Source organism: Dendropsophus ebraccatus, unplaced genomic scaffold (genome assembly GCF_027789765.1).
Source record: "Dendropsophus ebraccatus isolate aDenEbr1 unplaced genomic scaffold, aDenEbr1.pat pat_scaffold_969_ctg1, whole genome shotgun sequence".
NCBI lineage: Eukaryota > Metazoa > Chordata > Amphibia > Anura > Hylidae > Dendropsophus > Dendropsophus ebraccatus.
Window position 1 is genome coordinate 1 of NW_027210569.1, and position 63221 is coordinate 63221.

Here is a 63221-nt window from a genome sequence, read left to right on the forward strand (position 1 = left end):
CTCTATATCACTATGTTGTGACCCCTCTATATCACTATGTGTGACCCCTCTCTATATCACTGTGTGTGACCTCTCTATATCACTATGTGTGACCTCTCTATATCACTATGTGTGACCCCCCTCTATATCACTATGTGTGACCTCTCTCTATATCACTGTGTGTGACCTCTCTCTATATCACTATGTGTGACCCCCTCTATATCACTATGTGTGACCCCTCTCTTCACTAGGTGTGACCTCTCTATATACTATGTGTTGACCCCTCTCTATATCACTATGTGTGACCTCTCTATATCACTATGTGTGACCTCCTATATCACTATGTGTGACCTCTCTATATCACTATGTGTGACCTCTCTATATCACTATGTGTGACCTCTCTATATCACTATGTGTGACCTCTCTATATCACTATGTGTGACCCCTCTCTATATCACTATGTGTGAACTCTCTATATCACTATGTGTGACCTCTCTATATAACTATGTGTGACCCCTCTCTATATCACTATGTGTGACCACTCTATATATCACTGTGTGACCCATCTATATCAATGTGTGTGACCCCTCTCTATATCACTGTGTGTGGACCCCTCTCTATATCACTGTGGTGTGACCCCCTCTCTATATCACTGTGTGTGACCCCTCTCTATATCACTGTGTGTGACCCCTTCTCTATATCCACTGTGTGTGACCCCTCTCTATATCACTGTGTGTGACCCCTCTCTATATCTCTGTGTGTGACCTCTCTATATCACTTTGTGTGACCCCTCTATATCACTATGTGTGACCCCTCTATATCACTATGTGTGACCCCTCTCTATATCACTATGTGTGACCCCTCTCTATATCACTATGTGTGACCTCTCTCTATATCACTGTGTGTGACCCCTCTCTATATCACTGTGTGTGACCTCTCTATATCACTATGTGTGACCCCTCTATATCACTATGTGTGACCCCTCTATATCACTATGTGTGACCCCTCTCTATATCACTATGTGTGACCCCTCTATATATCACTATGTGTGACCTCTCTATATCACTATGTGGGACCTCTCTATATCACTATGTGTGACCCCTCTCTATATCACTATGTGTGACCTCTCTCTATATCACTATGTGTGACCCCTCTCTATATCACTATGTGTGACCCCTCTATATCACTATGTGTGACCTCTCTATATCACTATGTGTGACCTCTCTCCCTATATCACTATGTGTGACCCCTGTATATCACTATGTGTGACCTCTCTATATCACTATGTGTGACCTCTATATCACTATGTGTGACCCCTCTCTATATCACTATATGTGACCCCTCTCTATATTTCTATGTGTGACCTCTCTATATCACTATGTGTGACCTCTCTATATCCCTATGTGTGACCCCTCTCTATATCACTATGTGTGACCTCTCTCTATATCACTATGTGTGACCTCTCTATATCACTATGTGTGACCTCTCTATATCACTATGTGTGACCCCTCTCTATATCACTATGTGTGACCCCTCTCTATGTCACTATGTGTGACCTCTCTATATCACTGTGTGACCCCTCTCTATATCACTATGTGTGACCCCTCTCTATATCACTATGTGTGACCCCTCTCTATATCACTATGTGTGACCCCTCTCTATATCACTATGTGTGACCCCTGTATATCACTATGTGTGACCCCTCTCTATATCACTATGTGTGACTCTCTCTATATCACTATGTGTGACCCCTCTCTATATCACTATGTGTGACCTCTCTATATCACTATGTGTGACCCCCTGTATATCACTATGTGTGACCCCTCTATATCACTATGTGTGACCTCTCTATATCACTATGTGTGACCCCTCTCTATATCACTATGTGTGACCCCTCTCTATATCACTGTGTGACCTCTCTATATCACTATGTGTGACCCCTCTCTATATCACTATGTGTGACCCCTCTCTATATCACTATGTGTGACCCTTCTCTATATCACTATGTGTGACCCCTCTATATCACTATGTGTGACCCCTTTCTATATCACTATGTGTGACCCCCTCTCTATATCACTATGTGTGACCCCTCTCTATATCACTATGTGTGACCCCTATATCACTATGTGTGACCCCTCCCTATATCACTATGTGTGACCCCCCTCTCTATCACTATGTGTGACCTCTCTATATCACTATGTGTGACCTCTCTATATCACTATGTGTGACCCCCCTCTCTATCACTATGTGTGACCTCTCTATATCACTATGTGTGACCCCTCTATATCACTATGTGTGACCCCTCTCTATATCACTATGTGTGACCCCTCTCTATATCACTATGTGTGACCTCTCTATATCACTATGTGTGACCTCTCTATATCACTATGTGTGACCTCTCTCTATATCACTGTGTGTGACCTCTCTATATCACTATGTGTGACCCCTCTCTATATCACTATGTGTGACCTCTCTATATCACTGTGTGACCCCTCTCTATATCACTATGTGTGACCCCTCTATATCACTATGTGTGACCCCTCTATATCACTATGTGTGACCCCTCTATATCACTATGTGTGACCTCTCTATATCTCTGTGTGACCTCTCTATATCTCTATGTGTGACCTCTCTATATCACTATGTGTGACCCCTCTATATCACTATGTGTGACCCCTCTATATCACTATGTGTGACCCCTCTCTATATCACTATGTGTGACCCCCCTCTCTATATCACTATGTGTGACCTCTCTATATCACTATGTGTGACCCCTCTATATCACTATGTGTGACCCCTCTATATCACTATGTGTGACCCCTCTCTATATCACTATGTGTGACCCCCCTCTCTATATCACTATGTGTGACCCCTCTCTATATCACTATGTGTGACCCCTCTCTATATCACTATGTGTGACCCCTCTATATCACTATGTGTGACCTCTCTATATCACTATGTGTGACCTCTCTATATCACTATGTGTGACCCCTCTATATCACTGTGTGTGATCTCTCTCTATATCACTATGTGTGACCCCTCTCTATATCACTATGTGTGACCTCTCTATATCACTATGTGTGACCTCTCTATATCACTATGTGTGACCTCTCTATATCACTATGTGTGACCCCTCTCTATATCACTATGTGTGACCTCTCTATATCACTATGTGTGACCCCTCTCTATATCACTATGTGTGACCTCTCTATATCACTATGTGTGACCCCTCTCTATATCACTATGTGTGACCCCTCTCTATATCACTATGTGTGACCCCTCTATATCACTATGTGTGACCCCTCTATATCACTATGTGTGACCCCTCTCTATATCACTATGTGTGACCTCTCTATATCACTATGTGTGACCCCTCTATATCACTATATGTGACCCCTCTCTATATCACTATGTGTGACCCCTCTCTATATCACTATGTGTGACCCCTCTCTATATCACTATGTGTGACCTCTCTATATCACTATGTGTGACCCCTCTATATCACTATATGTGACCCCTCTCTATATCACTATGTGTGACCTCTCTATATCACTATGTGTGACCCCTCTATATCACTATGTGTGACCTCTCTCTATATCACTGTGTGTGACCCCTCTCTATATCACTATGTGTGACCTCTCTCTATATCACTATGTGTGACCTCTCTATATCACTATGTGTGACCTCTCTATATCACTATGTGTGACCCCTCTCTATATCACTATGTGTGACCCCTCTATATCACTATGTGTGACCCCTCTCTATATCACTATGTGTGACCCCTCTCTATTTCACTATGTGTGACCCCTCTCTATATCACTATATGTGACCCCTCTCTATATCACTATGTGTGACCCCTCTCTATCACTATGTGTGACCCCTGGTATATGACCGGCCATTTATAAAGGAGCAGGAGTCGGGAGTCGGAGTCGGAGTTGCGGGTTACCGACTCCACAGCCCTGGTTGTCTCCTGTATTTACCGTTGTCACCTGACGCTGCAATGCTTTGCAGATCACTTTACAGCAGCCTCCTCTTTTATTGAAGCTTTTCATTAAGAAAAATCCTTTCTAATACAAGCAAAACCCTGAAAAGGCAAACCCGCTCGCTCCCCACTCTTCCCTTAGGGTCCTGGGATATGTATCTGGCTCTTTGTACACAGGAGACCCCCAGCAGACTATGGCTCCCGCTCTACAGTCTGCACCCCTGATCTCAGAGTTTCACCTTCTGCCTCACGAGCGTAGCACAACTGTAAATATTTATAGAACTGGGTGTGAGGTAATGCTGCAGATTGGTCTTGTAGCTGATAAGAATGCCTTAGCTGTCCCATATAACTGGGCAACTAGGCCCGCATCTCTCCAGGTGGAGAGCCCCTCCAGAAGGTGTAGTTCCCCCAGCCATGGGGTGTCCCATATTGATGTGTTAAATGCTGTATACCTCTCTCTGACTCCAGTGCACCTTATGGAGCAGCAGCACGGAGGTATCTGAGGAGCAGCAGCAGGGCGGTATCTGAGGAGCAGCAGCAGGGAGTATCTGAGGAGCAGCAGCAGGGAGGTATCTGAGGAGCAGCAGCAGGGCGGTATCTGAGGAGCAGCAGCAGGGAGGTATCTGAGGAGCAGCAGCAGGGCGGTATCTGAGGAGCAGCAGCAGGGCGGTATCTGAGGAGCAGCAGCAGGGAGGTATCTGAGGAGCAGCAGCAGGGAGGTATCTGAGGAGCAGCAGCAGGGAGGTATCTGAGGAGCAGCAGCAGGGAGGTATCTGAGGAGCAGCAGCAGGGAGGTATCTGAGGAGGAGCATCAGCAGGGAGGTATCTGAGGAGCAGCAGGGAGGTGTCTGAGGAGCAGCAGGGAGGTATCTGAGGAGGAGCAGCAGCAGGGAGGTATCTGAGGAGCAGCAGGGCGGTATCTGAGGAGCAGCAGCAGGGCGGTATCTGAGGAGCAGCAGCAGGGCGGTATCTGAGGAGCAGCAGGGCGGTATCTGAGGAGCAGCAGCAGGGCGGTATCTGAGGAGCAGCAGCAGGGCGGTATCTGAGGAGCAGCAGCAGGGCGGTATCTGAGGAGCAGCAGCAGGGCGGTATCTGAGGAGCAGCAGCAGGGAGGTATCTGAGGAGCAGCAGCAGGGCGGTATCTGAGGAGCAGCAGCAGGGAGGTATCTGAGGAGCAGCAGCAGGGCGGTATCTGAGGAGCAGCAGCAGGGCGGTATCTGAGGAGCAGCAGCAGGGCGGTATCTGAGGAGCAGCAGGGCGGTATCTGAGGAGCAGCAGCAGGGCGGTATCTGAGGAGCAGCAGCAGGGCGGTATCTGAGGAGCAGCAGCAGGGCGGTATCTGAGGAGCAGCAGCAGGGAGGTATCTGAGGAGCAGCAGCAGGGCGGTATCTGAGGAGGAGCAGCAGGGAGGTATCTGAGGAGCAGCAGCAGGGCGGTATCTGAGGAGCAGCAGCAGGGCGGTATCTGAGGAGCAGCAGCAGGGCAGTATCTGAGGAGCAGCAGCAGGGCGGTATCTGAGGAGCAGCAGCAGGGCAGTATCTGAGGAGCAGCAGCAGGGCGGTATCTGAGGAGCAGCAGCAGGGCGGTATCTGAGGAGCAGCAGCAGGGCGGTATCTGAGGAGCAGCAGCAGGGCAGTATCTGAGGAGCAGCAGCAGGGCGGTATCTGAGGAGCAGCAGCAGGGCGGTATCTGAGGAGGAGCAGCAGGGCGGTATCTGAGAAGCAGCAGCAGGGAGGTATCTGAGGAGCAGCAGGGAGGTATCTGAGGAGGAGCAGCAGCAGGGCGGTATCTGAGGAGCAGCAGCAGGGCGGTATTTGAGGAGCAGCAGCAGGGCGGTATCTGAGGAGCAGCAGGGCGGTATCTGAGGAGCAGCAGGGCGGTATCTGAGGAGCAGCAGCAGGGCGGTATCTGAGGAGCAGCAGCAGGGCGGTATCTGAGGAGCAGCAGCAGGGCGGTATCTGAGGAGCAGCAGCAGGGCGGTATCTGAGGAGCAGCAGCAGGGCGGTATCTGAGGAGCAGCAGGGCGGTATCTGAGGAGCAGCAGGGCGGTATCTGAGGAGCAGCAGGGCGGTATCTGAGGAGCAGCAGCAGGGCGGTATCTGAGGAGCAGCAGCAGGGCGGTATCTGAGGAGCAGCAGCAGGGCGGTATCTGAGGAGCAGCAGCAGGGCGGTATCTGAGGAGCAGCAGCAGGGCGGTATCTGAGGAGCAGCAGCAGGGCGGTCTCTGAGGAGCAGCAGCCTATATTTGATTATATAGATGGTAACATCAGCTGTGATCAGTCCCATGTAAATTTCCGGCTCTGTTCACACCTAGAGCGGATTCTGCCCAGCAGAACATTGTGGGAATGCAGCTGGATACAGTTAGAGCTCTCCTTTAGGTCACATGACTGACAATAGGGCGGAGCTGCTGTCAGTTTCCATGGGTTACCAGCAGAATTCTGACAGCAGCTCCGGTGGGCGGCCTCCTGTCATTCGGTGCTTTATTCCCTGCAGGTCCCACGCTGGATCCTGTGGATTTTAGTGGAAATTGCCATTATTGGGTCTGACATGCAGGAAGTGATCGGTACGGCCATCGCCTTCAGTCTGTTGTCAGCCGGGCGGTAAGATCCCTACATATACATCTGTCTCCAGCCCTTTCGATATAGCTATGGGGCCCTGTGGTAGGCACAGTTATGGGGGCCCTGTGGTAGGTACAGTTATGGGGGCCCTGCGGTAGGTACAGTTATGGGGGCCCTGTGGTAGGTACAGTTATGGGGGCCCTGTGGTAAGTACAGTTATGGGGGCCCTGCGGTAGGTACAGTTATGGGGGCCCTGTGGTAGGTACAGTTATGGGGGCCCTGCGGTAGGTACAGTTATGGGGGCCCTGCGGTAGGTACAGTTATGGGGGCCCTGTGGTAGGTACAGTTATGGGGGCCCTGCGGTAGGTACAGTTATGGGGGCCCTGTGGTAGGTACAGTTATGGGGGCCCTGTGGTAGGTACAGTTATGGGGGCCCTGTGGTAGGTACAGTTATGGGGGCCCTGAGGTAGGTACAGTTATGGGGGCCCTGCGGTAGGTACAGTTATGGGGGCCCTGTGGTAGGTACAGTTATGGGGGCCCTGTGGTAGGTACAGTTATGGGGGCCCTGTGGTAGGTACAGTTATGGGGGCCCTGTGGTAGGTACAGTTATGGGGGCCCTGCGGTAGGTACAGTTATGGGGGCCCTGCGGTAGGTACAGTTATGGGGGCCCTGCGGTAGGTACAGTTATGGGGGCCCTGCGGTAGGTACAGTTATGGGGGCCCTGTGGTAGGTACAGTTATGGGGGCCCTGTGGTAGGTACAGTTATGGGGGCCCTGCGGTAGGTACAGTTATGGGGGCCCTGTGGTAGGTACAGTTATGGGGGCCCTGTGGCAGGTACAGTTATGGGGGCCCTGTGGCAGGTACAGTTATGGGGGCCCTGTAGCAGGTACAGTTATGGGGGCCCTGTGGCAGGTACAGTTATGGGGGCCCTGCGGTAGGTACAGTTATGGGGGCCCTGTGGTAGGTACAGTTATGGGGGCCCTGTGGTAGGTACAGTTATGGGGGCCCTGTGGTAGTCTGTTGTCATGGTGTTATATCAGTGTGTGTTGTGTCTGGCAGGATACCTCTATGGGGCGGCGTCCTCATCACCATCGTGGACACGCTCTTCTTCCTTTTCCTGGATAAATATGGTAAGATGGGTTCAATAGATAATATATCTATTAGGGGTGTCAGAGAACTTGTATGAAGATGCCGTCCTCCTCTCCCACATAACAGCGACTGCCAACAGGTGAGGTATAACAGGCGCAGCTACTCCTAACAGGTGAGATATAACAGGAGCAGCTACTGCCAACAGGTGAGGTATAACAGGCGCAGCTACTCCTAACAGGTGAGGTATAACAGGAGCAGCTACTGCCAACAGGTGAGGTATAACAGGCGCAACTACTGCCAACAGGTGAGGTATAACAGGCGCAGCTACTCCCAACAGGTGAGGTATAACAGGCGCAGCTACTCCCAACAGGTGAGGTATAACAGGCGCAGCTACTCCTAACAGGTGAGGTATAACAGGCGCAGCTACTCCCAACAGGTGAGGTATAACAGGAGCAGCTACTGCCAACAGGTGAGATATAACAGGAGCAGCTACTCCCAACAGGTGAGGTATAACAGGCTCAGCTACTCCCAACAGGTGAGGTATAACAGGAGCAGCTACTGCCAACAGGTGAGGGATAACAGGAGCAACTACTCCCAACAGGTGAGATATAACAGGAGCAGCTACTCCCAACAGGTGAGGTATAACAGGCGCAGCTACTGCCAACAGGTGAGATATAACAGGAGCAACAACTCCCAACAGGTGAGGTATAACAGGAGCAGCTACTGCCAACAGGTGAGGTATAACAGGCGCAACTACTGCCAACAGGTGAGGTATAACAGGCGCAGCTACTCCTAACAGGTGAGGTATAACAGGAGCAGCTACTGCCAACAGGTGAGGTATAACAGGCGCAACTACTGCCAACAGGTGAGGTATAACAGGCGCAGCTACTCCCAACAGGTGAGGTATAACAGGCGCAGCTACTCCCAACAGGTGAGGTATAACAGGCGCAGCTACTCCTAACAGGTGAGGTATAACAGGCGCAGCTACTCCCAACAGGTGAGGTATAACAGGAGCAGCTACTGCCAACAGGTGAGATATAACAGGAGCAGCTACTCCAACAGGTGAGGTATAACAGGCTCAGCTACTCCCAACAGGTGAGGTATAACAGGAGCAGCTACTGCCAACAGGTGAGGGATAACAGGAGCAACTACTCCCAACAGGTGAGATATAACAGGAGCAGCTACTCCCAACAGGTGAGGTATAACAGGCGCAGCTACTGCCAACAGGTGAGATATAACAGGAGCAACAACTCCCAACAGGTGAGGTATAACAGGAGCAGCTACTGCCAACAGGTGAGATATAACAGGAGCAGCTACTGCCAACAGGTGAGGTCTAACAGGAGCAACTACTCCCAACAGGTGAGATATAACAGGCGCAGCTACTCCCAACAGGTGAGGTATAACAGATGCAGCTACTGCCAACAGGTGAGATATAACAGGAGCAGGTACTCCCAACAGGTGAGGTATAACAGGAGCAGCTACTCCCAACAGGTGAGGGATAACAGGAGCAGCTACTCCCAACAGGTGAGGTATAACAGAAGCAGCTACTGCCAACAGGTGAGGGATAACAGGAGCAGCTACTCCCAACAGGTGAGGGATAACAGGTGCAGCTACTCCCAACAGGTGAGGTATAACAGGTGCAGCTACTCCCAACAGGTGAGATATAACAGGAGCAGCTACTCCCAACAGGTGAGGTATAACAGGTGCAGCTACTGCCAACAGGTGAGGTATAACAGGTACAGCGACTGGCAACAGGTGAGGTATAACAGGCGCAGCTACTCCCAACAGGTGAGATATAACAGGAGCAGCTACTCCCAACAGGTGAGGGATAACAGGCGCAGCTACTGCCAACAGGTGAGGTATAACAGGAGCAGCTACTCCCAACAGGTGAGGGATAACAGGCGCAGCTACTCCCAACAGGTGAGGTATAACAGGAGCAGCTACTCCCAACAGGTGAGGGATAACAGGAGCAGCTACTGCCAACAGGTGAGGTATAACAGGCGCAGCTACTCCCAACAGGTGAGGTATAACAGGTGCAGCTACTGCCAACAGGTGAGGGATAACAGGAGCAGCTACTGCCAACAGGTGAGGTATAACATAAGCAGCTACTGCCAACAGGTGAGGTATAACAGGCGCAGCTACTGCCAACAGGTGAGGTATAACAGGAGCAGCTACTCCCAACAGGTGAGGTATAACAGGAGCAGCTACTCCCAACAGGTGAGGGATAACAGGAGCAGCTACTCCCAACAGGTGAGGGATAACAGGCGCAGCTACTCCCAACAGGTGAGGGATAACAGGCGCAGCTACTCCCAACAGTTGAGGTATAACAGGCGCAGCTACTCCCAACAGGTGAGGTATAACAGGCGCAGCTACTCCTAACAGGTGAGGGATAACAGGCGCAGCTACTCCCAACAGGTGAGGTATAACAGGAGCAGCTACTCCCAACAGGTGAGGTATAACAGGTGCAGCTACTCCCAACAGGTCAGGTATAACAGGAGCAGCTACTGCCAACAGGTGAGGGATAACAGGAGCAGCTACTGCCAACAGGTGAGGTATAACAGGTGCAGCTACTCCCAACAGGTGAGGTATAACAGGAGCAGCTACTCCCAACAGGTGAGATATAACAGGCGCAGCTACTCCCAACAGGTGAGGTATAACAGGCGCAGCTACTGCCAACAGGTGAGATATAACAGGAGCAGCTACTCCCAACAGGTGAGGTATAACAGGCGCAGCTACTCCCAACAGGTGAGGGATAACAGGAGCAGCTACTCCCAACAGGTGAGGGATAACAGGCGCAGCTACTCCCAACAGGTGAGGTATAACAGGAGCAGCTACTCCCAACAGGTGAGGTATAACAGGAGCAGTTACTGCCAACAGGTGAGGTATAACAGGAGCAGCTACTCCCAACAGGTGAGGTATAACAGGAGCAGCTACTGCCAACAGGTGAGATATAACAGGAGCAGCTACTCCCAACAGGTGAGGTATAACAGGCGCAGCTACTCCCAACAGGTGAGGTATAACAGGAGCAGCTACTCCCAACAGGTGAGATATAACAGGAGCAGCTACTCCCAACAGGTGAGGGATAACAGGCGCAGCTACTGCCAACAGGTGAGGTATAACAGGCACAGCTACTCCTAACAGGTGAGGGATAACAGGCGCAGCTACTCCCAACAGGTGAGGGATAACAGGCGCAGCTACTGCCAACAGGTGAGATATAACAGGCGCAGCTACTCCCAACAGGTGAGGTATAACAGGAGCAGCTACTCCCAACAGGTGAGATATAACAGGAGCAGCTACTGCCAACAGGTGAGATATAACAGGAGCAGCTACTCCCAACAGGTGAGGGATAACAGGAGCAGCTACTGCAAACAGGTGAGGTATAACAGGCGCAGCTACTCCCAACAGGTGAGGTATAACAGGAGCAGCTACTCCCAACAGGTGAGGTATAACAGGCGCAGCTACTCCCAACAGGTGAGGTATAACAGGAGCAGCTACTCCCAACAGGTGAGGTATAACAGGCGCAGCTACTCCCAACAGGTGAGGTATAACAGGCGCAGCTACTCCCAACATGTGAGGGATAACAGGCGCAGCTACTCCCAACAGGTGAGGTATAACAGGCGCAGCTACTCCCAACAGGTGAGGTATAACAGGCGCAGCTACTCCCAACATGTGAGGGATAACAGGTGCAGCTACTCCCAACAGGTGAGGGATAACAGGCGCAGCTACTCCCAACAGGTGAGGGATAACAGGTGCAGCTACTCCCAACAGGTGAGGGATAACAGGTGCAGCTACTGCCAACAGGTGAGGTATAACAGGCGCAGCTACTCCCAACAGGTGAGGTATAACAGGCGCAGCTACTCCCAACAGGTGAGGTATAACAGGCACAGCTACTCCCAACAGGTGAGGTATAACAGGCGCAGCTACTCCCAACATGTGAGGGATAACAGGTGCAGCTACTCCCAACAGGTGAGGGATAACAGGTGCAGCTACTGCCAACAGGTGAGGTATAACAGGCGCAGCTACTCCCAACAGGTGAGGTATAACAGGCGCAGCTACTCCCAACAGGTGAGGTATAACAGGTGCAGCTACTCACAGCAGATGAAGTGTAAAAAACTACTTTATTAAAAAAGATAAAAACATGTATAAAAGGGTCAGCATGACGGGTTTCTAGACTGGAGCGGTCTCGTCATCACATGCTGGAGTAGCGGGAGTAGTTGTGTGGTGCGCTGCTATGAGGCTAGACCGGTCTTTTGCTGGATGGTAACGTGTGACGCCACTTCTGTGGTGGTTGGTCGGTATACAGCTCAGCCAGGTGTTAGGTTGTTGTGACGCCAGTGCCGGTTGGGCGCACAGGTATGGAGGCACCTGCTTTTATTTTAGATAGGCTGGCTATACCCTTTCCCTGTGGTCGGTAACCTGCTGAGCTGTTTGGGGGTCCCTTGGGCGCGGTGGTCCGGAGTAGTGACCCACCTGGACTATTGGCACCGCCACCCACATAAAGGGGAGATGACCCAAGGAGGAAGAAATGGCTGTGTAGGTGCTTAGAGAAAAACCACCGAGTCCAGTAAAAGTAAATAAACTGTTCTTTACTGCAGGAAGGCTTAGTACAGGGGTATACAGGAGGATAGTGACTTGATAATATACTTTAATCTTTAGTAACACGATCTGTGCTGAGCTCAAGGAGAGGTACAGCTGTGCTGACTGAGTTGTGTGCTCAGAGGTAGAGAGGAGGATGTCGAAAGAGTCCCAACCCAGGGTAGAAGTGTGCTCTGCCGGAACTTTAGAAGGAGAATAAGTAGAATACTTGAGAGTAGAGAGAATACTTGTGCCCATGTTTTGACTCTTTAATCTTTGCACCACCAATAGCCCACCAGTGTTGGGCGACCTGTCCTAGAGGGTGACACAAGCCCCAGACCTTGTTGCCTGGGATGAGCAGAGTGGTCAGAGTTCTCTGACGACACCTGTGCTGTGCAATACAGCACGTAGGCTTCTAGTAACTTTGCTCTATCCGGATCAGTTCCTCTTTCTTCAGGATACTGTCCTACACTTTTAAACTGGTTTTCTGTGTGGATTGGGATAATCCCTGACTTGTCCTCTCTAAGTATGTGTTCAGCGCTGCATAGTGTGTGGATGTGCTGCTGTCAAGAAAAGCGTGCCAAGATGTCTTATGAACTCACTAAAGGTGTGGCTACATTTCCTCTCCCCATGTGACTTCCTCTTACAGCGTCTGTAACGTGTGCTGTGAGTGGGTGAGAAGAGATTGCAAGAGAAAAAGAACGATAGAGAAAGGTTGAAAAGAGAAAGAGCTCCCATTGGGGTGCACCGATCCTAGAAACAATAACACTTTAGTTACCTACTGCTGTGCAATACAGGTACACAATATACATACTAGCCACTAGTCTAGTGGCAGAACTTAGCTACTATGTCACTACCACTTTTACTTTGAAGTACAGACTTTTGTGAGGGGTGTAAAGACAAAAAACACCCGTGGTGGGACACTACATACTCCCCAACTTTGAAAAAGCCGTCCACGGCGTAACACCTGGAGAAAAAGGTTGGACAAAAGTAAAAGGCACAGCAAAGGTTATATCCTGAATGGTAATATTAATATTTAACACTACCAAGAACAATAACAATGAGAACAGTGCAGGAAGAATTCAATTGTCCATAGTGCAAACTACTTCATAACTGGTCATCACGAGTCCTTAAGAGCAACACAATCAGGTGCTGCAGGTCCATTTAGTCCATGGCTTTGGCACAACATCCTTAACTAACCAGAATCATTTTTTAACTACATTAATGCACACAACAGGGGAATAATAAAAATCAAGGGGCAAACTAAACAAATCCCAGGTCATGGTAGCATGCAGGAGGTTGACCTTTGTTGATCCTGGTAGATCTTGGTAGGAGAGCTATATCTTCTTGGAGGACAAGAGAGTCCGCTGGTTAATAGGAAGAGGGGTGATCTGGCCTTCTTGGCTGAGCATAGGGAACCTCTGTTGGAACTGGACTGGTAGTCAAAGTGCAGGGTAGGTGGAGAGGTTCTGCATTGAGGAGGATGGAAGGCCGGCGGGCTGCAGTAGGATGTACTTTGGTGGTTTCAGCAGTTAGTGGCCTAGCACATAGACTTATCACTGCAGAGCTTCAGACGGCAATTTTCCAGCTTTTTGAATCTAGTACACGCCAGCAGCTTCATGTGGGATGGAGATTTCTGTGTAGGGATCTTCTTCCCACTGGGGATCAAGTTTCCCAGAACGATGGCCATCTTTTAGCCAGACCGTCTTCCTCTTGCCGGTGGTGAGCTTCCTCCATCCTGCCATCTCTTGTGCTTCCTTAATTCTTCTCTGGCGTTTGTGAACCCAGTCTGTTTGTGGTAGTAGGATAGGAGAATCTATGACTTGAATAAGGCCCTGTCGCCCCAACATCAAGTAGAAGGGAGTGTAGCCAGTAGAACAATGGACATTGTTATTATAGACTTCCACCAATTCTCCCAGAAGTCCCGGACATTCGCCTGGCTTGGATACGGCAGCTGTTCTCAGCATGTTCATGACCACTTGGTTCTTGCGTTCACAAATTCTATTTCCATGTGGGTGATCCGCGTAGTTCTAAGTGTCCTGCACCCCTGGTACTGGCATAATGCTTGGAAGAGCTGAGAGGATGGCTTCAGGGCAGCCATAGTGTTTGATGTGCGGCTGATACAGCATGAAGTCTGTGCTCCTGGCTGTCAAGTCTCTTACTGGAATCACTACTGCCCCCTTGCTGTAGTGGTCAATCATGGTCGGGGCGTAGCTGTAGCCGGATCTTGTGGGGGCCATTCATATGGTCTATGGCCACAATCTCTCCTGGTCTGGAGGTGCTGATGGGATGTAGGCGCTCTGGTATCTGTCCTCTCTCTTTTGGCAAGATTGCAATCGGGGTAATCTAGTCACCAACCTTCAATATCAGTCATCATAGCGACCCCAGCCCAGACTATACTGGTGTATATACCCCCAGCCCAGACTATACCCGGTGTATATACCCCCAGCCCAGACTATACCCGGTGTAACAGAGTATATACCCCCAGCCCAGACTATATACCCGGTGTATATACCCCCAGCCCAGACTATACCCGGTGTATATACCCCCAGCCCAGACTGTACCCGGTGTAACAGAGTATATACCCCCAGCCCAGACTATACCCGGTGTATATACCCCCAGCCCAGACTGTACCCGGTGTAACAGAGTATATACCCCCAGCCCAGACTGTACCCGGTGTATATACCCCCAGCCCAGACTATACCCGGTGTATATACCCCCAGCCCAGACTATACCCGGTGTATATACCCCCAGCCCAGACTATACCCGGTGTATATACCCCCAGCCCAGACTATACCCGGTGTATATACCCCCAGCCCAGACTATACCCGGTGTATATACCCCCAGCCCAGACTATACCCGGTGTATATACCCCCAGCCCAGACTATACCCGGTGTATATACCCCCAGCCCAGACTGTACCCGGTGTAACAGAGTATATACCCCCAGCCCAGACTGTACCCGGTGTAACAGAGTATATACCCCCAGCCCAGACTATACCCAGTGTAACAGAGTATATACCCCCAGCCCAGACTATACCCAGTGTAACAGAGTATATACCTCCAGCCCAGACTATACCCGGTGTATATACCCCCAGCCCAGACTATACCCGGTGTAACAGAGTATATACCCCCAGCCCAGACTATACCCGGTGTAACAGAGTATATACCCCCAGCCCAGACTATACCCAGTGTAACAGAGTATATACCCCCAGCCCAGACTATACCCGGTGTATATACCCCCAGCCCAGACTATACCCGGTGTAACAGAGTATATACCCCCAGCCCAGACTATACCCAATGTAATAGAGTATATACCCCCAGCCCAGACTATACCCGGTGTATATACCCCCAGCCCAGACTATACCCAGTGTAACAGAGTATATACCCCCAGCCCAGACTATACCCGGTGTATATACCCCCAGCCCAGACTGTACCCGGTGTAACAGAGTATATACCCCCAGCCCAGACTATACCCGATGTATCAGAGTATATACCCCCAGCCCAGACTATACCCGGTGTAACAGAGTATATACCCCCAGGCCAGACTATACCCAGTGTAATAGAGTATATACCCCCAGCCCAGACTATACCCAGTGTAATAGAGTATATACCCCCAGCCCAGACTATACCCGGTGTAACAGAGTATATACCCCAGCCCAGACTATACCCAGTGTAATAGAGTATATACCCCCAGCCCAGACTATACCCGGTGTAACAGAGTATATACCCCCAGCCCAGACTATACCCGGTGTAACAGAGTATATACCCCCAGCCCAGACTATACCCGGTGTAACAGAGTATATACCCCCAGCCCGGACTCTACCCGGTGTAACAGAGTATATACCCCCAGCCCAGACTATACCCGGTGTATATACCCCCAGCCCAGACTATACCCAGTGTAACAGAGTATATACCCCCAGCCCAGACTATACCCGGTGTAACAGAGTATATACCCCCAGCCCAGACTATATACCCGGTGTATATACCCCCAGCCCAGACTATACCCAGTGTAACAGAGTATATACCCCCAGCCCGGACTATACCCGGTGTATATACCCCCAGCCCAGACTATACCCGGTGTAACAGAGTATATACCCCCAGCCCAGACTATACCCGGTGTAACAGAGTATATACCCCCAGCCCAGACTATACCCGGTGTAACAGAGTATATACCCCCAGCCCAGACTATACCCGGTGTAACAGAGTATATACCCCCAGCCCAGACTATACCCAGTGTAATAGAGTATATACCCCCAGCCCAGACTATACCCGGTGTAACAGGCCAGAGTATATACCCCCAGCCCAGACTATACCCGGTGTAACAGAGTATATACCCCCAGCCCAGACTATACCCGGTGTAACAGAGTATATACCCCCAGCCTAGACTATACCGGTGTATATACCCCCAGCCCTGACTATACCCGGTGTAACAGAGTATATACCCCCAGCCCAGACTATACCCGGTGTAACAGAGTATATACCCCAGCCCAGACTATACCCGGTGTAACAGAGTATATACCCCCAGCCCAGACTATACCCGGTGTAACAGAGTATATACCCCCAGCCCAGACTATACCCAGTGTATATAGCCCCAGCCCAGACTATACCCGGGTATATTTCGGCCTAGGCCAATTCCTCCCCCTCAGGCCATTTTATACCCCATGATATCAGCAGCAGTCAGTGACAGACACAAGAAATACTTCATTTCTCTTCATGTTATTGGGGATTCGGCTTTGTCTGTGATATTAGTGAGAAGCCGCTGATGGAAATCTTATAAGTCTAAATACATTGGGGCAGATTAATCATTGTTTGCACTACAGATGAGCGAACCTCGAGCATTCGGCCTAGCGGGGGCTACTGAAGTTGGATAAAGCTCTTAAAGGGGCAGTGCGGCGGTAAAAAATTATTCACAGAATAACACACATTACAAAGTTATACAACTTTGTAATGTATGTTATGTCTGTGAATGGCCCCCTTCCCCGTGTCCCACCACCCCCACCCGTGTACCTGGAAGTGTAGTACATTACGTCATCAGCCGCTGAGCCGCGATTGGCCGAGCACAGTAATGAGGCTGAGCAGCTGAGGACGCGGCCGGCACTCGGGAAGATCGGAGGTGTTTGGGCCGGCCGGCCAAAGATGACGTTTGGCACAAGATAAATCATTAGATTTATCATGGGTAAATTTTCAGTTTTTGCACAAAATCCTCCCCTAGCGAAGCTTTTTAGCAAAGCTGTGTTAGGCCGGGTTCACACTGCATTTTTGCAGTCTGTTTTTTTCCATCCACTTTTTGCAAAAATCGGATGAAAAATGGATTTGTGTGCCTCCGTTTTGATCCGTTTTTTCCATTGACTTCCATAATAAAAAAAAAGGATAAAAAAGGGATCAAAATGCATCAGTTTTTTAGTTGTTCACAAAAATATGGTCCGCCACATTATTATGTACACTAAGGGTACAAACACACACACCGTATACGCAGCAGATACGCAACAAATACGCAGCAGATTTGATGCTGTGTTCAGTTATTTAGATCTAATCTGCTGCGTATTTGCTGCGTATTTGCTGCGTATTTGCTGCGTATTTGCTGCGTATTTGCTGCGTATCGCAGCAGTAAATACGCTGTGTATACGGTGTGTGGGTTTATACCCTTAAAAAAGATACGTTTTGATTCATTTTAAATCCGTTTTTCTTTTTTACAAAAATCAAAGAAAAAAAACGGACAGCAAAAAATGCTGTGTGAATCCGGCCTTAGACATAAAAGATCTATCAAGGCCCTTGCGTCTAATAATGATTTTTGCGCAACAACCGTAAAATTTTGCGCAGCCCATACAGAGCACCGCCTGCTCAAAAAAATGTGTGGATGATAAATGCCGCCATAGACTTTTATTAGTACAACCAGAAGAACTCGGCCGTTCATAATATAAGGAAATCAGAACATCCTGAAACTATAACTTTACATTGGCCAATTATCGGGTGAATATGAGTCAGTCACCTGATCAGCACATGACGTGTAATACAGCGATCAGCACATGTTATACAGCGATCAGCACATGTAATACACCGATCAGCACATGTAATACACCGATCAGCACATGACGTGTAATACACCGATCAGCACATGTAATACACCGATCAGCACATGTAATACACCGATCAGCATATGACGTGTAATACACCGATCAGCACATGTAATACACCGATCAGCACATGTAATACACCGATCAGCACATGGCGTGTAATACACCGATCAGCACATGTAATACACCGATCAGCACATGGCGTGTAATACACCGATCAGCACATGTAATACACCGATCAGCACATGTAATACACCGATCAGCACATGTTATACAGCGATCAGCACATGGCGTGTAATACACCGATCAGCACATGGCGTGTAATACACCGATCAGCACATGTAATACACCGATCAGCACATGTAATACACCAATCAGTACATGTAATACACCGATCAGCACATGTAATACACCGATCAGCACATGTAATACACCGATCAGCACATGGCGTTTAATACACCGATCAGCACATGTAATACACCGATCAGCACATGGCGTGTAATACACCGATCAGCACATGTAATACACCGATCAGCACATGACGTGTAATACACTGATCAGCACATGGCGTGTAATACACCGATCAGCACATGTAATACACCGATCAGCACATGTAATACACCGATCAGCACATGTAATACACCGATCAGCACATGTAATACACCGATCAGCACATGTAATACACCGATCAGTACATGGCGTGTAATACACCGATCAGCACATGTAATACAGCGATCAGCACATGTAATACACCGATCAGCACATGGCATGTAATACACCGATCAGCACATGTAATACACCGATCAGCACATGGCGTGTAATACACCGATCAGCATATGGCGTGTAATACACCGATCAGCACATGTAATACACCGATCAGCACATGTAATACACCGATCAGCACATGTAATACACCGATCAGCACATGACGTGTAATACACCGATCAGCACATGTAATACACCGATCAGCACATGACGTGTAATACACCGATCAGCACATGTAATACACCGATCAGCACATGGCGTGTAATACACCGATCAGCACATGTAATACACCGATCAGCACATGTAATACACCGATCAGCACATGGTGTGTAATACACCGATCAGCACATGTAATACACCGATCAGCACATGTAATACACCGATCAGCACATGTTATACAGCGATCAGCACATGTAATACACCGATCAGCACATGTAATACACTGATCAGCACATGTTATACAGCGATCAGCACATGGCGTGTAATACACCGATCAGCACATGGCGTGTAATACACCGATCAGCACATGTAATACACCGATCAGTACATGGCGTGTAATACACCGATCAGCACATGACGTGTAATACACCGATCAGCACATGTAATACACCGATCAGCACATGTAATACACCAATCAGCACATGTAATACACCGATCAGCACATGTAATACACCGATCAGCACATGTAATACACCGATCAGCACATGTAATACACCGATCAGCACATGTAATACACCGATCAGCACATGTAATACACCGATCAGCACATGGCGTGTAATACACCGATCAGCACATGTAATACACCGATCAGCACATGTAATACACCGATCAGCACATGTAATACACCGATCAGCACATGTAATACACCGATCAGCACATGTAATACACCGATCAGCACATGTAATACACCGATCAGCACATGGCGTGTAATACACCGATCAGCACATGTAATACACCGATCAGCACATGTAATACACCGATCAGCACATGTAATACACCGATCAGCACATGTAATACACCGATCAGCACATGACATGTAATACACCGATCAGCACATGTAATACACCGATCAGCACATGACGTGTAATACACCGATCAGCACATGTAATACACCGATCAGCACATGTAATACACCGATCAGCACATGTAATACACCGATCAGCACATGTAATACACCGATCAGCACATGACGTGTAATACACCGATCAGTACATGGAATACACCGATCAGCACATGTAATACACCGATCAGCACATGTAATACACCGATCAGCACATGACATGTAATACATCGATCAGCACATGGCATGTAATACACCGATCAGCACATGTAATACACCGATCAGCACATGACATGTAATACACCGATCAGCACATGACATGTAATACACCGATCAGCACATGTAATACACCGATCAGCACATGACATGTAATACACCGATCAGCACATGGCGTGTAATACACCGATAAGCACATGGCGTGTAATACACAGATCAGCACATGACATGTAATACACCGATCAGCACATGTAATACACCGATCAGCACATGTAATACACCGATCAGCACATGGCGTGTAATACACCGATCAGCACATGTAATACACCGATCAGCACATGGAGTGTAATACACCGATCAGCACATGTAATACACCGATCAGCACATGTAATACACCGATCAGCACATGGCGTGTAATACACCGATCAGCACATGGCGTGTAATACACCGATCAGCACATGTAATACACCGATCAGCACATGGCATGTAATACAGCGATCAGCACATGTAATACACCGATCAGCACATGTAATACACTGATCAGCACATGTAATACACCGATCAGCACATGTAATACACCGATCAGCACATGTAATACACCGATCAGCACATGTAATACACCGATCAGTACATGTAATACACCAATCAGTACATGACATGTAATACACCGATCAGCACATGTAATACACCGATCAGCACATGTAATACACCGATCAGCACATGGCGTGTAATACACCGATCAGCACATGTAATACACCGATCAGCACATGTAATACACCGATCAGCACATGTCGTGTAATACACCGATCAGCACATGTAATACACCGATCAGCACATGTAATACACCGATCAGCACATGTAATACACCGATCAGCACATGACATGTAATACACCGATCAGCACATGTAATACACCGATCAGCACATGACATGTAATACACCGATCAGCACATGTAATACACCGATCAGCACATGTAATACACCGATCAGCACATGTAATACACCGATCAGCACATGTAATACACCGATCAGCACATGGCGTTTAATACACCGATCAGCACATGTAATACACCGATCAGCACATGGCGTGTAATACACCGATCAGCACATGTAATACACCGATCAGCACATGACGTGTAATACACTGATCAGCACATGGCGTGTAATACACCGATCAGCACATGTAATACACCGATCAGCACATGTAATACACCGATCAGCACATGACGTGTAATACACTGATCAGCACATGACATGTAATACACCGATCAGCACATGTAATACACCGATCAGCACATGTAATACACCGATCAGCACATGTAATACACCGATCAGCACATGTAATACACCGATCAGCACATGTAATACACCGATCAGCACATGTAATACACCGATCAGCACATGGCGTGTAATACACCGATCAGCACATGTAATACACCGATCAGCACATGGCATGTAATACACCGATCAGCACATGTAATACACCGATCAGCACATGTAATACACCGATCAGCACATGTAATACACCGATCAGCACATGGCGTGTAATACACCGATCAGCACATGACGTGTAATACACCGATCAGCACATGGCGTGTAATACACCGATCAGCACATGACATGTAATACACCGATCAGCACATGGCGTGTAATACACAGATCAGCACATGTAATACACCGATCAGCACATGTAATACACCGATCAGCACATGTAATACACCGATCAGCACATGTAATACACCGATCAGCACATGGCGTGTAATACACCGATCAGCACATGTAATACACCGATCAGCACATGTAATACACCGATCAGCACATGTAATACACCGATCAGCACATGTAATACACCGATCAGCACATGTAATACACCGATCAGCACATGGCGTGTAATACACCGATCAGCACATGGCGTGTAATACACCGATCAGCACATGTAATACACCGATCAGCACATGTAATACACCGATCAGCACATGACATGTAATACACCGATCAGCACATGTAATACACCGATCAGCACATGTAATACACCGATCAGCACATGACATGTAATACACCGATCAGCACATGGCGTGTAATACACCGATCAGCACATGTAATACACCGATCAGCACATGTAATACACCGATCAGCACATGTAATACACCGATCAGCACATATAATACACCGATCAGCACATGACATGTAATACACCGATCAGCACATGGCGTGTAATACACCGATCAGCACATGTAATACACCGATCAGCACATGTAATACACCGATCAGCACATGTAATACACCGATCAGCAGATGTAATACACCGATCAGCACATGTAATACACCGATCAGCACATGACGTGTAATACACCGATCAGCACATGGCGTGTAATACACCGATCAGCACATGGCGTGTAATACACCGATCAGCACATGGCGTGTAATACACCGATCAGCACATGGCGTGTAATACACCGATCAGCACATGGCGTGTAATACACCGATCAGCACATGTAATACACCGATCAGCACATGACGTGTAATACACCGATCAGCACATGTAATACACCGATCAGTACATGTAATACACCAATCAGTACATGACATGTAATACACCGATCAGCACATGTAATACACCGATCAGCACATGTAATACACCGATCAGCACATGGCGTGTAATACACCGATCAGCACATGTAATACACCGATCAGCACATGTAATACACTGATCAGCACATGACATGTAATACACCGATCAGCACATGTAATACACCGATCAGCACATGACATGTAATACACCGATCAGCACATGTAATACACCGATCAGCACATGTAATACACCGATCAGCACATGTAATACACCGATCAGCACATGTAATACACCGATCAGCACATGGCGTTTAATACACCGATCAGCACATGTAATACACCGATCAGCACATGGCGTGTAATACACCGATCAGCACATGTAATACACCGATCAGCACATGACGTGTAATACACTGATCAGCACATGGCGTGTAATACACCGATCAGCACATGTAATACACCGATCAGCACATGTAATACACCGATCAGCACATGTAATACACCGATCAGCACATGTAATACACCGATCAGCACATGTAATACAGCGATCAGCACATGTAATACACCGATCAGCACATGTAATACACCGATCAGCACATGGCGTGTAATACACCGATCAGCACATGTAATACACCGATCAGCACATGGCGTGTAATACACCGATCAGCATATGGCGTGTAATACACCGATCAGCACATGTAATACACCGATCAGCACATGTAATACACCGATCAGCACATGACGTGTAATACACCGATCAGCACATGTAATACACCGATCAGCACATGACGTGTAATACACCGATCAGCACATGTAATACACCGATCAGCACATGGCGTGTAATACACCGATCAGCACATGGCGTGTAATACACCGATCAGCACATGTAATACACCGATCAGCACATGTAATACACCGATCAGCACATGGTGTGTAATACACCGATCAGCACATGTAATACACCGATCAGCACATGGCGTGTAATACACCGATCAGCACATGTAATACACCGATCAGCACATGTAATACACCGATCAGCACATGGTGTGTAATACACCGATCAGCACATGTTATACAGCGATCAGCACATGGCGTGTAATACACCGATCAGCACATGGCGTGTAATACACCGATCAGCACATGTAATACACCGATCAGTACATGGCGTGTAATACACCGATCAGCACATGACGTGTAATACACCGATCAGCACATGTAATACACCGATCAGCACATGTAATACACCAATCAGCACATGACATGTAATACACCGATCAGCACATGTAATACACCGATCAGCACATGTAATACACCGATCAGCACATGTAATACACCGATCAGCACATGTAATACACCGATCAGCACATGTAATACACCGATCAGCACATGTAATACACCGATCAGCACATGTAATACACCGATCAGCACATGGCGTGTAATACACCGATCAGCACATGTAATACACCGATCAGCACATGGCGTGTAATACACCGATCAGCACATGTAATACACCGATCAGCACATGACATGTAATACACCGATCAGCACATGTAATACACCGATCAGCACATGTAATACACCGATCAGCACATGTAATACACCGATCAGCACATGTAATACACCGATCAGCACATGGCGTGTAATACACCGATCAGCACATGTAATACACCGATCAGCACATGTAATACACCGATCAGCACATGTAATACACCGATCAGCACATGGCGTGTAATACACCGATCAGCACATGACATGTAATACACCGATCAGCACATGGCGTGTAATACACCGATCAGCACATGACGTGTAATACACCGATCAGTACATGGCGTGTAATACACCGATCAGCACATGACGTGTAATACACCGATCAGTACATGTAATACACCGATCAGCACATGTTATACAGCGATCAGCACATGTAATACACCGATCAGCACATGGCGTGTAATACACCGATCAGCACATGGCGTGTAATGCACCGATCAGCACATGTAATACACCGATCAGTACATGGCGTGTAATACACCGATCAGCACATGTAATACACCGATCAGCACATGTAATACACCGATCAGCACATGTAATACACCGATCAGCACATGTAATACACCGATCAGCACATGACATGTAATACACCGATCAACACATGTAATACACCGATCAGCACATGACGTGTAATACACCGATCAGCACATGTAATACACCGATCAGCACATGTAATACACCGATCAGCACATGTAATACACCGATCAGCACATGTAATACACCGATCAGCACATGACGTGTAATACACCGATCAGTACATGGAATACACCGATCAGCACATGTAATACACCGATCAGCACATGTAATACACCGATCAGCACATGACATGTAATACATCGATCAGCACATGGCATGTAATACACCGATCAGCACATGTAATACACCGATCAGCACATGACATGTAATACACCGATCAGCACATGACATGTAATACACCGATCAGCACATGTAATACACCGATCAGCACATGGCGTGTAATACACCGATCAGCACATGTAATACACCGATCAGCACATGACGTGTAATACACCGATCAGCACATGGCGTGTAATACACCGATCAGCACATGTAATACACCGATCAGCACATGGCGTGTAATACACCGATAAGCACATGGCGTGTAATACACAGATCAGCACATGACATGTAATACACCGATCAGCACATGTAATACACCGATCAGCACATGTAATACACCGATCAGCACATGGCGTGTAATACACCGATCAGCACATGTAATACACCGATCAGCACATGGCGTGTAATACACCGATCAGCACATGACGTGTAATACACCGATCAGCACATGTAATACACCGATCAGCACATGTAATACACCGATCAGCACATGTAATACACCGATCAGCACATGGCGTGTAATACACCGATCAGCACATGGCGTGTAATACACCGATCAGCACATGTAATACACCGATCAGCACATGTAATACACCGATCAGCACATGACATGTAATACACCGATCAGCACATGTAATACACCGATCAGCACATGTAATACACCGATCAGCACATGACATGTAATACACCGATCAGCACATGGCGTGTAATACACCGATCAGCACATGTAATACACAGATCAGCACATGTAATACACCGATCAGCACATGTAATACACCGATCAGCACATATAATACACCGATCAGCACATGACATGTAATACACCGATCAGCACATGGCGTGTAATACACCGATCAGCACATGTAATACACCGATCAGCACATGTAATACACCGATCAGCACATGTAATACACCGATCAGCAGATGTAATACACCGATCAGCACATGTAATACACCGATCAGCACATGACGTGTAATACACCGATCAGCACATGGCGTGTAATACACCGATCAGCACATGGCGTGTAATACACCGATCAGCACATGGCGTGTAATACACCGATCAGCACATGGCGTGTAATACACCGATCAGCACATGGCGTGTAATACACCGATCAGCACATGTAATACACCGATCAGTACATGTAATACACCAATCAGTACATGACATGTAATACACCGATCAGCACATGTAATACACCGATCAGCACATGTAATACACCGATCAGCACATGGCGTGTAATACACCGATCAGCACATGTAATACACCGATCAGCACATGTAATACACCGATCAGCATATGTAATACACCGATCAGCACATGACATGTAATACACCGATCAGCACATGTAATACACCGATCAGCACATGACATGTAATACACCGATCAGCACATGTAATACACCGATCAGCACATGACATGTAATACACCGATCAGCACATGTAATACACCGATCAGCACATGTAATACACCGATCAGCACATGTAATACACCGATCAGCACATGTAATACACCGATCAGCACATGACATGTAATACACCGATCAGCACATGTAATACACCGATCAGCACATGTAATACACCGATCAGCACATGTAATACACCGATCAGCACATGTAATACACCGATCAGCACATGGCGTGTAATACACCGATCAGCACATGTAATACACCGATCAGCACATGTAATACACCGATCAGCACATGTAATACACCGATCAGCACATGTAATACACCGATCAGCACATGTAATACACCGATCAGCACATGACATGTAATACACCGATCAGCACATGTAATACACCGATCAGCACATGTAATACACCGATCAGCACATGTAATACACCGATCAGCACATGTAATACACCGATCAGCACATGGCGTGTAATACACCGATCAGCACATGTAATACACCGATCAGCACATGTAATACACCGATCAGCACATGGCGTGTAATACACCGATAAGCACATGGCGTGTAATACACAGATCAGCACATGACATGTAATACACCGATCAGCACATGTAATACACCGATCAGCACATGTAATACACCGATCAGCACATGGCGTGTAATACACCGATCAGCACATGTAATACACCGATCAGCACATGGCGTGTAATACACCGATCAGCACATGTAATACACCGATCAGCACATGTAATACACCGATCAGCACATGGCGTGTAATACACCGATCAGCACATGGCGTGTAATACACCGATCAGCACATGTAATACACCGATCAGCACATGTAATACACCGATCAGCACATGACATGTAATACACCGATCAGCACATGTAATACACCGATCAGCACATGTAATACACCGATCAGCACATGACATGTAATACACCGATCAGCACATGGCGTGTAATACACCGATCAGCACATGTAATACACCGATCAGCACATGTAATACACCGATCAGCACATGTAATACACCGATCAGCACATGTAATACACCGATCAGCACATGTAATACACCGATCAGCACATGTAATACACCGATCAGCACATGTAATACACCGATCAGCACATATAATACACCGATCAGCACATGACATGTAATACACCGATCAGCACATGGCGTGTAATACACCGATCAGCACATGTAATACACCGATCAGCACATGTAATACACCGATCAGCACATGTAATACACCGATCAGCAGATGTAATACACCGATCAGCACATGTAATACACCGATCAGCACATGACGTGTAATACACCGATCAGCACATGGCGTGTAATACACCGATCAGCACATGGCGTGTAATACACCGATCAGCACATGGCGTGTAATACACCGATCAGCACATGGCGTGTAATACACCGATCAGCACATGGCGTGTAATACACCGATCAGCACATGTAATACACCGATCAGCACATGTAATACACCGATCAGCACATGTAATACACCGATCAGCACATGTAATACACCGATCAGCACATGACGTGTAATACACCGATCAGCACATGTAATACACCGATCAGCACATGTAATACACCGATCAGCACATGTAATACACCGATCAGCACATGTAATACACCGATCAGCACATGTAATACACCGATCAGCACATGGCGTGTAATACACCGATCAGCACATGTAATACACCGATCAGCACATGTAATACACCGATCAGCACATGACATGTAATACACCGATCAGCACATGTAATACACCGATCAGCACATGACATGTAATACACCGATCAGCACATGTAATACACCGATCAGCACATGTAATACACCGATCAGCACATGTAATACACCGATCAGCACATGTAATACACCGATCAGCACATGACATGTAATACACCGATCAGCACATGTAATACACCGATCAGCACATGACGTGTAATACACCGATCAGCACATGGCGTGTAATACACCGATCAGCACATGACATGTAATACACCGATCAGCACATGTAATACACCGATCAGCACATGTAATACACCGATCAGCACATGTAATACACCGATCAGCACATGGCGTGTAATACACCGATCAGCACATGACGTGTAATACACCGATCAGCACATGGCGTGTAATACACCGATCAGCACATGACATGTAATACACCGATCAGCACATGGCGTGTAATACACAGATCAGCACATGTAATACACCGATCAGCACATGTAATACACCGATCAGCACATGTAATACACCGATCAGCACATGGCGTGTAATACACCGATCAGCACATGTAATACACCGATCAGCACATGACGTGTAATACACCGATCAGCACATGTAATACACCAATCAGCACATGTAATACACCGATCAGCACATGTAATACACCGATCAGCACATGTAATACACCGATCAGCACATGGCGTGTAATACACCGATCAGCACATGGGGTGTAATACACCGATCAGCACATGGCGTGTAATACACCGATCAGCACATGTAATACACCGATCAGCACATGGCGTGTAATACACCGATCAGCACATGTAATACACCGATCAGCACATGTAATACACCTATCAGCACATGACGTGTAATACACTGATCAGCACATGTAATACACCGATCAGCACATGACGTGTAATACACCGATCAGCACATGACGTGTAATACACCGATCAGCACATGTAATACACCGATCAGCACATGGCGTGTAATACACCGATCAGCACATGTAATACACCGATCAGCACATGTAATACACCTATCAGCACATGTAATACACCGATCAGCACATGTAATACACCGATCAGCACATGTAATACACCGATCAGCACATGGCGTGTAATACACCGATCAGCACATGTAATACACCGATCAGCACATGTAATACACCGATCAGCACATGTAATACACCGATCAGCACATGACGTGTAATACACCGATCAGCACATGGCGTGTAATACACCGATCAGCACATGTAATACACCGATCAGCACATGACATGTAATACACCGATCAGCACATGACATGTAATACACCGATCAGCACATGACATGTAATACACCGATCAGCACATGGCGTGTAATACACCGATCAGCACATGGCGTGTAATACACCGATCAGCACATGACATGTAATACACCGATCAGCACATGACATGTAATACACCGATCAGCACATGTAATACACCGATCAGCACATGTAATACACCGATCAGCACATGTAATACACCGATCAGCACATGGCGTGTAATACACCGATCAGCACATGTAATACACCGATCAGCACATGACATGTAATACACCGATCAGCACATGACATGTAATACACCGATCAGCACATGACATGTAATACACCGATCAGCACATGGCGTGTAATACACCGATCAGCACATGTAATACACCGATCAGCACATGACGTGTAATACACCGATCAGCACATGTAATACACCGATCAGCACATGACGTGTAATACACCGATCAGCACATGTAATACACCGATCAGCACATGACGTGTAATACACCGATCAGCACATGTAATACACCGATCAGCACATGTAATACACCGATCAGCACATGGCGTGTAATACACCGATCAGCACATGTAATACACCGATCAGCACATGACGTGTAATACACCGATCAGCACATGTAATACACCGATCAGCACATGACATGTAATACACCGATCAGCACATGTAATACACCGATCAGCACATGACATGTAATACACCGATCAGCACATGTAATACACCGATCAGCACATGTAATACACCGATCAGCACATGTAATACAGCGATCAGCACATGTAATACACCGATCAGCACATGTAATACACCGATCAGCACATGTAATACACCGATCAGCACATGTAATACACCGATCAGCACATGTAATACACCGATCAGCACATGGCGTTTAATACACCGATCAGCACATGGCGTGTAATACACCGATCAGCACATGGCGTGTAATACACCGATCAGCACATGTAATACACCGATCAGCACATGACGTGTAATACACCGATCAGCACATGGCGTGTAATACAGCGATCAGCACATGACATGTAATACACCGATCAGCACATGTAATACACCGATCAACACATGTAATACACCGATCAGCACATGTAATACAGCGATCAGCACATGGGGTGTAATACACCGATCAGCACATGTAATACACCGATCAGCACATGTAATACACCGATCAGCACATGTAATACACCGATCAGCACATGACGTGTAATACACCGATCAGCACATGGCGTGTAATACACCGATCAGCACATGTAATACACCGATCAGCACATGGCGTGTAATACACCGATCAGCACATGTAATACACCGATCAGTACATGTAATACACCAATCAGTACATGACATGTAATACACCGATCAGCACATGTAATACACCGATCAGCACATGTAATACACCGATCAGCACATGGCGTGTAATACACCGATCAGCACATGTAATACACCGATCAGCACATGTAATACACCGATCAGCACATGACGTGTAATACACCGATCAGCACATGGCGTGTAATACACCGATCAGCACATGGCGTGTAATACACCGATCAGCACATGTAATACACCGATCAGCACATGGCGTGTAATACACCGATCAGCACATGACGTGTAATACACCGATCAGCACATGGCGTGTAATACACCGATCAGCACATGACATGTAATACACCGATCAGCACATGGCGTGTAATACACAGATCAGCACATGTAATACACCGATCAGCACATGTAATACACCGATCAGCACATGTAATACACCGATCAGCACATGGCGTGTAATACACTGATCAGCACATGTAATACACCGATCAGCACATGTAATACACCGATCAGCACATGTAATACACCGATCAGCACATGTAATACATCGATCAGCACATGTAATACACCAATCAGCACATGGCGTGTAATACACCGATCAGCACATGTAATACACCGATCAGCACATGTAATACACCGATCAGCACATGGCGTGTAATACACCGATCAGCACATGACATGTAATACACCGATCAGCACATGTAATACACCGATCAGCACATGTAATAGACCGATCAGCACATGACGTGTAATACACCGATCAGCACATGGCGTGTAATACACCGATCAGCACATGTAATAGACCGATCAGCACATGACGTGTAATACACCGATCAGCACATGTAATACACCGATCAGCACATGGCGTGTAATACACCGATCAGCACATGTAATACACCGATCAGCACATGTAATACACCGATCAGCACATGTAATACACCGATCAGCACATGGCGTGTAATACACCGATCAGCACATGTAATACACCGATCAGCACATGTAATACACCGATCAGCACATGTAATACACCGATCAGCACATGTAATACACCGATCAGCACATGTAATACACCGATCAGCACATGTAATACACCGATCAGCACATGACGTGTAATACACCGATCAGCACATGGTGTGTAATACACCGATCAGCACATGGCGTGTAATACACCGATCAGCACATGGCGTGTAATACACCGATCAGCACATGTAATACACCGATCAGCACATGTAATACACCGATCAGCACATGGCGTGTAATACACCGATCAGCACATGACATGTAATACACCGATCAGCACATGGCGTGTAATACACCGATCAGCACATGTAATACACCGATCAGCACATGGCGTGTAATACACCGATCAGCACATGTAATAGACCGATCAGCACATGACGTGTAATACACCGATCAGCACATGTAATACACCGATCAGCACATGTAATACACCGATCAGCACATGTAATACACCGATCAGCACATGTAATACACCGATCAGTACATGACGTGTAATACACCGATCAGCACATGACATGTAATACACCGATCAGCACATGTAATACACCGATCAGCACATGACGTGTAATACACCGATCAGCACATGTAATACACCGATCAGTACATGACGTGTAATACACCGATCAGCACATGACATGTAATACACCGATCAGCACATGTAATACACCGATCAGCACATGGCGTGTAATACACCGATCAGCACATGTAATACACCGATCAGCACATGACGTGTAATACACCGATCAGCACATGTAATACACCGATCAGCACATGACGTGTAATACACCGATCAGCACATGTAATACACCGATCAGCACATGTAATACACCGATCAGCACATGGCGTGTAATACACCGATCAGCACATGGCGTGTAATACACCGATCAGTACATGGCGTGTAATACACCGATCAGCACATGTAATACACCGATCAGCACATGTAATACACCGATCAGCACATGACATGTAATACACCGATCAGCACATGTAATACACCGATCAGCACATGTAATACACCGATCAGCACATGTAATACACCGATCAGCACATGACATGTAATACACCGATCAGCACATGTAATACACCGATCAGCACATGGCGTGTAATACACCGATCAGCACATGGCGTGTAATACACCGATCAGCACATGTAATACACCGATCAGCACATGTAATACACCGATCAGCACATGTAATACACCGATCAGCACATGTAATACACCGATCAGCACATGGCGTGTAATACACCGATCAGCACATGTAATACACCGATCAGCACATGTAATACACCGATCAGCACATGTAATACACCAATCAGCACATGACGTGTAATACACCGATCAGCACATGTAATACACCGATCAGCACATGTAATACACCGATCAGCACATGACGTGTAATACACCGATCAGCACATGGCGTGTAATACACCGATCAGCACATGACATGTAATACACCGATCAGCACATGACGTGTAATACACCGATCAGCACATGTAATACACCGATCAGCACATGGCGTGTAATACACCGATCAGCACATGTAATACACCGATCAGCACATGTAATACACCGATCAGCACATGGGGTGTAATACACCGATCAGCACATGGCGTGTAATACACCGATCAGCACATGTAATACACCGATCAGCACATGTAATACACCGATCAGCACATGTAATACACCGATCAGCACATGACGTGTAATACACCGATCAGCACATGGCGTGTAATACACAGATCAGCACATGGCGTGTAATACACCGATCAGCACATGGCGTGTAATACACCGATCAGCACATGTAATACACCGATCAGCACATGACGTGTAATACACCGATCAGCACATGGCGTGTAATACACCGATCAGCACATGGCGTGTAATACACCGATCAGCACATGGCGTGTAATACACCGATCAGCACATGTAATACACCGATCAGCACATGTAATATACCGATCAGCACATGTAATACACCGATCAGCACATGTAATACACCGATCAGCACATGTAATACACCGATCAGCACATGTAATACACCGATCAGCACATGTAATACAGCGATCAGCACATGACATGTAATACACCGATCAGCACATGTAATACACCGATCAACACATGGCGTGTAATACACCGATCAGCACATGGCGTGTAATACACCGATCAGCACATGTAATACACCGATCAGCACATGTAATACACCGATCAGCACATGACATGTAATACACCGATCAGCACATGACGTGTAATACACCGATCAGCACATGGCGTGTAATACACCGATCAGCACATGGCGTGTAATACACCGATCAGCACATGTAATACACCGATCAGCACATGTAATACACCGATCAGCACATGGCGTGTAATACACCGATCAGCACATGTAATACACCGATCAGCACATGTAATACACCGATCAGCACATGTAATACACCGATCAGCACATGTAATACACCGATCAGCACATGTAATACACCGATCAGCACATGACGTGTAATACACCGATCAGCACATGTAATACACCGATCAGCACATGTAATACACCGATCAGCACATGGGGTGTAATACACCGATCAGCACATGGCGTGTAATACACCGATCAGCACATGGCGTGTAATACACCGATCAGCACATGGCGTGTAATACACCGATCAGCACATGTAATACACCGATCAGCACATGTAATACACCGATCAGCACATGACGTGTAATACACCGATCAGCACATGTAATACACCGATCAGCACATGGCGTGTAATACACCGATCAGCACATGTAATACACCGATCAGCACATGTAATACACCGATCAGCACATGTAATACACCGATCAGCACATGGCGTGTAATACACCGATCAGCACATGTAATACACCGATCAGCACATGTAATACACCGATCAGCACATGTAATACACCGATCAGCACATGACGTGTAATACACCGATCAGCACATGTAATACACCGATCAGCACATGTAATACACCGATCAGCACATGTAATACACCGATCAGCACATGGGGTGTAATACACCGATCAGCACATGTAATACACCGATCAGCACATGGGGTGTAATACACCGATCAGCACATGGCGTGTAATACACCGATCAGCACATGGCGTGTAATACACCGATCAGCACATGGCGTGTAATACACCGATCAGCACATGTAATACACCGATCAGCACATGGCGTGTAATACACCGATCAGCACATGGCGTGTAATACACCGATCAGCACATGTAATACACCGATCAGCACATGATGTGTAATACACCGATCAGCACATGTAATACACCGATCAGCACATGTAATACACCGATCAGCACATGTAATACACCGATCAGCACATGTAATACACCGATCAACACATGGCGTGTAATACACCGATCAGCACATGTAATACACCGATCAACACATGGCGTGTAATACACCGATCAGCACATGGCGTGTAATACACCGATCAGCACATGGCGTGTAATACACCGATCAGCACATGTAATACACCGATCAGCACATGACGTGTAATACACCGATCAGCACATGGCGTGTAATACACCGATCAGCACATGGCGTGTAATACACCGATCAGCACATGTAATACACCGATCAGCACATGTAATACACCGATCAGCACATGTAATACACCGATCAGCACATGACGTGTAATACACCGATCAGCACATGTAATACACCGATCAGCACATGTAATACACCGATCAGCACATGTAATACACCGATCAGCACATGACGTGTAATACACCGATCAGCACATGGGGTGTAATACACCGATCAGCACATGGCGTGTAATACACCGATCAGCACATGGCGTGTAATACACCGATCAGCACATGGCGTGTAATACACCGATCAGCACATGTAATACACCGATCAGCACATGTAATACACCGATCAGCACATGACGTGTAATACACCGATCAGCACATGTAATACACCGATCAGCACATGACGTGTAATACACCGATCAGCACATGTAATACACCGATCAGCACATGGCGTGTAATACACCGATCAGCACATGTAATACACCGATCAGCACATGTAATACACCGATCAGCACATGTGATACAACGATCAGCACATGGCGTGTAATACACCGATCAGCACATGTAATACACCGATCAGCACATGTAATACACCGATCAGCACATGTAATACACCAATCAGTACATGTAATACACCGATCAGCACATGTAATACACCGATCAGCACATGTAATACACCGATCAGCACATGGCGTGTAATACACCGATCAGCACATGTAATACACCGATCAGCACATGGCGTTTAATACACCGATCAGCACATGACATGTAATACACCGATCAGCACATGTAATACACCGATCAGCACATGTAATACACCGATCAGCACATGTAATACACCGATCAGCACATGGCGTGTAATACACCGATCAGCACATGTAATACACCGATCAGCACATGTAATACACCGATCAGCACATGGCGTGTAATACACCGATCAGCACATGGCGTGTAATACACCGATCAGCACATGTAATACACCGATCAGCACATGATGTGTAATACACCGATCAGCACATGTAATACACCGATCAGCACATGTAATACACCGATCAGCACATGTAATACACCGATCAGCACATGACATGTAATACACCGATCAGCACATGGCGTGTAATACACCGATCAGCACATGGCGTGTAATACACCGATCAGTACATGTAATACACCGATCAGCACATGACGTGTAATACACCGATCAGCACATGTAATACACCGATCAGCACATGTAATACACCGATCAGCACATGGCGTGTAATACACCGATCAGCACATGTAATACACCGATCAGCACATGACGCGTAATACACCGATCAGCACATGGCGTGTAATACACCGATCAGCACATGTAATACACCGATCAGCACATGGCGTGTAATACACCGATCAGCACATGTAATACACCGATCAGCACATGTAATACACCGATCAGCACATGTAATACACCGATCAGCACATGTAATACACCGATCAGCACATGTAATACACCGATCAGCACATGACGTGTAATACACCGATCAGCACATGTAATACACCGATCAGCACATGGCGTGTAATACACCGATCAGCACATGGCGTGTAATACACCGATCAGCACATGTAATACACCGATCAGCACATGTAATACACCGATCAGCACATGTAATACACCGATCAGCACATGTCGTGTAATACACCGATCAGCACATGTAATACACCGATCAGCACATGTAATACACCGATCAGCACATGACGTGTAATACACCGATCAGCACATGGCGTGTAATACACCGATCAGCACATGTAATACACCGATCAGCACATGGCGTGTAATACACCGATCAGCACATGTAATACACCGATCAGCACATGTAATACACCGATCAGCACATGTAATACACCGATCAGCACATGTAATACACCGATCAGCACATGTAATACACCGATCAGCACATGACGTGTAATACACCGATCAGCACATGTAATACACCGATCAGCACATGTAATACACCGATCAGCACATGTAATACACCAATCAGCACATGTAATACACCAATCAGTACATGTAATACACCGATCAGCACATGTAATACACCGATCAGCACATGTAATACACCGATCAGCACATGTAATACACCGATCAGCACAGGACGTGTAATACACCGATCAGCACATGGGGTGTAATACACCGATCAGCACATGGCGTGTAATACACCGATCAGCACATGGCGTGTAATACACCGATCAGCACATGTAATACACCGATCAGCACATGTAATACACCGATCAGCACATGACGTGTAATACACCGATCAGCACATGTAATACACCGATCAGCACATGACGTGTAATACACCGATCAGCACATGTAATACACCGATCAGCACATGTAATACACCGATCAGCACATGATGTGTAATACACCGATCAGCACATGTAATACACCGATCAGCACATGACATGTAATACACCGATCAGCACATGGCGTGTAATACACCGATCAGCACATGTAATACACCGATCAGCACATGTAATACACCGATCAGTACATGTAATACACCGATCAGCACATGACGTGTAATACACCGATCAGCACATGTAATACACCGATCAGCACATGTAATACACCGATCAGCACATGTAATACACCGATCAGCACATGTAATACACCGATCAGCACATGTAATACACCGATCAGTACATGTAATACACCGATCAGCACATGTAATACACCGATCAGCACATGTAATACACCGATCAGCACATGTAATACACCGATCAGCACATGTAATACACCGATCAGCACATGTAATACACCGATCAACACATGGCGTGTAATACACCGATCAGCACATGTAATACACCGATCAACACATGGCGTGTAATACACCGATCAGCACATGGCGTGTAATACACCGATCAGCACATGGCGTGTAATACACCGATCAGCACATGTAATACACCGATCAGCACATGACGTGTAATACACCGATCAGCACATGGCGTGTAATACACCGATCAGCACATGTAATACACCGATCAGCACATGTAATACACCGATCAGCACATGTAATACACCGATCAGCACATGTAATACACCGATCAGCACATGACGTGTAATACACCGATCAGCACATGTAATACACCGATCAGCACATGTAATACACCGATCAGCACATGACGTGTAATACACCGATCAGCACATGGGGTGTAATACACCGATCAGCACATGGCGTGTAATACACCGATCAGCACATGGCGTGTAATACACCGATCAGCACATGGCGTGTAATACACCGATCAGCACATGTAATACACCGATCAGCACATGTAATACACCGATCAGCACATGGCGTGTAATACACCGATCAGCACATGGCGTGTAATACACCGATCAGCACATGTAATACACCGATCAGCACATGATGTGTAATACACCGATCAGCACATGTAATACACCGATCAGCACATGTAATACACCGATCAGCACATGTAATACACCGATCAGCACATGACATGTAATACACCGATCAGCACATGGCGTGTAATACACCGATCAGCACATGACGTGTAATACACCGATCAGCACATGGCGTGTAATACACCGATCAGCACATGTAATACACCGATCAGCACATGGCGTGTAATACACCGATCAGCACATGTAATACACCGATCAGCACATGTAATACACCGATCAGCACATGTAATACACCGATCAGCACATGTAATACACCGATCAGCACATGTAATACACCGATCAGCACATGTAATACACCGATCAGCACATGACGTGTAATACACCGATCAGCACATGTAATACACCGATCAGCACATGTAATACACCGATCAGCACATGTAATACACCGATCAGCACATGGCGTGTAATACACCGATCAGTACATGTAATACACCGATCAGCACATGTAATACACCGATCAGCACATGTCGTGTAATACACCGATCAGCACATGTAATACACAGATCAGCACATGTAATACACAGATCAGCACATGGCGTGTAATACACCGATCAGCACATGGGGTGTAATACACCGATCAGCACATGTAATACACCGATCAGCACATGGCGTGTAATACACCGATCAGCACATGTAATACACCGATCAGCACATGTAATACACCGATCAGCACATGTAATACACCGATCAGCACATGACGTGTAATACACCGATCAGCACATGTAATACACCGATCAGCACATGGCGTGTAATACACCGATCAGCACATGACGTGTAATACAGCGATCAGCACATGTAATACACCGATCAGCACATGGCGTGTAATACACCGATCAGCACATGTAATACACCGATCAGCACATGACGTGTAATACACCGATCAGCACATGGCGTGTAATACACCGATCAGCACATGTAATACACCGATCAGCACATGTAATACACCGATCAGCACATGTAATACACAGATCAGCACATGGCGTGTAATACACCGATCAGCACATGTAATACACCGATCAGCACATGGCGTGTAATACACCGATCAGCACATGTAATACACCGATCAGCACATGTAATACACCGATCAGCACATGTAATACACCGATCAGCACATGTAATACACCGATCAGCACATGGCGTGTAATACACCGATCAGCACATGTAATACACCGATCAGCACATGTAATACACCGATCAGCACATGTAATACACCGATCAGCACATGTAATACACCGATCAGCACATGTAATACACCGATCAGCACATGTAATACACCGATCAGCACATGTAATACACCGATCAGCACATGTAATACACCGATCAGCACGTGATGTGACCTGCCAGTCCTGCAGAGATAGGAGACAGCGCAATTTTTAAACAAAGTAGAGACAGTGTGAGAAAACCAGTGAAGTGATAACATTGTGACCTGGAGAGATATAGTCTATTTTAAGCTACTCTGGCCTAGGCTATTTTATACCCCGGGTATATTCTGGCCTGGAGGGGTATAGTTTGGCCTAGGCTATTTTATACCCGGGTATATTCTGGCCTGGAGGGGTATAGTTTGGCCTAGGCTATTTTATACCCGGGTATATTCTGGCCTGGAGGGGTATAGTTTGGCCTAGGCCATTTTATACCCCGGGTATATTCTGGCCTGGAGGGGTATAGTTTGGCCTAGGCTATTTTATACCCCGGGTATATTCTGGCCTGGAGGGGTATAGTTTGGCCTAGGCTATTTTATACCCGGGTATATTCTGGCCTGGAGGGGTATAGTTTGGCCTAGGCTATTTTATACCCGGGTATATTCTGGCCTGGAGGGGTATAGTTTGGCCTAGGCCATTTTATACCCCGGGTATATTCTGGCCTGGAGGGGTATAGTTTGGCCTAGGCTATTTTATACCCCGGGTATATTCTGGCCTGGAGGGGTATAGTTTGGCCTAGGCCATTTTATACCCCGGGTATATTCTGGCCTGGAGGGGTATAGTTTGGCCTAGGCTATTTTATACCCCGGGTATATTCTGGCCTGGAGGGGTATAGTTTGGCCTAGGCTATTTTATACCCGGGTATATTCTGGCCTGGAGGGGTATAGTTTGGCCTAGGCTATTTTATACCCGGGTATATTCTGGCCTGGAGGGGTATAGTTTGGCCTAGGCCATTTTATACCCCGGGTATATTCTGGCCTGGAGGGGTATAGTTTGGCCTAGGCTATTTTATACCCCGGGTATATTCTGGCCTGGAGGGGTATAGTTTGGCCTAGGCTATTTTATACCCGGGTATATTCTGGCCTGGAGGGGTATAGTTTGGCCTAGGCTATTTTATACCCGGGTATATTCTGGCCTGGAGGGGTATAGTTTGGCCTAGGCCATTTTATACCCCGGGTATATTCTGGCCTGGAGGGGTATAGTTTGGCCTAGGCTATTTTATACCCCGGGTATATTCTGGCCTGGAGGGGTATAGTTTGGCCTAGGCTATTTTATACCCCGGGTATATTCTGGCCTGGAGGGGTATAGTTTGGCCTAGGCCATTTTATACCCCGGGTATAATCTGGACGGGGGTTAATCTGGCATGCTACACCGGTAACAGGATCTAGGGAGTTTCTGAGGAGTAGGCCTCTCTGCAGGAAGAGGCATTTTCTTTGGCGCCAGAGTCTCTGGAGTCTCGCCTGAAGTAATTTCCATTTAGATAGTCCCAAGACTGACCCGCGCCATGATCTATCTTCATCCTACTTGACCAAGGCTACCACCTCCTGATGGGCAAAACTGTCATAGAAGTGTGGTATCGCAACATCTTCCCACTGATCTTCAGAAGATTGCTCTGCGCCAGTCTGTAAGTGAGACAATCCATCAGTGTTCACATTGGCCTTGCCACTGCGATACTTGATAGTAAAGTTGAAGTTTGCCAGTCGTGAGGCCCATCTCTGCTCTAAGGCACCAAGCTTGGCGGTGTTGAGGTGCCAGAGAATTGTTATCTATATACACGGTGAAGCTGGAGGCCACCAGATAGTCTTGAAATTTTTCAGTGACAGCCCAGGCTAAGGCTAGGAGTTCCAACTTGAAAGAACTATAATTCTGATAATTCTTCTCACTTTCTCTGAGGCTTCTCTTGGCATAGGCCATTATTCACTCCTTGTTATCTTGGACTTGTGAGAGAACAGCTCGTAGGCCTTGGACTTGTGAGAGAACAGCTCGTAGGCCTTGATAGCTGGTGTCAGTATATAACGGAATGGCTGGGTGTAGTCTGGGGAGGCCAGGATTGGAGCCCGAGTGAGAAGAGCTTTCAACGCCTGGAAAGCTTCTTTTTGTTCCTGTTGCCACAGTCGTTTACCAGGAACATCTTTTGGACATCAGCCCTGTCAGAGGAGCAGCGATATGGGTAAATTGTGGGATGAAACGGCTGTAATATCCGGCGAATCCCAGGAAGCTTCTGACATCTTTAGCGGTCTTAGGTGTAGAACACCTGTGGAACTTACAACATGTCCCAGGTAATTGAGACTTGGATGGCTTCATCTTCAAGCCGACAGATAAAGACTTGGAAGAGCTCTGTCAGGTGCGGTAGATACACAATGATGTCATCCAAATACAACAGGACACTCTGGGGGTAACATGGCCAAGACATCTCTCCATTAAACGCTGGAAGGTCACAGGAGCATTGCATAGGCTGAAGATCCAGATCTCCTGGAAATTCACCAGATAGTTTTGAACAATCAAAGTGTTTTTCAAACACCTGGTGATCAATAGTAGTGACTTGAGAGCCAGTGTCTATTAAGGCATCTAAGGGGGCTTCATTGAAACGGTGTCAGGGCCCCTGGGAACACAGAGACACAGGACAAGTGGGCCCTATGGCTAAGACCCCCCCCAAACTGTCCCTACCTACTTGCAGAGCAGGCCCTAAACGACCGTCCGCAACTGGGCGGCGTTCCCTACACTGCAGTAAGTGCAAATACAGACAAGACACAGTACAGACGAACAAGGTACAATGACAGCAGACAAGGCAAAGCCACGAAACATACAGAAGGACAGGACCAAGAAAGCAGCAAGGAACGGAGGACCAAACGAACGGAGGACGAAAGCCAGGGATGGAAGAAGGTAACGATAGAGCCAAAGCCAGAAATACAACAAGGTAACGGTGGACAAGCAAGGCACACTGAGGATTAAAGGAGAACACTGAACCAAAAGACAAAGAAGGTAATAAACAAGCAAAGGGATCAGGAACTGGGAATACAGACAATCTGAGGAAAGGCCGGATCTAGCTGACAGACAAGCTGAACAACGCTATCAAGAGCGCAGAGTGAAGGGAGGGACCGAGCTATAAGGGAGCAGAAGTCCCGGACTCCAAGCTGATAGGCTGAGCAGGAGAAACACACAAGAGAAAGAAGCCAGAGGAGAGGAGACCTGTCAATCACAACACAGCAGAGACAATCAGCAAGGAAGGTGCAGGGAGAACTGAGAAAACATGGACCGGATCACAGAAGACATGAGCAAAGAACGTAAGAAAACCAGGCACGGACCTAATGCCAAAAGCGCGGTCTTTGGCGCACAGGTCGAATCTTTGCAACAGATTGTGACACTGATGCCTTTTCAGGCGCGATCATGACACCCGGACACCCGTTACATGTGGGCAGGAAGATAGGAACCTTGATTTTCACTTGGACGCCTTCTTGGACCTTGGGGATCTTCCACCCGAGGGTCGGTCCTTTGCCTCGGGGGCAGCTCATTTAACTGATAGCATTCACGTCGGTAGTGGCCAGATCTCCTACAGAATGTGCAATATGGTCTCTCATACGGGGGCCCTCTCCAAAGTGGAGGACGTTCAGGGCTAGCAAGCGGGATATGGGGCTCAGGTGAGCGTTTTCTACTGTGGGAGGACTCTCTGGAGTTAGGGGCCTATTCCACGGCAGCAATAAGATTATCGCTTGGTGGAATAGAGAGAATGATCAGCCGATGATCGTGTCATCGGCTGATCGTTCATTTAGGTTCAAACCTAGAATCGTTGTTCACCACCCGCACATCACTACGATCTAGCAGATCGGCGCTCGTTTACATCGTTGCCCGGCCCGTGGAACAGGGCCCTTAGGGGCAGGTTGCATCTGTAAGTCCTTTAAGGCCTGACATTTGCTATCGCTTGTTCCTGCAAAGGGTTAACAGGAGTGGTTGCTGCTTAGAGAGCCTGACCTTGTGGGGCGGTAATGCACTGGAGGGATAGGTGTCCTCGCCAGGACTGGGAGAGAGGGAGCGGTGTAAAGTGTCTCTGCGGGGGGATCACTAGGGACATGAGCACCAGACTTTAATACTCAGTAAACAGCATGCCAGGGTTTGGCTAAGTCCCGGAGTCTATCCTGTGTGGACCTGGAATCTACCCCCTCTATGAACCTGTCCATGAGGATGTGCAAGGTGTCTTGGTGGCGTACAGCTCTGAAGGCAGCGTGTAGTGCGAGTGCATAGTCTCTGAGGGTCTCACCTGGCTTCTGAGGGGGACGATGGCATCAACACAGGTCTTGTGAGCGGGTGCCCAGGTACGGACTTCCTCGGCTGCGGCAACTTCTATCTGGTCTAGAAGAATCTCCACCTGTTGCTCAGGAGATAAGGAGAGAAATGTTAGGGATCACTGAAGTGCGCCAGTTTTCTTGGGGTACCCCGGTTATATGGCAGGTTAGCCGGGTGTAAGAAGATAGAGGCAGGATGATCTGCCATAGCAGGAGCCGATGAGGATGCAGCACCGGAGGGTGCCGGAGATGCTGGTGGTGGTGGTGCGGAGGCGCCAGCGACTTGCTGGTCCATGCTGTGACCGTGGCAGCTGTGATACCGCAGGGAGCTGCTGAAGAGGGTCTCTGGTGATGACTCTAGAGGAGTCCGGGCTGCATGGGACTTGTAGTGTGCCACTGAGTGGACTTGAAGTCGCAGAGAGGAGTAGAAAGATGGCGACGTTGGAACTTCTGGTGGGGACTCTTGTCGTTTCCGGTTCTGCCGAGAGGTGGCGCTGAAACGTTGGCCGGTTCTTGCTAGGGACCTCCCGCGCTTTGGAGCAGCTTTCCCGCGTTTAGGTGGGTTCATACTGAGGAATTCTTGCAGATAATGTCCACGGAAATCCGCTGTCTTTCCAAGCGCACGGCCGTGCACCTTTCCGCCGGCTCCATAGACACCATTCTATGGGCCGGCGTATTCCGCTATCCATCGAAAGAAGTGACATGTCGGTTCTTTCAGTGGATAGCAGAATACAGAAAAACAGAGGATAAGTGTGAGATCAACTGCAAATTAGATGCCTAACGAGGTTAACCTGGAAGAAACTCCTATACCCTAGGAGAAATGTATCCAGACAAAGAAAAAAGGGTCAGCTCCTCAAGAAAGACAATATAGTGGAACAATGGATCAAGTCTTTTGGAGACAGAGAGTGTATAAGGGAAATAGAGTTAGTATTTATTGTGGTATATCAAATGGCCACAAAGACAGACACATTCTGCAGAACGGCTTGACAAACAGCATCAAGACCGCACGTCCTGGGAAGCAGAGCGGAGACTGAAAACATCAAGAGGGGTGAGCGCTGCTACAAGCACCAGTGAGAACAACTGTTACACTCTCACAACCCACTGATTGGTTTCTAAACATATCAATTACCACAATCAAACATTGTAACTATTGCTCCCCGAGCGGACATTACATGACAACAGCCCGCTGACATCGCCATCTAGGATTTACTGCTGTCTAGTCACTATCTATCAGGGACCCGTAGATTCCCAGCTCCTAAACGCGCTGCGGTCGGTCGGACATCTACATCTAAGATTTATTACGTCTGATAACCGGCTGCCGGCTATCTCTAGCTCTAAAACGTGCTGCGGTCGGTCATCTACATCTAAGATTTATTACTGTCTGATAACCGGCTGCCGGCTATCTCTAGCTCTAAAACGCGCTGCGGTCGGACATCTACATCTAAGATTTATTACGTCTGATAACCGGCTGCCGGCTATCTCTAGCTCTAAAACACGCTGCGGTCGGTCGGACATCTACATCTAAGATTTATTACGTCTGATAACCGGCTGTCTGCTATCTCTAGCTCCTAAACGCGCTGCGGTCGGACATCTACATCTAAGATTTATTACTGTCTGATAACCGGCTGCCGGCTATCTCTAGCTCTAAAACACGCTGCGGTCGGTCGGACATCTACATCTAAGATTTATTACGTCTGATAACCGGCTGTCTGCTATCTCTAGCTCCTAAACGCGCTGCGGTCGGACATCTACATCTATGATTTATTACGTCTGATAACCGGCTGCCGGCTATCTCTAGCTCCTAAACACGCTGCGGTCGGTCGGACATCTACATCTAAGATTTATTACGTCTGATAACCGGCTGCCGGCTATCTCTAGCTCTAAAACGCGCTGCGGTCCGACAATAAGCTGCCTGCTATCAGTTATTTACACAAGAGATCGGCATCTCTGTCTGTATGGATACACAAACTATCAATTACAGCCCATTGATTGTGACATTTATACAATTTCATTATATTTCTATTGATCATCATTAATATATTATATTTTTGATTTTGCATCCTCTAATTTTTCATTTTTTTTTTTTCTCATTTGATCATTTTTATATTTTTTATTTTTTATTCCCGTTTTTCTTCTTTTTGATTTTATTTTTGGTATACCATATCCCCTTATATATTATGATTGAACCCATTATTATACTATTAATCCCCTTGTGTTTTAAATCTCCCGTATGCATGATTTGATTTTATCTATTTGATATACCACAATAAATACTAACTCTATTTCCCTTATACACTCTCTGTCTCCAAAAGACTTGATCCATTGTTCCACTATATTGTCTTTCTTGAGGACCTGACCCTTTTTTCTTTGTCTGGATAGCAGAAATACGCCAGCCCATAGAATGGTGTCTATGGAGCCGGCGGAAAGGCGCGCGGCCGTGGGCACAGACACACAGCAGAATTCCGTGGACATTATCCGCGAGAATTCCTCAGGATGAACCCACCCTTTGCATTGGCGTAGTTAGAAATTGAGGGATACAGGACGACTGCTTTTTATTTGAGATGGGACACCAGTTGGGCCTGGTAATTCTGCTGTATGTGGGAGAGGAGGACGCCATCTTGTTACGGCCCTGGCGTGGGGTGTACAGGAGGGCTGCACACTGGTTCCCTTCCTGAGTATACGCAAGGAGAGTTGGGCCTCCATCTTGCCGGTGGCCAGGAGAATTAGTAACCATCTTCTACCTGGTTTATAGTTTGTTGTATTAGTGTTGTATTAGCTTCTTATTACTCTACCTGGTTTATAGTTTGTTGTATTAGTGTTGTATTAGCTTCTTATTACTCTACCTGGTTTATAGTTTGTTGTATTAGTGTTGTATTAGCTTCTTATTACTCTACCTGGTTTATAGTTTGTTGTATTAGTGTTGTATTAGCTTCTTATTACTCTACCTGGTTTATAGTTTGTTGTATTAGTGTGGTGAATTTGTTGCTTAGCTCGGTGTATTAGCATTGCAGATTGTGATACTGATCAGTGACTTTTATCATCCTCTGGAATCCAGAGCTGGAACCTTCTTCCCTCTCCGCAGGGGGTGACTAGCTACCCATATGCCCCTGCCCTTCTGACACCACAGGAAATGGGGGCAGGGTAGGATAGAGTGTGTGGGGGTCTTTGTCTCAGGGGCAGAGGTAGATGTGGCTGGACATGAGGAGAGTAAGCTGCGGAGCTCTTCTCGCCGTGATGCTGTGTATCTGATATGTGAAGCCTCCATTACATTGGAATAAGAGAGCCAAAATCGGAGGTAAAGACCAACTGCTCAGTGCCCGTCTGTATTGGTCACAAGTCCCTCTTGTGACATATAGCAGTCATTTATAAGGTGGCCAGACCACTGGCTGCCCCCCCCCACCAACATACACAGGGAGATCATCCTACAGCCATTCCTCCTGACCCCCCCCCCCAAACACACACAGGGGGGTCTCAGCCTACACGCCATTCCTCCTGACCCCCCCCCCCCCCACCACATACACAGGGAGATCATCCTACAAGCCATTCCTCCCTGACCCCCCCCCCCCAAACACACACAGGGGGGCTCATCCTACAGCCATTCCTCCTGACCCCCTAAACACACTCAGGGGGTCTCAGCCTACAGCCATTCCTCCTGACCCCCCCCCCAAACACACACAGGGGGTCTCCTCCTACAGCCATTCCTCCTGACCCCCCCCCCCCCAAACACACACAGGGGATCATCCTACAGCCATTCCTCCCTGATCCCCCCCCCCCCAAACACACACAGGGGGGATCATCCTACAGCCATTCTCCTGACCCCCCAAACACACACAGGGGATCATCCTACAGCAATTCCTCCTGACCCCCCCCCCTAAAAACACACACGGGGGCTCATCCTACAGCAATTCCTCCTGGGGGACCCCCCCCCCCCCCCCCCCCCCCCAACACACAAGGGGGTCCTCCCCTACAGGCCATCCTCCGACCCCCCCCCCCCTAAACCACACACAGGGGGCTCATCCTACAGCAATTCCTCCTGACCCTCCCCCCCCCCCAACACGCACAGGGGGTCTTATCCACAGCCGTTCTCCACGACCCCCCCCACATACACAGGGGGGCTCAGCTACAGCTTTTTCTCTCCCCGGCCCCCATACACACAGGGGGCTCAGCCTACAACCGTTCTCTCCTGCCCCCATAAACACACAGGGGGCTTATCCTACAGACGTTCCCCGACCCCCATACACACACAGGGAGCTCGTTCTACAGCCGCTCTCTCCCTGCCCCCATACACACACAGGGGGGTCAGGCCTACAACCCGTTCTCTCCCTGCCCCATAAACACACAGGGGGGGCTTATCCTAACAGACGTTCCCCTGACCCCCATACACACACAGGGGAGCTCGTTCTACAGCCGCTCTCTCCCTGCCCCCATACACACACAGGGGGGCTCAGCCTACAACCGTTCTTCCAGACCGCCATACACACACAGGGGGGCTCAGCCTACAACCGTTCTTCCAGACCGCCATACACACACAGGGGGGCTCAGCCTACAACCGTTCTTCCAGACCGCCATACACACACAGGGGGGCTCATCCTACAGTCGTTCCTCCTGGCCCCCTAACACACACAGGGAGGCTCAGCCTACAACCATTCTCTCCCGGCCCCCATAAACACACGGGGGGCTCAGCCTACAGCCGTTCTCCCTTAGCCACCATACACACACAGGGGGGCTGATCCTACAGCTGTTCCTCCTGAACCCCCCCCCAAACACACACACAGGGGAGCTCAGCCTACAGCCGTTCTCCCTTAGCCACCATACACACACAGGGGGGCTGATCCTACAGCTGTTCCTCCTGAACCCCCCCCAAACACACACACAGGGGGTCTCAGCCTACAGCCGTTCTCCCTTAGCCACCATACACACACAGGGGGGCTGATCCTACAGCTGTTCCTCCTGAACCCCCCCCAAACACACACACAGGGGGTCTCAGCCTACAGCCGTTCTCCCCCGGCCCCCAAACACACACAGGGGGTCTCAGCCTACAGCCGTTCTCCCCCGGCCCCCCATACACACATTAGGGGTCTCAGCCTACAGCCGTTCTCCCCCCGGCCCCCATACACACATTGGGGGTCTCAGCCTACAGCCGTTCTCCCCTGGCCCCCATACACACATTGGGGGTCTCAGCCTACAGCCGTTTCTCCCCTGGCCCCCATACACACATTGGGGGTCTCAGCCTACAGCCGTTTTTCCAGTGGTTTCCATATACACACAGAGGGCTCAGTCTAAAGCCATACCCCGACCCCCATACACACACAGGGGGGCTCAGTCTACAGCCGTTCCACCTGACCCCCATACACACACAGGGGAACTCCTTTCCCTTCCCGTCTCTACGATCCTTTAACCCTATGTGTCTCCGCAGGTCTCAGGAAGCTGGAGGCCTTCTTTGGACTCCTGATCACTATAATGGCGGTGACGTTTGGCTATGAGGTGAGGATGGTGATGGTAGTGCGGCCCCCTCCTCCCTGGTGAGACCTGTTGTGTGACATTGCTCTCTGTGTCCTTCAGTATGTGGTGGTGCATCCGGTACCAGCGGAGGTCATAAAGGCATGTTCTTCCCGTACTGTTCTGGCTGCGGATCTGCGGAGTTACTCCAGGGCTGTGGGCATCATCGAGCCATCATCATGCCGCACAACATCTACCTGCACTCCTCTCTGGTCAAGGTAGGTGGCTACCAGGATGTCATAGAAAAGTATCTAAGTGTTAGCAACTTACCTGACTTTGCTTCATCATCGCTCTCCTCGGCTCAGGGGGTGCGGACAAGACGCCGCTGATGGTCAGATGCACTAGGTAGTCTGTACACTGCCCTATATCTCTGCCCAGGTGGTCTCCGCTGTCTTCTCGGCTGCACGGTAACCTTGGTTCCCTCCCAGTGTGTATGTGTGGTTGGAGATCAGGGGCTGGGCCAATCCTGTGCTGCACCAGACCCCTGGCTCCTCATATACCCCCCCTCATATACCCCCCTCACCCCTGGCTCCTCATATACCCCCCTCACCCCTGGCTCCTCATATACCCCCTCACATACCGCCCTCACCCCTCATATACCCCCCTCACCCCTCATATACCCCCCTCACCCCTGGCTCCTCATATACCCCCCCTCACCCCTGGCTCCTCATATACCCCCCTCACCCCTGGCTCCTCATATACCCCCCTCACATACCGCCCTCACCCCTCATATACCCCCCTCACCCCTCATATACCCCCCCTCACCCCTGGCTCCTCATATACCCCCCTCACCCCTGGCTCCTCATATACCCCCCCTCACATACCCCCCCTCACCCCTCATATACCCCCCTCACCCCTCATATACCCCCCTCACCCCTCATATCCCCCCCTCACCCCTGGCTCCTCATATACCCCCCCTCACATACCCCCCTCACCCCTCATATACCCCCCTCACCCCTCATATACCCCCCTCACCCCTGGCTCCTCATATACCCCCCCCTCACATACCCCCTCACCCCTCATATACCCACCTCACCCCTGGCTCCTCATATACCCCCCTCACCCCTGGCTCCTCATATCCCCCCTCACCCCTGGTCCCCCATATACCCCCCTCACCCATGGTCCCCCATATACCCCCCTCACCCCTGGTCCCCCCATATCCCCCCCTCACCCCTGGTCCCCCATATAGCCCCCTCACCCCTGGCTCCCATATACCCCCCTCACCCCTGGCTCCCCATATCCCCCCCTCACCCCTGGCTCCCCATATCCCCCCCTCACCCCTGGCTCCCCATATACCCCCTCACCCCTGGCTCCCCATATACCCCCCTCACCCCTGGCTCCCCATATACCCCCTCACCCCTGGTCCCCCCATATCCCCCCCCTCACCCCTGGCTCCCCATATACCCCCCTCACCCCTGGCTCCTCATATACCCCCCCTCACCCCTGGCTCCTCATATCCCCCCTCACCCCTGGTCCCCCATATACCCCCCTCACCCATGGTCCCCCATATACCCCCCTCACCCCTGGTCCCCCATATCCCCCCCTCACCCCTGGTCCCCCATTATACCCCCTCACCCCTGGTCCCCCATTATACCCCCTCACCCCTGGTCCCCCATATCCCCCCCTCACCCCTGGCTCCCCATATCCCCCCTCACCCCTGGCTCCCCATATCCCCCCCTCACCCCTGGCTCCCCATATACCCCCCTCACCCCTGGCTCCCCATATACCCCCTCACCCCTGGTCCCCCATATCCCCCCCTCACCCCTGGCTCCCCATATACCCCCCTCACCCCTGGTCCCACCATACCCCCCCTCACCCCTGGCTCCCCATATCCCCCCCCTCACCCCTGGTCCCCCATATACCCCCTCACCCCTGGTCCCCCATATCCCCCCCTCACCACCTGGTCCCCCATATCCCCCCCTCACCCCTGGTCCCCCATATAGCCCCCTCACCCCTGGCTCCCCATATACCCCCCTCACCCCTGGCTCCCCATATCCCCCCCTCACCCCTGGTCCCCCATATACCCCCTCACCCCTGGTCCCCCATATCCCCCCCTCACCCCTGGCTCCCCATATCCCCCCCTCACCCCTGGCTCCCCATATCCCCCCCTCACCCCTGGCTCCCCATATCCCCCCCTCACCCCTGGCTCCCCATATCCCCCCCTCACCCCTGGCTCCCCATATACCCCCTCACCCCTGGCTCCCCATATCCCCCCCCTCACCCCTGGCTCCCCATATCCCCCCCTCACCCCTGGCTCCCCATATCCCCCCTCACCCCTGGCTCCTCATATACCCCCCTCACCCCTGGCTCCCCATATACCCCTCACCCCTGGCTCCCCATATACCCCCTCACCCCTGGCTCCCCATATACCCCCTCACCCCTGGCTCCCCATATACCCCCCTCACCCCTGGCTCCCCATATCCCCCCCTCACCCCTGGCTCCCCATATCCCCCCCTCACCCCTGGCTCCCCATATCCCCCCCTCACCCTGGCTCCTCATATACCCCCCTCACCCCTGGCTCCCCATATACCCCCTCACCCCTGGCTCCCCATATACCCCCTCACCCCTGGCTCCCCATATACCCCCTCACCCCTGGTCCCCCATATCCCCCCCTCACCCCCTGGCTCCCCATATACCCCCCTCACCCCTGGCTCATATTAACCCCTCTGTATCTGCAGGAGTTGCTGGTTATGTTGGTGTATTCACAGTCTTTGCTCCCTTTTTTGTGATTGTCTCCGGCTTCTGGCTTGTTCCTGCACCTTCCTGCTCATCCTGATCTCCTGCTTGTCTTCTGACCTCGCCTTGGCTTTGTGACTCGGTACCTCTGCTAGCTGACAGTGAATGACTCGGTACCTCTGCTAGCTGACAGTGTATGACTCTGTACCTCTGCTAGCTGACAGTGAATGACTCGGTACCTCTGCTAGCTGACAGTGAATGACTCGGTACCTCTGCTAGCTGACAGTGAATGACTCGGTACCTCTGCTAGCTGACAGTGTATGACTCTGTACCTCTGCTAGCTGACAGTGTATGACTCGGTACCTCTGCTAGCTGACAGTGTATGACTCTGTACCTCTGCTAGCTGACAGTGTATGACTCGGTACCTCTGCTAGCTGACAGTGTATGACTCTGTACCTCTGCTAGCTGACAGTGTATGACTCGGTACCTCTGCTAGCTGACAGTGTATGACTCTGTACCTCTGCTAGCTGACAGTGTATGACTCGGTACCTCTGCTAGCTGACAGTGTATGACTCGGTACCTCTGCTAGCTGACAGTGTATCTGTGGTGCGCAGTGGTTGACCGGTCACTTGCCAGATGGTGCTGTGTGACACCACTACAGTGGTGGTTGGTCGGTATACAGCTTAGCCAGGTGTTAGATGTTGTTGTGACGCCAGTGCCAGGTGGGCACACAGGTATGGGGGCACACCTGCTTTTAGTTTAGGGAGGTTGGCTATACCCTTTCCCCTGTGGTCGGTGACCTGCCGGGCTGTGAGGGGTTCCCTTGGGTCTTTATCACGGTGGTCCGGAGTGGAGTTATGACCCACCCAGACTATTGGTACCGCCACCCACAGTAAGGGGAGATGACCCAAGGAAGGTGGGTGTACTGTGTAGGTGCCGGAACAATAACCACCTCCCGTTACCATAAATAAATCTTCTTTACTGACGGAACACTTAGTCCCCCAGCTGGTAATAGACATCTGACTGGACAAAATGTGTGCTGAGAGCTTCCGAGGTAGGTAGACTAATGGTGCAGAGGTAGACTAATGGTGCAGAGGTAGACTAATGGTGCAGAGGTAGACTAATGGTGCAGAGGTAGACTAATGGTGCAGAGGTAGACTAATGGTGCAGAGGTAGACTAATGGTGCAGAGGTAGACTAATGGTGCAGAGGTAGGACTAATGGTGCAGAGGTAGACTAATGGTGCAGAGGTAGACTAATGGTGCAGAGGTAGACTAATGGTGCAGAGGTGACTAATGGTGCAGAGGTAGACTAATGGTTGCAGAGGTAGACTAATGGTGGCAGAGGTAGACTAATGGTGCAGAGGTAGACTAATGGTGCAGAGGTAGACTAATGGTGCAGAGGTAGCGAATGTGCTGAGGTAGACTAATTGGTGCTGAGGTAGACTAATGGTGCAGAGGTAGACTAATGGTGCTGAGGTAGACTAATGGTGCTGAGGTAGACTAAGGTGCTGAGGTAGACTAATGGTGCAGAGGTAGACTAATGGTGCAGAGGTAGACTAATGGTGCTGAGGTAGACTAATGGTGCAGAGGTAGGACTAAATGGTACAGAGGTAGACTAATGGTGCTGAGGTAGACTAATGGTGCAGAGGTAGACTAATGGTGCAGAGGTAGACCTAATGGTACAGAGGTAGACTAATGGTGCTGAGGTAGACTAATTGGTGCAGAGGTAGACTAATGGTGCAGAGGTAGACTAATGGTGCTGAGGTAGACTAATGGTGCTGAGGTAGACTAATGGTGCTGAGGTTAGACTAATGGTGCAGGAGGTAGACTAATGGTGCAGAGGTAGACTAAATGGTGCTGAGGTAGACTAATGGTGAGAGGTTAGACTAATGGTACCGAGGTAGACTAATGGTGCTGATGGTAGAATAATGGTGCAGATGGTAGACTAATGGTGCTGAGGTAGACTAATGGTGCAGAGGTAGACTAATGCGTGCAGAGGTAGACTAATGGTGCAGAGGTAGACTAATGGTGCATGAGGTAGACTAATGTTGTGCAGAGGTAGACTAATGGTACAGAGGTAGACTAATGGTACAGAGGTAGACTAATGGTGCAGAGGTAGACTAATGGTGCAGAGGTAGACTAATGGTGCAGAGGTAGACTAATGGTGCAGAGGTAGACTAATGGTGCTGAGGTAGTCTAATGGTGCTGAGGTAGATTAATGGTGCTGAGGTAGACTAATGGTGCAGAGGTAGTCTAATGGTGCTGAGGTAGACTAATGGTGCTGAGGTAGACTAATGGTGCAGAGGTAGACTAATGGTGCAGAGGTAGACTAATGGTGCTGAGGTAGACTAATGGTACAGAGGTAGACTAATGGTGCAGAGGTAGACTAATGGTGCTGAGGTAGACTAATGGTACAGAGGTAGACTAATGGTGCAGAGGTAGACTAATGGTACAGAGGTAGACTAATGGTGCAGAGGTAGACTAATGGTGCAGAGGTAGACTAATGGTGCAGAGGTAGACTAATGGTGCAGAGGTAGACTAATGGTGCTGAGGTAGACTAATGGTGCTGAGGTAGACTAATGGTGCTGAGGTAGACTAATGGTGCTGAGGTAGACTAATGGTGCTGAGGTAGACTAATGGTGCTGAGGTAGACTAATGGTGCTGAGGTAGACTAATGGTGCAGAGGTAGACTAATGGTGCAGAGGTAGACTAATGGTTGCCAGAGGTAGACTAATGGTGCTGAGGTAGCACTAATGGTGCAGGAAGGTCGACTTAATGGTGCTGAGGTAGGACTAATGTTGCAGAGATAGACGAATGGTGCAGAAGGTAGGACTAATGGTGCAGAGGTAGTCTAATGGTGCCAGAGGTAGACTAATGCCGTGCAGAGGTAGACTAATGGATGCTGAGGTAGACTAATGGTGCAGAAGGTATACTAATGGTGGCAGAGGTAGGACTAATGGTGCAGAGGTATAGTCCTAAGTGGCTGACAGAGGTAGACTACTGGTGCAGAGGTAGGACTAATGGTGGCAGAGGGTAGACTAATGGTGCTGAGGTAGACTAATGTTGCTGAGGTTAGACTAATGGTGCTGGAGGGTAGACTAATGGTGCAGAGGTAGTCTTAATGGTGCTGAGGTTAGACTAATGGTGCTGAGGTAGGACTAATGGTGCCTGAGGTATACTAATGGTGCCAGAGTTGTAGGACTCCTGGGAGAGGTAAGACTAAAATGGTGCAGAGGTTATAGACTAATGGTGCAGAGGTAGACTAATGGTGCAGAGGTAGACTAATGGTGCAGAGGTAGACTAATGGTGCAGAGGTAGACTAATGGTGCAGAGGTAGACTAATGGTACAGAGGTAGACTAATGGTGCAGAGGTAGACTAATGGTGCAGAGGTAGACTAATGGTGCAGAGGTAGACTAATGGTGCTGAGGTAGACTAATGGTGCTGAGGTAGACTAATGGTGCTGAGGTAGACTAATGGTGCTGAGGTAGACTAATGGTGCTGAGGTAGACTAATGGTGCTGAGGTAGACTAATGGTGCTGAGGTAGACTAATGGTGCAGAGGTAGACTAATGGTGCAGAGGTAGACTAATGGTGCAGAGGTAGTCTAATGGTGCAGAGGTAGACTAATGGTGCAGAGGTAGACTAATGGTACAGAGGTAGACTAATGGTACAGAGGTAGACTAATGGTACAGAGGTAGACTAATGGTGCAGAGGTAGACTAATGGTGCAGAGGTAGACTAATGGTGCAGAGGTAGACTAATGGTGCAGAGGTAGACTAATGGTGCTGAGGTAGACTAATGGTGCAGAGGTAGACTAATGGTGCAGAGGTAGTCTAATGGTGCAGAGGTAGACTAATGGTGCAGAGGTAGACTAATGGTGCAGAGGTAGACGAATGGTGCAGAGGTAGTCTAATGGTGCAGAGGTAGACTAATGGTGCTGAGGTAGACTAATGGTGCAGAGGTAGACTAATGGTGCAGAGGTAGACTAATGGTGCAGAGGTAGACTAATGGTGCAGAGGTAGACTAATGGTGCAGAGGTAGTCTAATGTTGCAGAGGTAGACTAATGGTGCAGAGGTAGACTAATGGTGCAGAGGTAGACTAATGGTGCAGAGGTAGTCTAATGGTGCAGAGGTAGACTAATGGTGCAGAGGTAGACTAATGGTGCAGAGGTAGACTAATGGTGCAGAGGTAGACTAATGGTGCAGAGGTAGACTAATGGTGCAGAGGTAGACTAATGGTGCTGAGGTAGACTAATGGTGCAGAGGTAGACTAATGGTGCAGAGGTAGACTAATGGTGCAGAGGTAGACTAATGGTGCAGAGGTAGACTAATGGTGCAGAGGTAGACTAATGGTGCAGAGGTAGACTAATGGTGCAGAGGTAGTCTAATGGTGCAGAGGTAGACTAATGGTGCAGAGGTAGACTAATGGTACAGAGGTAGACTAATGGTACAGAGGTAGACTAATGGTGCAGAGGTAGACTAATGGTGCAGAGGTAGACTAATGGTGCAGAGGTAGACTAATGTGCAGAGGTAGGACTAATGGTGCTGAGGTAGACTAATGGTGCTGAGGTAGACTAATGGTGCAGAGGTAGTCTAATGGTGCAGAGGTAGTCTAATGGTGCAGAGGTAGACTAATGGTGCAGAGGTAGACTAATGGTGCAGAGGTAGACTAATGGTGCAGAGGTAGACTAATGGTGCAGAGGTAGACTAATGGTACAGAGGTAGACTAATGGTGCAGAGGTAGACTAATGGTGCAGAGGTAGACTAATGGTGCTGAGGTAGACTAATGGTGCAGAGGTAGACTAATGGTGCTGAGGTAGACTAATGGTGCTGAGGTAGACTAATGGTGCAGAGGTAGACTAATGGTGCAGAGGTAGACTAATGGTGCAGAGGTAGTCTAATGGTGCAGAGGTAGACTAATGGTGCTGAGGTAGACTAATGGTGCAGAGGTAGACTAATGGTGCAGAGGTAGTCTAATGGTGCAGAGGTAGACTAATGGTGCAGAGGTAGACTAATGGTGCAGAGGTAGACTAATGGTGCAGAGGTAGACTAATGGTGCAGAGGTAGACTAATGGTGCAGAGGTAGACTAATGGTGCAGAGGTATACTAATGGTGCAGAGGTAGACTAATGGTGCAGAGGTAGACTAATGGTGCAGAGGTATACTAATGGTGCAGAGGTAGACTAATGGTGCAGAGGTAGACTAATGGTGCAGAGGTAGACTAATGGTGCAGAGGTAGACTAATGGTACAGAGGTAGACTAATGGTGCTGAGGTAGACTAATGGTGCAGAGGTAGACTAATGGTGCAGAGGTAGACTAATGGTGCAGAGGTAGACTAATGGTACAGAGGTAGACTAATGGTGCTGAGGTAGACTAATGGTGCAGAGGTAGTCTAATGGTGCAGAGGTAGTCTAATGGTGCAGAGGTAGACTAATGGTGCTGAGGTAGACTAATGGTGCAGAGGTAGACTAATGGTGCAGAGGTAGACTAATGGTGCTGAGGTAGACTAATGGTGCAGAGGTAGACTAATGGTGCAGAGGTAGACTAATGGTGCAGAGGTAGACTAATGGTGCTGAGAAGTAGAGCGAGTTCAGAAGGTTGTGAGAGTTCAGAGTAGTGGAGAGGAGTTTGTCTCGAGAATCCTAACCCTGGGTAGAAATGTGCTCTGCTGGAACTTTAGAAGAAGAAGAAGAAAAAAAAGGAGGAATAATTGAGAGAGAAGAATACTTGTGCCCGTGTTTCAACCTCTTGTCGTGATGCCACCTATTGCCCTGCAGTGTCAGGTGACCCGTCCTAGATGACACAAGCCCCAGACCTTCTTACCTGAGCAAGGTGGCCAAATTACCTAGTTACACCTGCGCTGCAAGATAGAGTACATAGACTTCTAGCAACTTTGCTCTATCCAGATCAGTGCCTCTAGCTGTAAGATACTGTCCCTGCACCTTTATAGATGTTCAACAGCGTGGGTTGGGGGTGATCTCTGACTTGTCCTTTCTTGAGTGTTTTAACACTGCATAGTTAGAAGAAGTGTTGCTTTTAAGGAAAGAGTTTCTGCATCTCCCATGTTGTTTCCGTCCACTACCAAACTCCAGACTAGGCTAGACTAGACTACACTGGACTTGGGTGGGGAACTGGCAGAGCCAGGGCTAAGTTGGACTGTAGGCAGGGACTGTCTTGTCTTGCTTTCTCTCTCTACCAAGACTTAGATAAGGCTGAATAAGTATGGGTGTGCACTTCCTCTCCCCATGTGACAACTTCCTACATGTTATAACTCCTGTGAGTGGTGGAGAAGAAAGTGCAGAGAAAAAAAAGGAGAATAGAGATAGGTGGAGGAAAGAAAGAGCTCTTATTGGTGCACAGATCACAAATAAACAATAACCCCTTGCTCACTACAGCTGTGCAATATTCAAGTACAGAGATACATACTTGTGACATCTAGTGGCAAAAACGTAGGCCATAGCTTCATTACCACTTTACTTGGAACACAGGCTTTTGCGAGGGGTGTGTACAGACTAGCAGGCACCCGTGGTGGGACACCACATATGACTCGTTACCTCTGCTACCTGACAGTGTATGACTCGGTACCTCTGCTACCTGGCAGTGTATGACTCGGTACCCTCTGCTACCTGCAGTGTAGACTGGGTACTTCTGCTAGCTGACAGTGTATGACTTGGTACCTCTGCTACCTGACAGTTTATGACTCGGTACCTCTGCTACCTGGGCAGTGTATGACCCAGATTGCTGACATTTCATTATTGTGTTTGTGTGTCTCGTGTGTTTCACATACTCAGTGTTGGGACTGTTTCCAAGTTACCCACTGTCAGCTAGGGCAGTAAGTAGGCAGGGACACTGGATGGGGTTAGTTCAGGGCTCACCTGTCTGTGTCTCTGCTCTTGTACCTGTGTGGTGTCCCCACCACGGGTGTTACTTGTCTTTACACCCCTTGCAAAAGCTGTACTTCAGGTAGTAGTGGTGGATGAAGTAGTACCTAAGTTTTACCACTAGATGTCACGAGTATGTATATTGTATACCTAAGTATTGCACAGCTGTAGGTAACTAAAGGGTTTTTGTTTCTGTATTTGTGCACCAATGAGTTATTTCTCTTCTCTACCTATCTCCTTTCTCCTCTTGCACTTCTCACCCACTCACAGCACATATTACATATGCTGTAGGAGGTGTCACATAAAGAGAGGAAGTGTAGCCACTTAATGAGTCTAACTATGGTTTCTGTAGAGCAAGGACCCTCAACTGGCGGACCGCGGAGGCCAGCTGTCCAGACCCCTGCTGCAGCTCAGTATACTGTACTCATAGTTACAGTGCGGCAGCACTGACAGAGAGGGAGTCATTGGCTCCCTCCCTCCCTGTCAGTCACTCTTGTGGGCCGCAGCGGTCATAAGAGGCCGCTCTGTCATGTCTCTGGTTTCAGCGCTCGAGTGATGTCACTGGAGGTCCGGCGCCAGGACAAGGAGAGAGCGGCTTCTTGTGACCACTGCAAGTGCGGCCACAAGAGGGAAGAGAAGAGGAGACGCCCGGACCCAGGTTGAGTATGAGTATTTGTTTTTTTTATGTTATATTGCTATATGGGAGGGGTAGCCACAGGGGGGCTACATACTACTGGGGTAGCACAAAGAGGGGGTCTATATACTACTGGGGAGCACACAGGGGGGCTATATACTACTGGGGAGCACAAAGCAGGGGTCTATATACTACTGGGGGAGCGCACAGGTGGGCTATAGGTGCATAACAGTATCCTAAAGAAAGAGCAACTGATCCGGATAGAGCAAAGTTGCTAGAAGCCTACCATACTCTATTTCTCAGCAAGGGTGTAACCAGAAAATTCTGACCACTCTGCTCATTCCAGGTAACAAGGTCTAAGGCTTGTGTCACCCTCTAGGATGGGTCACCCGACACTGGTGGGCATAGGTGGGGCAAAGACCAAGGAGTCAAAACACGGGGCACAAGTATTCTCTCTACTTATCAGTATTCTACTTATTCTACTTGTAAAGTTCGGCAGAGCAAAGTACTACAATAGGTGGGACCTCTCTCATAATCCACCTCTCTACTTCTCTGAAATTTATTCTAACTCCTCCACACACAACTCAGCCAGCACGGCTTCATTACTCTGTAAGTTCTCAGCAGTCAAGTCCAAGTGTGTTGATCAAGTCAGAAGTCACTGTGTACGACTGTACCAATCTCCTGCAGAAAAGGTTTATTTATTGTAATGGGACTCGTGATTCTTATCCCAGCACCTACACAGCCAGTGCACTTTCCTGGGTCATCTCCCCTTCTGTAGGTGGCATACCAATAGTCCGGGCCGAGTCATAGCTCCACTCTGGACCATCGTGATAAGTACCAAGGGACCCCCAAACAGCCGGCAGGTCACCGACCACAGGGGAACAAGGTATGCCAGCCACTCTAAAATAAAAGCACACAGCACCATCTAGCAAGTGAACCGGGACCTCCCAGTAGTGCACCACCCTGACCATCGTTACACTAAGCCTCTCAGATACCAATCAGTATCTCACCTCTGTGACTGTATCTGATGTTCTTTCTCCCCAGTCCAGGACATAGACCGCGGAAGAAGCAGGAGGTGAGTGAAGCCAACATGTACTTCCTCATCGAGTCCACATCGCCCTCCTCGTTCTCCTTCATTATCACCTTTTCGTCATGGCCGTGTTCGCCGAGGCGTTCTACCAGAGACAAACCTGGACGCGGTGAGTGTGACAGTGCATGTCCTCCATGATGGGCTCCCCCTCCATGTGTTGCTGATCCATGTGGCTCCCCCCTCCATGGTGCTGATCCATGATGGCCCCCCCTCCATGGTGCTGATCCATGATGGCTCCCCCCCTCCATGGTGCTGATCTGATGGCCCCCCCTCCATGGTGCTGATCCATGATGGCCCCCCTCCATGTGCTGATCCATGATGGCTCCCCCCCTCCATGGTGCTGATCCATGATGCCCCCCCTCCATGGTGTGATCCATGATGGCCCCCCTCCATGGTGCTGATCCATGGATGGCCCCCCTCCATGGTGCTGATCCATGATGGCCCCCCCTCCATGTGCTGATCCATGATGGCCCCCCTCCATGGTGCTGATCCATGATGCCCCCCCTCATGGTGCTGATCCATGATGGCCCCCCACTTCATGGTGCGATCCATGATGGCCCCCCTACATGGTGCTGATCCATGATGGCCCCCCCTCCATGGTGCTGATCCATGATGGCCCCCCTCATGGTGCTATCCATGAGCCCCCCCTCCATGGTGCGATCCATGATGGCCCCCCTCCATGGTGCTGATCCTGATGGCCCCCCCCTCATGGTGCTGATCCATGATGGCCCCCCCTTCCATGGTGCTGATCCATGATGGCCCCCCCTTCATGGTGCTGATCCATGATGGCCCCCCTCCATGGTGCTGATCCATGATGGCCCCCCCTCCATGGTGATGATCCATGATGGCCCCCCCCCCCCATGGTGCTGATCATGAATGTGCCCCCCCTCCATGGGCTGATCCATGATGGCCCCCCCCCCCCTCCTGGCTGATCCATGATGGCCCCCCTCCATGGTGCTGATCCTATGATGGCCCCCCTCCATGGTGCTGATCCATGATGGCCCCCCTCCTGGTGCTGATCCATGATGGCCCCACCTCCATGGTGCTGATCCATGATGGCCCCCCCTCCATGGTACTGATCCATGATGGCTCCCCCCCTCCATGGTGCTGATCCATGATGGCCCCCCTCCATGGTGCTGATCCATGATGGCTCCCCCCCTCCATGGTGCTGATCCATGATGGCCCCCTTCCTGGTGCTGATCCATGATGGCCCCCTCCATGGTGCTGATCCATGAGGCCCCCCTCCATGGTGCTGATCCATGATGCCCCCCCCCCATGGTGCTGATCCATGATGGCCCCCCTCCATGGTGCGATCCATGATGGCCCCCCTCCATGGTGCTGATCCATGATGGCCCCCCCCTCCATGGTGCTGATCCATGATGGCCCCCACCTCCATGGTGCTGATCCATGATGGCCCCCCCCTCCATGGTGCTGGATCCATGATGGCTCCCCCCCCTCCATGTGCTGATCCATGATGGCCCCCCCCCTCCATGGTGCGAATCCATGATGGCCCCCCCTCCTGGTGGCTGATCCATGATGGCCCCCCTCCATGGTGCTGATCCATGATGGCCCCCCTCCATGGTGCTGATCCATGATGGCCCCCCCTCCATGGTGCTGATCATGATGCCCCCCCTCCATGGTGCTGATCCATGATGGCCCCCCCTCCATGGTGCTGATCCATGATGGCCCCCCCTCCATGGTGCTGATCCATGATGGCCCCCCCTCCATGGTGCTGATCCATGATGGCCCCACCTCCATGGTGCTGATCCATGATGGCCCCCCCTCCATGGTGCTGATCCATGATGGCTCCCCCCCTCCATGGTGCTGATCCATGATGGCCCCCT

General features: G+C 48.9%; 1 long non-coding RNA gene across 1 annotated transcript; it reads left to right on the forward strand.

The window, feature by feature from the left end:
• The first annotated feature begins 6480 nt into the window (after positions 1–6480).
• Positions 6481–50082, forward strand: LOC138781283 (uncharacterized). Its single transcript, XR_011361462.1, has 3 exons — positions 6481–6561; positions 7579–7649; positions 50015–50082. It is a non-coding gene; the product is annotated as an uncharacterized lncRNA (long non-coding RNA).
• Positions 50083–63221: the final 13139 nt, after the last annotated feature.